General features: G+C 46.6%; 2 protein-coding genes across 5 annotated transcripts; both read right to left on the reverse strand.

Annotated features, from left to right (window-relative positions):
* Positions 1–15,614: 15,614 nt before the first annotated feature.
* Positions 15,615–20,425, reverse strand: LOC123048571 (probable serine protease EDA2). 3 transcript variants are annotated; one of them, XR_006423325.1, is made up of 13 exons: positions 20,145–20,425; positions 19,754–20,035; positions 19,476–19,661; positions 19,214–19,330; positions 18,999–19,052; positions 18,843–18,914; positions 18,383–18,488; positions 18,124–18,220; positions 17,589–17,683; positions 16,956–17,050; positions 16,752–16,835; positions 16,245–16,347; positions 15,615–16,003 (listed from the first exon to the last, which is right to left on the reverse strand). XR_006423325.1 is itself a non-coding variant. In XM_044471659.1 (13 exons), exons 1-13 carry the CDS (start codon positions 20,334–20,336, stop codon positions 15,994–15,996), a joined length of 1,473 nt encoding a protein of 490 aa, XP_044327594.1. In that variant the 5' UTR covers positions 20,337–20,425; the 3' UTR covers positions 15,615–15,993. The 3 variants fall into 3 exon arrangements, 2 of the variants coding, with proteins under 2 accessions (XP_044327594.1, XP_044327589.1); XM_044471659.1 differs by having other exon boundaries at positions 16,976–17,050; XM_044471654.1 differs by lacking the exon at positions 15,615–16,003 and having other exon boundaries at positions 16,109–16,347; positions 16,976–17,050.
* A 2,074-nt stretch (positions 20,426–22,499) lies between these two features.
* On the reverse strand, positions 22,500–27,860 carry LOC123048593 (probable serine protease EDA2). 2 transcript variants are annotated; one of them, XM_044471675.1, is made up of 14 exons: positions 27,562–27,860; positions 26,808–26,933; positions 26,537–26,692; positions 26,182–26,364; positions 25,969–26,085; positions 25,118–25,171; positions 24,967–25,038; positions 24,632–24,737; positions 24,384–24,480; positions 24,142–24,236; positions 23,435–23,509; positions 23,198–23,281; positions 22,984–23,082; positions 22,500–22,789 (listed from the first exon to the last, which is right to left on the reverse strand). In XM_044471675.1, the coding sequence occupies exons 1-14, from the start codon at positions 27,766–27,768 to the stop codon at positions 22,632–22,634; spliced, it is 1,629 nt and encodes a 542-aa protein (XP_044327610.1). In that variant the 5' UTR covers positions 27,769–27,860; the 3' UTR covers positions 22,500–22,631. The 2 variants fall into 2 exon arrangements, with proteins under 2 accessions (XP_044327610.1, XP_044327604.1); XM_044471669.1 differs by having other exon boundaries at positions 22,500–22,809.
* Between the last annotated feature and the right edge of the window lie 43,959 nt (positions 27,861–71,819).

A 71,819-nucleotide genomic window follows, 5' to 3' on the forward strand; every position in this document is an offset into this window, starting at 1 on the left:
ACCTGGATGCTCATATTGGTTCCTACATATTCTACGAAGATCTTTATCGGTCAGACCGCATAACAACATACGTTGTTCCCTTTGTCATCGGTATGTTACTTGCCCGAGATTCGATCGTCGGTATCTCAATACCTAGTTCATTCTCGTTACCGGCAAGTCTCTTTACTCGTTCCGTAATACATCATCTCACAACTAACTCATTAGTTGCAATGCTTGCAAGGCTTATGTGATGTGCATTACCGAGAGGGCCCAGAGATACCTCTCCGACAATCGGAGTGACAAATCCTAATCTCGAAATACGCCAACCCAACATGTACCTTTGGAGACACCTGTAGAGCACCTTTATAATCACCCAGTTACGTTGTGACGTTTGGTAGCACACAAAGTGTTCCTCTGGCAAACGGGAGTTGCATAATCTCATAGTCATAGGAACATGTATAAGTCATGAAGAAAGCAATAGCAACATACTAAACGATTGGGTGCTAAGCTAATGGAATGGGTCATGTCAATCAGATCATTCACCTAATGATGTGATCCCGTTAATCAAATAACAACTCTTTGTCCATGGTTAGGAAACATAACCATCTTTGATTAACGAGCTAGTCAAGTAGAGGCATACTAGTGACACTCTGTTTGTCTATGTATTCACACATGTATTATGTTTCCGGTTAATACAATTCTAGCATGAATAATAAACATTTATCATGATATAAGGAAATAAATAATAACTTTATTATTGCCTCTAGGGCATATTTCCTTCAGTCTCCCACTTGCACTAGAGTCAATAATCTAGATTACACAGTAATGATTCTAACACCCATAGTTCACATCGATATGTGACCAACACCCAAAGGGTTTACTAGAGTCAGTAATCTAGTTCACATTGTTATGTGATTAACATCCAAAGAGTACTAAGGTGTGATCATGTTTTTCCTGTGAGAGAAGTTTAGTCAACGGGTCTGCCATATTCAGATCCGTAAGTATTTTGCAATTTTCTATGTCTGCAATGCTTTGCACGGAGCTACTTTAGCTAATTGCTCTCACTTTCAATATGTATCCAGATGAAGACTAAGAGTCATCCGGATCAGTGCCAAAACTTGTATCGACGTATCCCTTTTACGACGAACCTTTTGTCACCTCCATAATCGAGAAACATATCCTTATTCCACTAAGGATAATTTTGACCGCTGTCCAGTGATCTACTCCTAGATCACTATTGTACTCCCTTGCCAAAATTAGTGTAGGGTATACAATAGGTTTGGTACACAGCATGGCATACTTTATAGAACCTATGGCCAAGGCATAGGGAATGACTTTCATTCTCATTCTATTTTCTGCCATGGTCGGGCTTTGAGTCTTACTCAATTTCACACCTTGTAACACAGGCAAGAATTCTTTCTTTGACTGTTCCATTTTGAACTACTTCAAAATCTTGTCAAGGTATGTACTCATTAAAAAAACTTATCAAGCGTCTTGATCTATCTCTATAGATCTTGATGCTCAATATGTAAGCAGCTTCAACGAGGTTTTCTTTGAAAAAATCCTTTCAAACACTCCTTTATGCTTTGCAGAATAATTCTACATTATTTCCGATCAACAATATGTCATACACATATACTTATCAGAAATGTTGTAGTGCTCCCACTCACTTTCTTGTAAATACAGGCTTCACTGCAAGTCTGTATAAAACTATATGCTTTGATCAACTTATCAAAGCGTATATTCCAACTCCGAGATGCTTGCACCAGTCCATAGATGGATCGCTGGAGCTTGCATATTTTGTTAGCACCTTTAGGATTGACAAAACCTTCTGGTTGCATCATATACAACTCTTCTTTAAATCCATTAAGGAATGTAGTTTTGTTTATCCATTTGCCAGATTTCATAAAAATGCGGCAATTGCTAACATGATTTGGACAGACTTAAGCATCGCTACGAGTGAGAAAATTTCATCGTAGTCAACACCTTGAACTTTGTCAAAAACCTTTTTCGACAAGTCTAGCTTTGTAGATAGTAACACTACTATCAGCGTCCGTCTTCCTCTTGAAGATCCATTTATTTTCTATGGCTTGCCGATCATCGGGCAAATCCATCAAAGTCCATACTTTGTTCTCATACGTGGATCATATCTCAGATTTCATGGCCTCAAACCATTTCGTGGAATCTGGGCTCATCATCGCTTCCTCATAGTTCGCAAGTTCGTCATGGTCTAGTAACATGACTTCCAGAACAGGATTACCGTACCACTCTGGTGCGGATCTCACTCTGGTTTACCTACGAGATTCGGTAGTAACTTGATCTGAAGTTACATGATCATCATCATTAGCTTCCTCACTAATTGGTGTAGTAGTCACAAGAACAGATTTCTGTGATGAACTACTTTCCAATAAGGGAGAAGGTACAATTACCTTATCAAGTTTTCTACTTTCCTCCCACTCACTTCTTTCAAGAGAAACTCCTTCTCTAGAAAGGATCCATTCCCAGCAACGAATAGCTTGCCTTCGGATCTGTGATAGAAGGTGTACCCAACATTTTTCTTTTTGGGTATCCTATGAAGACGCACTTCTCCGATTTGGGTTTGAGCTTATCAAGTTGAAACTTTTTCACATAAGCATTGCAACCTCAAACTTTTAAGAAACGACAACTTAGGTTTCTTGCCAAACCATAATTCATACGGTGTCGTCTCAATGGATTTAGATGGTGCCCTATTTAACGTGAATGTAGTTGTCTCTAATGCATAACCCCAAAAACAATAGCGGTAAATCAGTAAGAGACGTCATAGATCACACCATATCTAATAAAGCAAGGTTACGACGTTCGGACACACCATTACACTGTGGTGTTCCAGGTGGCATGAGTAGTGAAACTATTTCACATTGTTTTAACTGAAGGTCAAACTCGTAACTCAAATATTTTACTTCTGCGATCATATCGTAGAAACTTTTATTTTGTTACAATGATTCTCCACTTCACTCTGAAATTCTTTGAACTTCTCAGACTTATGTTTCATCAAGTAGATATACTCATATCAACTTAAATCATCTGTGAAGGTCAGAAAATAATGATACTTGTCACGGGCTTTAATATTCATCGGACCACATACATCAGTATGTATGATTTCCAACAAATCTGTTGCTCGCTCCATTGTTCCGGAGAACGGAGTCTTAGTCATCTTGCCCGTAAGGCATGGTTCGCAAGCATCGGGTGATTCATAATCAAGTGATTCCAAAATCCCATCAGCATGGAGTTTCTTCATGCGCTTTACACCAATATGACCTAAACGGCAGTGCCACAAATAAGTTGCACTATCATTATTAACTTTGCATCTTTTGTCTCCAATATTATGAATATGTGTATTACTACGATCGAGATCCAATGAACCATTTTCATTGGGTGTGTAACCATATAAGGTTTTATTCATGTAAACAGAACAACAATTATTCTCTAACTTAAATGAATAACCGTATTGCAATAAACATGATCAAATCATATTCATGCTCAACGCAAACACCAAATAACACTTATTTAGGTTCAACACTAATCCCGAAAGTATAGGGAGTGTGCGATGATGATCATATCAATCTTGGAACTACTTCCAACACACATCTTCACTTCACCCTTAACTAGTTTATGTTCATTCTGCAACTCCTGTTTTGAGTTACTACTCTTAGCAACTGAACCAGTAACAAATACCGAGGGGTTGCTATGAACACTAGTAAAATACACATTAATAATCAAATATACCTTTGTTCACTTTGCCATCCTTCTTATCCGCCAAATACTTGGGGTAGTTCCGCTTCCAGTGACCAGTTCCTTTGCAGTAGAAGCACTTAGTCTCAGGCTTAGGTCCAGACTTGGGCTTCTTCACTTGAGCAGCAACTCGCTTGCCGTTCTTCTTGAAGTTCCCTTTCTTCCCTTTGCCCTTTTCTTGAAACTAGTGGTCTTGTCAACCATCAACACTTGATGTTTTTCTTGATTTCTACCTTCGTCGATTTCAGCATTACGAAAAGCTTGGGAATCGTTTCCGTTATCCCTTGCATATCATAGTTCATCACGAAGTTCTACTAACTTGGTGATGGTGACTAGAGAATTCTGTCAATCACTATTTTATCTGGAAGATTAACTCCCACTTGATTCAAGTGATTGTAGTACCCAGACAATCTGAGCACATGCTCACTAGTTGAGAGATTCTCCTCCATCTTTTAGCTATAGAACTTGTTGGAGACTTCATATCTCTCAACTCGGGTATTTGCTTGAAATATTAACTTCAACTCCTGGAACATCTCATATGGTCCATGACGTTCAAAACGTCTTTGAAGTCCCGATTCTAAGCTGTTAAGCATGGTGCACTAAACTATCAAGTAGTCATCATATTGAGCTAGCCAAACGTTCATAACGTCTGCATCTGCTCCTGCAATAGGTCTGTCACCTAGCGGTGCATCAAGGACATAATTCTTCTGTGCAGCAATGAGGATAAACCTCAGAGCACGGATCCAATCCGCATCATTGCTACTAACATCTTTCAACATAATTTTCTCTAGGAGCATATCAAAATAAACACAGGGAAGCAACAACGCGAGCTATTGATCTACAACATAATTTGCAAAATACTACCAGGACTAAGTTCATGATAAATTTAAGTTCAGTTAATCATATTACTTAAGAACTCCCACTTAGATAGACATCCCTCTAATCTCTAAGTGATCACGTGATCCAAATCAACTAAACCATGTCCGATCATCACGTGAAATGGAGTAGTTTTCAATGGTGAACATCGCTATGTTGATCATATCTACTATATGATTCACGCTCGACCTTTCGGTCTCAGTGTTCCGAGGCCATATCTGCATATGCTAGGCTCGTCAAGTTTAACCTAAGTATTCTGCGTGTGCAAAACTGGCTTGCACCCGTTGTAGATGGACGTAGAGCTTATCACACCCGATCATCACGTGGTGTCTGGGCACGACGAACTTTGGCAACGGTGCATACTCAGGGAGAACACTTTTTATCTTGAAATTTAGTGAGAGATCATTTATAATGCTACCGTCAATCAAAGCAAGATAAGATGCATAAAAGATAAACATCACATGCAATCAATATAAGTGATATGATATGGCCATCATCATCTTGTGCTTGTGATCTCCATCTCCGAAGCACCGTCATGATCACCATCGTCACCGGCGCGACACCTTGATCTCCATCGTAGCATCGTTGTCGTCTCGCCAATCTTATGCTTCTACGACTATCGCTACCGCTTAGTGATAAAGTAAAGCATTACAGGGCGATTGCATTGCATACAATAAAGCGACAACCATATGGCTCCTGCCAGTTGCCGATAACTTGGTTACAAAACATGATCATCTCATACAATAAAATTTAGCATCATGCCTTGACCATATCACATCACAACATGCCCTGCAAAAACAAGTTAGACGTCCTCTACTTTGTTTGTTGCAAGTTTTACGTGGCTGCTACGGGCTTAAGCAAGAACCAATCTTACCTACGCATCAAAACCACAACGATAGTTTATCAAGTTGGTGCTGTTTTAACCTTCGCAAGGACCGGGCATAGCCACACTCGGTTTAACTAAAGTTGGAGAAACTGACACCCGCCAGCCACCTGTGTGCAAAGCACGGCGGTAGAACCAGTCTCGCGTAAGCGTACGCGTAATGTCGGTCCGGGCCGCTTCATCCAACAATACCGCCGAACCAAAGTATGACATGCTAGTAAGCAGTATGACTTATATCGCCCACAACTCACTTGTGTTCTACTTGTGCATATAACATCAAACCATAAAACCTAGGCTCGGATGCCACTGTTGGGGAACGTAGTAATTTCAAAAAATTTCCTACGCACACGCAAGATCATGGTGATGCATAGCAACGAGAGGGGAGAGTGTTGTCTACGTACCCTCGTAGACCGAGGCGGAAGCGTTGACGCAACGTAGAGGAAGTAGTCGTACGTCTTCCCGGTCCAACCGATCCAAGCACCGTTACTCCGGCACCTCCAAGTTCTTGGCACACGTTCAGCTCGATGACGCTCCCCGAGCTCCGATCCAGCAAAGCTTCGGGGAGGAGTTCCATTAGCACGACGGCGTGGTGACGATCTTGATGTTCAACCGTCGCAGGGCTTCGCCTAAGCACCGCTACAATATGACTGAGGTGGAATATGGTGGAGGGGGGCACCGCACACGGCTAAGGAACGATCACGAAGATCAACTTGTGTGTTCTAGGGTGCCCCCTGCCCCCGTATATAAAGGAGCCAAGGGGAGGGGGCGGCCGGCCAAGGAGGGCGCGCCAAGGGGGAGTCATACTCCCAGCGGGAGTAGGACTCCCTTCTTTCCTAGTTGGAGAAGGAGAAGTGGGAAAGAGGAGGAAGAGGGAAAGGAAGGGGGGCGCCCCCTTCTCCTTGTCCTATTCGGACTAGGGAGGGGAGGGGCGCGCGGCCACCTCTTGCCTCCTTTCCTCTTCTCCCTTAGGGCCCATGTAGGCCCAATAACCCCCGGGGGGGGTTCCGGTAACCCCCCCCCGGTACTCCGGTAAAATCCCGATTTCACCCGGAACGATTCCGATATCCAAATATAGGCTTCCAATATATCGATCTTTATGTCTCGACCATTTCGAGACTCCTCGTCATGTCCATGATCACATCCGGGACTCCGAACAACCTTCGGTACATCAAAATACATAAACTCATAATGAAACTGTCATCGTAACGTTAAGCGTGCGGACCCTACGGTTCGAGAACAATGTAGACATGACCGAGACACGTCTCCGGTCAATAACCAATAGCGGAACCTGGATGCTCATATTGGTTCCTACATATTCTACGAAGATCTTTATCGGTCAGACCGCATAACAACATACGTTGTTCCCTTTGTCATCGGTATGTTACTTGCCCGAGATTCGATCGTCGGTATCTCAATACCTAGTTCAATCTCGTTACCGGCAAGTCTCTTTACTCGTTCCGTAATACATCATCTCACAACTAACTCATTAGTTGCAATGCTTGCAAGGCTTATGTGATGTGCATTACCGAGAGGGCCCAGAGATACCTCTCCGACAATCGGAGTGACAAATCCTAATCTCGAAATACGCCAACCCAACATGTACCTTTGGAGACACCTGTAGAGCACCTTTATAATCACCCAGTTACGTTGTGACGTTTGGTAGCACACAAAGTGTTCCTCCGGCAAACGGGAGTTGCATAATCTCATAGTCATAGGAACATGTATAAGTCATGAAGAAAGCAATAGCAACATACTAAACGATCGGGTGCTAAGCTAATGGAATGGGTCATGTCAATCAGATCATTCACCTAATGATGTGATCCCGTTAATCAAATAACAACTCTTTGTCCATGGTTAGGAAACATAACCATCTTTGATTAACGAGCTAGTCAAGTAGAGGCATACTAGTGACACTCTGTTTGTCTATGTATTCACACATGTATTATGTTTCCGGTTAATACAATTCTAGCATGAATAATAAACATTTATCATGATATAAGGAAATAAATAATAAATTTATTATTGCCTCTAGGGCATATTTCCTTCAAGACCCGACCTTGGATCCGAGCGTCGTACTGGATACTATAACCCCTAAAGTCTCGGCGGAGATGAATGAGGCCTTGTGTAAAGTTTATACGGAGGAGGAGATATCCAATGCGCTGTTTCAGATTGGCCCCTTGAAGGCACCAGGATGTGATGGGTTTCCAGTAAGGTTTTATCAAAGCAATTGGGTTGTTCTCAAGGATGAGATAGTGGCAGTGGTGCAGGAGTTTTTTACCAATGGTGTCATGCCGAGTGGAGTTAATGATACGACCATTGTGCTAATTCCCAAAGTGCAACATCCACGAGAGCTTAAGGATTTCAGACCCATTAGCCTATGCAATGTGGTCTATAAGATCATTTCAAAGTGCATGGTCAATAGGCTTCGGCCTCTCTTAACTGAGCTTATCTCTGAAAATCAGAGTGCCTTTATCTCCGGGAGGCTATTTCTGATAACTCCATCATTGCATTTGAGTGTATTCATCACATCCAAAACATCAAAGCAAATTCCCCACTGTTTTGTGCTTACAAGCTGGATTTGTCAAAGGCTTATGATCATGTTGATTGGAACTTCTTGGAGAAGGCTCTTTCCAAGTGGGGATTCTCTGATGAATGGATATCGTGTGTTATGGCATGTGTGACTTCTGTGAAGTATTCTGTGAAATTCAATGGGAAGTTGTTGGAGTCCTTCTCCACCTAAAGAGGGCTCCGCCAAGGTGATCCATTATCCCTCTTCCTCTTCCCCTTTGTGGCTGATGCTCTTTCTGTTCTATTGAATAAAGCAATGAGAGAAGATGGCCTGCAAGGGGTCAAGATATGCAGGAGTGCTCCGGTTATTTCACATCTTTTGTTTGCGGACGATTCACTGCTGTTCTTTCACGCTTCGGAACGGCAAACTAGTTTGGTCAAGAGTGTGTTGAACACGTATTCGGCGGTGACTGGACAATTAATCAACCCGTCGAAGTGCTCCATCCTCTTTTCAGGAAACTGCTTGCCAAGTGTGGTGCATGAGGTTAAGTCTGTTCTGGAGATTACACAAGAAGTTTTTGAACCTAAGTATTTGGGTCTCCCGGTTCCGGAAGGAAGAATACATAAAGTAAATTTTGAAACCATCCAGGATCGCTTGCGCAAGAAACTTATTGACTGGAGTGAGCAATATGTGTCCTCTGGAAATAAGGAGATTTTGATCAAGGTTGTAACACAAGCCCTACCCACTTATGTTATGAGTGTCTTCAAGCTCCCTGCTTCGGTCTGTGATGAGCTGACTCGTATGATCCGCCAATATTGGTGGGGAGTCGAGAATGAGAAGAAGAAGATGGCATGGATGAGTTGGGACAAGTTGAGGCTACCTAAACCTATGGGAGGCATGGGGTTTAAGGATATGAGGGCATTTAATCAAGCTTTGTTGGCCAAACAAGCTTGGCGACTTATAGACACGCCGAATAGCCTGTGTGCAAGGCTTATTAAGGCAAGATACTATCCTTCGAGACAGCTGCTTGTTACGTCGTTCTCAGACAATGGTTCTTCAGTTTGGAAGGGTATCTTACATGGTCTTGACCTGCTAAAGAAAGGTGTTATTTGGAGGGTTGGCAATGGAGCTGATATACGCACGTGGAGGGACCCCTGGATTCCCCGGCCGCCGACGTTTCGCCCTATCACTCCCAAGGGAATTGTCGGCTAAACCGGGTGACGGATTTCATTGATGATAACGGTGCTTGGCGTGTTGATCGCCTACGGGAGTTCTTCTGGCCCATGGACGTGGATTACATACTAAAAATCAGGACTTCTCCATGCAACCGCGATGATTTTGTATCCTCGTTCCCGGAGAAGTCTGGAATCTTCATGGTACAGAGCGCGTATAAGCTGGCCACATGCGATCACAACGTCGCTTTTGCTAATGGATCATCTAGTACAAACCCGGACGATGATCGTGCAGTATGGAATCGTATTTGGGCGACTAATGTGCCCCAGAAGATGAAAATTAATGCTTGGAGAGTGGCAACGGGCTCGTTAGCAACCTAACAGTGCAAAAATCAAAGGCACTTGGCGACTCGTTCTTCATGCCCTATCTGTGGGGTAGAGGAGTCTACATTTCATGCGCTGGTTGCATGCACACATGCAAGAATATTGTGGATTAACATGCGTCGAAGATGGTCTCTACCGGATGATGTCGCGCTTATCGATAACGGGAAGGATGGCTCGTGTCCCTTCTCAGTTTATGATCGGAGACAGTTGCTGATATGGTAATCTTGTTGATTTGGAGGATATGGCACATCTGTAATGACCTATATCATGGCAAGGAAGCCCCCCCCCCCCGGTGATGGCCTCGGTCGAGTTCTTGGATAGCTACTACAAGTCTATCAACCTGGCGGGCAAGTTTACAGTGGAGGAGATTGTCAAAGGCAAGATGTCCTCGACAGCCCCTGGGGTACCGCGCCAAAAAGCTGGTGCAACTGTCATGCCATGGCCGGTTCCACCGTTGGGGTCCGTGGCCCTGTCCGTCAATGGCTCCTTCCACCCTGAGGACGGCTCTGCGACAATTGGAATGGCCCTAAGAAACCATGAGGGGGCTATTCTTTTTGCAGCGTACAGATATGTGTTTCACTTCAATGATTCTCTGGAGGCGGAACTACATGCGATGATGCAAGGTATGGTGCTGGCTATTGAGCATTCCGCTGCTCCGGTGATTCTTCAATCGGACTCTTCTGATGTAACACCCCAGATGTGATTTACCCAATATGTACTCCAACTCTTGCCGTTTCTGGCCTTAAGTTATTTTATTTTCTCGGGTTCGGGTTTTTGTCTCCATGTGTTGTTGCCGTTGTCATGCATCTCATATCATGTCATCATGTGCATTGCATTTGCATACGTGTTCATCTCATGCATTCGAGCATTTTCCCCGTTGTCCGTTTTGCATTCCGGCGCTCCGTTCTCCTCCGGTGGTCAATTCTACCTTTCTTTTATGTGTGGGGATTAAACATTTCCGGATTGGACCGAGACTTGCCAAGCGGCCTTGGTTTACTACCGGTAGACCGCCTGTCAAGTTTCGTACCATTTGGACTTCGTTTGATGCTCCAACGGTTAACCGAGGGACCGAGAAGGCCTCGTGTGTGTTGCAGCCCAACACCCCTCCAAGTTGGCCCAAAACCCACCAAAACCCTCTCCATCATCTAGAGCGTTCGATCACGATCGCGTGGCCGCAAACCGCACCTCATTTGGACTCTCCTAGCTCCTCCTATGCCTATATAAAGACCCCCTCCGAAATTCTCCTTCTCCTTCCCCCGAAACCCTAGTCTCCTTCGTCTCCACGCGCCGGCGGACACTTTTCCGTCCGGCCGGACACGTCCACTCCGCCTGTCCGTGCCACATGGCACCTCCCTATTCGCCCGGTCGCCGCGCCCACTTCGCCGCGCCTCCACCCGCGCGCCGGCCCGCTCGGCCCGCGTAGGGCCCCCGCGGGCCCGAAGCTCCACGCCGCCCGGGAGCCCGAGCCGCCGCCGTCCTCTTCCTCCACGACGCCCGGTCGCCGGCCGCCGCCGCCACGGCACCGCCGCGCGCCATCGCCGACCTCCGCCTCTCCCCCGCCGTCCGCCGCCGCCAAGCCGCGTCGGGGCCGCGCCCGACGACCGCCGTCACCTCCTCCGCCGCCCTCGTGCCCGGATCCGGCTCCCTTTCCCTCCTCCTCCTCGGAACGGCAAGTCCGGCGACCCTCCGGCGACCTCGAAGCTCCGGCCGACGAACCTCGTAGAACGCGCCAGATCCAGATCTGAGAATCGGGGTTGACTTTTTTGTCCCAAACCCTAATAATTGGCGTTTTTCATCATGCTATATCTCCGCATCCGTAGCTCCGTTTTGGCATATAGCATATCAAAATGTTCGTCTCGGAGAGCACATCATTTCATTCCATTTCATCATTTTCATTTCAGTTCATCTTGATGCCCGAAATTCTGTTGGAAGAATGCTATTTGAGATATTTGTCAGATCTGCTGCTCCATTTAGATATTTGTCATTTTTGCCATGATTAATGTGTGCATGATATGCCCATGAGCTCTACATATGTTTTGTTAAGGGTTTTGCCATCTTTCCAGAGGTGCAACCCATGTATTTTTGTGATGTGTGTGGTGACTAGCACAAGCTTGCAAAGTGAGGCACTTGGTAATGCTGATTTCAGGGACTTAGCATTTCCACTAAGTCCTTGACCTGTTTATCTCATATGGCCATATGTTCATGTTGTTTCCTAGAGATCCGTGCCTCTTCTGAGGATGATCAGTAAGGATGTTTTGTTAATCTTGTAGTGCTATATCCATTCATGTCTTTGTTTGTAATTATGGAGCACCCTAGCTTGAGTCAATCGAGCTCTGCTTTTGTCATTTCGTGAATCTGGGCAGATCGTTTACTTGTTGGCGATTTTGCCGATGATGTTGTAGTTGATCTGTGCATGCTATGTTATTGTTCTTGCCATGTCTAGCTTGTATTTTGTGTATTCTTGATGGGTGCATGCTTAGATTGTCATGACTTGCTCTGTAGTGAGTGCATCGAGCTCGTAAACATGCCTACTTGATATCTGTTTCAGCATGCTCCAGTTTTCACTAAGTCTGTGATCTGATTATGTTTTTGTCATGTTCACATGCTTGCAAATGTATTTTTTGATCCCTTTTGGCTCAAGGTCACTAAAGGACTTTTGTTAAGCTCTTTGAGTAGCTCCATGCCATGCTTTACTTTGCCATGTTCAGGTCCTGTAGCATGTAGTTTTGTTGCTCCGAAGTGTGCTATCTGATTTGAAATTCCAGACAAGTGTTAATTTCACTAAGTCTGAGATCTGTTTGCCAAATGCATTTTTGCCATGCTTGTTTGAACCTGTTAATGGATGAATTGGCCGTAGCTCAGTGCTAGACTCTTGTTAAGCTTCATGAATGGATCCCTGCCATGTATTTCGATGCCATGTTTGGGTGCTGTAGCATGTTCATCTTGTTGCATTTAGATGGCTACTTGCTGTAAATCGCAGAACGTGACCATATTTGAATTGCTTGCCATTTCCAAACCGTAACTCCGATTTCGGTGATCTTTATAATGTTTTCAAGTGATTCCATCTCATCTTTCCAGTGGCACACTTGGATTTCCAAGTTGAGGCCGGGTTCATTCATTCCTTGTCAAATCTTGCATATGCATCACATATCGCATCCCGCATAGCATACCATCTTTGCATCATGTTGTTTGAGTTTGCACGTGGTTGATTGTGCTCCATTTGCTTGTTTGTCTTGTTTGGGTAGAGCCGGGAGACGAGTTCGCTAACGAGGAGCCCGTTGAGTTTGCTTTCGAAGATCCAGTCAACTCTGACAACTTTGCAGGCAAGATGATCATACCCTCGAAATCACTACTATCTTTGCTATGCTAGATGCTCGCTCTTTTGCTATGCCATGCTACGATGCCTACCACTTGCTTTCAAGCCTCCCAAATTGCCATGTCAAACCTCTAACCCACCATTTCCTAGCAAACCGTTGATTGGCTATGTTACCGCTTTGCTCAGTCCCTCTTATAGCGTTGCTAGTTGCAGGTGAAGATTGGAGACCGTTCCTTGTTGGAACATTATTTACTTGTTGGGATATCATTATATTGCCATGTTATCTTAATGCATCTATATACTTGGTAAAGGATGGAAGGCTCGGCCTCTCGCCTAGTGTTTTGTTCCACTCTTGCCGCCCTAGTTTCCGTCATATCGGTGTTATGTTCCCGGATTTTGCGTTCCTTACGCGGTTGGGTGATAATGGGAACCCCTTGATAGTTCGCCTTGATTAAACCTTTTCCAGCAATGCCCAACCTTAGTTTTACCATTTGCCACCTAGCCCCTTTTTCCCTTGGGTTTCCGGAGCCCGAGGGTCATCTTACTTTAAACCCCACCGGGCCAGTGCTCCTCTGAGTGTTGGTCCACCTCGTCAGCCGCCGGTGGCCACCAGGGGCAACTCTGGGCTGGCCTACCGGAAGTTTGGACAATCTGAGTGTGCCCTGAGAACGAGATATGTGCAGCTCCTATCGAGATTTGTCGGCACATTCGGGCGGTGTTGCTGGATTTGTTTTAACCTGTCGAAGTGTCTTGAAGAACCGGGATATCGAGTCTGATCGGAACGTCTCGGGAGGAGGTCTATTCCTTCGTTGATCGTGAGAGCTTGTCATGGGCTAAGTTGGGACTCCCCTGCAGGGATTTGAACTTTCGAAAGCCGTGCCCGCGGTTATGGGCAGATGGAAATTTGTTAATGTCCGGTTGTAGACAACTTGAACCTTAACTTGTTTAAAATGAATCAACTGTGTGAGTTACCGTGATGGCCTCTTCTCGGTGGAGTCCGGGAAGTGGACACGGTGTTGGAGTAATGTTTGCCGCAGGATTGCCCTCTAGTTACTCGTTCGCGCTTTGCCTCCTCTTCTCGCTCTCTTTTGCGAACAGGATAGCCACCATATATGCTAGTCGCTTGCTGCAGCTCCACATATTTACCTTGCCTTACCTATTGAGCTTAAGTAGTCTTGATCGCGAGGGTGCGAGATTGCTGAGTCCCTGTGGCTCACAGATTACTTCCAAACCAGATGCAGGGCCTGCTGATTCCGCTCCAGGTGACGCGCTTGAGCTCAAGTGGGAGTTCGACGAGGACTCTCAACGATACTACGTGTCTTTCCCTGATAATCAGTAGTGGTGCCCAGTTGGGGGTGATCGGGACCGTGTCGCATGTTGGGTTGTTCTTTTATTTTGGTGCCATAGTCGGGCCATGAGTGTTTGGATGATGTAATGTTAATTTTGTACTTTGACTGATGTGGCGAGTGTAAGCCAACTATGTATCTCCCCTTTTATTATCTATATTACATGAGATGTTGTGAAGATTGTCTAACTTGTGACATTGCTTTCAATGCGGTTATGCTTCTAAGTCGTGCCTCGACACGTGGGAGCTATAGCCGCATCGAGGGCGTTACATCTGAAGCGTTGACTTGCCTGGCTACGGAGGCTCTCCAACGTTCAGCTTATGGCCACTTAGTGATGGAGATCAAGTACTTATCTGGTATTAGGGAGTTTATTCCTCAGAAACTTAGTCGTGTTCAAAATAGAGTGGCCGGTCGTTTGGCAAAATATAGCCGTACGGATTGAGCTACCGTTGTGTGGCTAGGCTCAATTCCTCCTTGTATTGAGGATGTATGGCCTCTCGACTGTAACACTATGAATTTGCAATAAAACTCCTTTTACCCTTGCAAAAAAAATGTTTCACGTACAAATATTAGAAACGTTCGGATATGCGCTCAGTTTTGTTCTTAATATGTTGTGCTGCACTAGAAAACAGGTAGCTCCCTCTGTTCCTAAATATAAGTTTTTAGGCATTTTAAATAGACTACAATATACAGATGTATGTAGACATATTTTAGAGTGTAGATTCACTCATTTTGCTATGTATTTTTTAGGCATTTCAAATAGACTACAATATATGGATGTATGTAGACATATTTTAGAGTGTAGATTCACTCATTTTGCTACGTATGTAGTCACTTGTTCAAATCTCAGCGCTGCATTTTTTTCGTTCAGTTCTGGTCGCTAGCGATATGGGCCGGCCCAGTCAGGAGACACTCTGTGCGTTCCATCGGCATTCTGCCGCAAAGAGCGGCAGATAGGACCTCCCCACAAGCCGTGCCAGTGAGCGCTGAGTACTACTACTAATAGCCGTTTATATACGAGGGCCGTTTTAACTCCGGGGAGCATATGCTTTTGGATGAAGAATAAATTCAAAATAAATAGTAAATAAATTTAAAAATTCTGCTTTTTGTGTGTAGATATTCATGTTAGTCTAACAAACCTGCTTGCCAATTTTCATGCGAAACAGGATAATAGTGCTTTGTCAGTGAAAAATAAATAAAAAAATAGTGTAACATTTAGCGTTCATTTTTTTTCTTTTCAAGCACGTCAAAAAAACTTTTTGCACTAAAAAATTGCAGGTTGCATTTGGGTGTGACAATGAACACATATAATTTTTTTGACATCTGTGAAAAGCATATTTTACGGGCAGGAGCATATGCTCCCAAGAGCCGAATTGGATTTCTGCAGAAATCTATTTTTCTTTTTACTAATAGCCGTTAAGAAATAGGAGTAACATGTACTAACAACAAAGGAAATAGCCTTGGTTTGAAGAACCCCCTACCTTTATTCTTAAAAGCCTCATGAACGATGTATATGATTATTTGAACTCGACAAAGTTGCCATGATGGCTCTAGTCGGCAGCAGTACAAACATAACTTTCTACCGTTTGTGATAATCCAAACAAACCTGCGCGCAATCGCATCCAGGCCGGGGACTGGCTGCTCAATCCGCATATGGTTCACTCGGTCTGCAGCATAACGATGTCGCAAACTTGCAATCGGTCCTTCCTCTACACACTGCTTCTTTTACTCCTAAACAGGTGCGAGTCATCGTCACCTCACCACGCCCTGCATGCAGAGAGTACAAGGATCAAAGCCTGATGGCGTAAGAACTGGACTGCATTGGAAATTCAGAAATGTAGCCGCCCACAGGACGTGGCAGCAGAGCTGCAGTTTTGATACAGAAAGCTAACGGTGGCTGCTGCCACTTGGAAGGCGAGCGACCTCCCTCAACCATAGAGGTGTGAAGGGCAGCTCATGATCACTGCACAGTTTTGCCATCGAATGGCTAGGCGTCCCAGACCCTGACCTTGTTGGTTCATGGCATTGTGATAGCCACAGGTCGATGTGCTTGACGATCTGCTTCCTTACTGTGTTCACAGCTTCTGGGGACGTGCAGTTTGAAGAGTCACCTAACGAAGATAATGTGCAATATATCAGAACTTTCCCTGAATTTGATGATGAGTCAAAGGCTTCAGATAAGCTACTACTCCCTCCGTTCCAAATTACTCGTCACAGAAATGGATGTATCTAGAACTAAAATACATCTAGATACATCCATACATGCGACAAGTAATTCGAAACAGAGGGAGTACATTGTAGGAAAAATAATCATCAATTACTCCCTCCGGTCCATATTAATTGTGGATCGGAGGGAGTACTATTTTTGGTTCTCAAGAAAATGAAGGCACTACAACTAATTTTGAGAAGAGTTATGTTGTACTCCCTCTGTAAAGAAATATAAGATCATTTAGATCACGGGAGTACTCTATATTCTCATAATAAGCTTTGCAGGAAACCAAGTTTTGCAATCCACCTTCAATCCTGAAAGGAAGCTGGGGACATCCTCTCAAATCAGTGCCATGTCCGCAGTTGCTACATTTGATTATGTATGATGGCACTGCACATGTTGTATTCCCACTGTTAGTACACACACCAAAGCGCGAGAAATCATTCCAGAGGTGTATAGTAAATGCCCTAAAGAGCAAGGCTATTGAGACATGAAATAGCCAGAATGTACTTAGAAATTTAAAGGCTCACTGTCTTCCGATGAATTCTGTTTGGAGGCATGACGCCATGGATCTTGAGAGCCATTTGTAAACACAATTTTAGAAGCTGCACATGTGTAATGCAAAATTAGGAAGAAAGCAAATTGGACCATCACCATCAATAATTTATAAATCACAAAAGTTGCAATCCATTACAGCGCTACACTCCTAAGTGCTTGGTACCGCCACTTTCTCGAAAAAAGAAGTTGCAATCCATAAAATTAAAATCAGAGAAGCCATAGTATGCTCATGGTTACTTGGTAGGCACACAAATGCAACAATTAAGATACACAAAAGGGTCAATTGATGTAGTAATGCGGCTGTGTCACCAGCTACATGAATAAGAGCATGGTAAGGGTGCCAACTGGACTGCCGATGTCATTTTACAAGCACATATACCTTAACTATCGCAAGTAACTTGATTTACTAAATACTCCCTCCGTCCGAAAATACTTGTCATCAAAATGAATAAAAGGGGATGTATCTAGATGTATTTCAGTTCTAGATACACCTCTTTTTGTCCATTTTGATGACAAGTTTTTCCGGACGGAGGGAGTAGGGGACATTGTAAAGTAAACATGGGGAAAATAAAGTGAAAGACGAACCAGCAATACTTGTGCCTCCATAATATAAGTTTGTCATGAACACATCAGGATAAACTCCTTCTCCATAAACATTTTTACACAGGTCCAAATTGTACCTAGAGGAACACAAAAGCAAAGCAATCATAAGAAATACTAACTAGTTTATAATATACCTGATTTCAGAAACATAAGCAACAGATAGTTGTAAAACATATCCAGGATATATGCCATGCAGTGCATTAAGAGAGTATTAAAGAAAAGCTACAGTCTGAAAAAATATGCTGACACTACTTCAATCCCTTGTGTAGGTCTGCCTGGCTTTTCCAGACATTTTTTTGGAGGGGGGGGGGGGGGGTCGTTTTTTAGTGAATTTTGGGGGCTAGTTTTTGGGCACTGAGTTTTGGGGATCAATGAGAGATGCCCTTAGGTTAGCCTTTCTCTTTCTCACCATCTCAGCAGGAAGCAATTTTGGCTTTTGGGACCCTTTCAAAGACAATTCAGGTGGAGAATCTTCCCCTCCCCAGTACATACTGAGGAAAAAAGCATGGCGCAGTACCTTGTATTAAGCTGCGCAGAACGAACACTATCATTTTTGGGTGCGACTTGAAAATAGGCAACTTCACTGCAAACTTGGAACCACCAAAGTCTAGAACCTAAAAAAATAATGGAAAAGGTAAATTAACAGTAAATATTTCAGCCATGTCTGTCAGTAACAAACAAGAAATGCCATGGTGTTTCACTTGATGGTCTTCAATGTCAGTACAGTTTCTAATCCACACCAAAAGAAAACAAGTAGAGCCATCATTTAAACATACTAGAATCATCGGGAGTTGTTTCCTTCAAATACTCTTGATCATAAGAAGACACTGTAGTCCCCAATTTTTTAATGAAGTAATCTTTCACAAAGTGAGCATATGTTTCCTGCAAAGTCAGTACATCGAATTTTATAAATCCATGTGCATATCCACAAAAAGTTGCTAGAATAGTGAAAATGGATCAGCAAGGAAACTAGAATAGTCACAAATTCGCTAAATGGAGAATAAGAAATAGTCACATGCCGATTACGTGTGAAATTTAAAATGTTTGAATCACCATCACCCAGATGAGAGTACATCAGCTTTAATAGTCGCCATGTGCCTCTCGTTGGTCAGTGGCTCTTAGATAGTATTTACTCTCATTTCTAGAAAGCTTTTCACGAAGCCTAAGAAACCAAGCAAACCAGAGGTGCTCATGTATGATTAGTTGATTACAAAACGAAGGTATTTAGTTACTCACCACCAAACTTTCCCCCTTTTTCTTCGCATTAGCTAGAGGAGAGCACAAGGCATCAGGATTCCCATACTGGAACTGCAAAATATCATAGGTTCTCAGTAAACCCAAAAAATATGTCAGTGCGATAGTAGAGCAGCACTACAAATTGACTGTTCATACTGTTGTGGCTGCTGCATCTGCCAGAAGAAAGAGGAAGTCGCCGTCATTTTTCAACTGCATGTACAGGAAACAAATCGGCAGCGAGGTGAAGATTGTGAAGTTACTGAACACTAGTTGATTTGGCCACATGAAGTTTGCAGTCAACTGTCATGTTCCAAAGTAAAACTGCACCTACTAAATCACACTGACAATACCACAAGGTGACAAGGGATTACCGAATCTGCTCCGAACAAGGCCTTCACAGAGTGGCTATCCAACCGAAGCTGTTCGTCGACAAGTCTAGTTATTTCCTGAAGGGCGGCTTTGCACTGAGGGCCAGCCGACTCTCCAACCTGCGTAAAGGCAAGCACGCAGAAACTTGAATTGAGCCCAATATAGATTATTAGAACAGACAGCAATACACTAGTACAGCAGCAGGGGTTTAATCCAATCCATCCCACAGAATCATGACGTGTCTCCATGGCAGTGTGTGCAAACCTGCTTGTCGAAATCAGTGAAGTTGTACACAGCAAGAACCACCCCGGAGCTCGCGAGGCTTCCGCATGTCAGGTGAGGGAACTTGAGCCTGAACCAGGCGCTGAGAGCCCCGGAGTAGGAGACCCCGAAGACAAACCACGGATTGTCGAACCCCGCGCTCCGGTTGTACTGAGAATTCAGTTTTTCCTACGAATCCCAGAGTCAAAAAAACAAGATGCTGTTCAGAACAGAGAATGCGTATTCTGTAACTCTGTCAGCGCGTGCGTGACCTGGCCGACCTGGTAATACTGGCGGAAGACGGCGAGGTCGAAGAGCGCCTGCTTGGACGACAGGAACCTGAGGTTGTCGGTGGTGAGGCTGTCGAACGGGGAGCTCTTGCCGTAGTACCGGTGCTCCGGCGTCACCACCGCGGCGCCGAACTTCTTGGCGATGACGGCGAGGTAGTCGTTGGGGAGGCCGTCGCAGGAGGACTCGCCGCAGATGCGCAGGAACACCGGGCCGGTGGGGTCGTCGTGGTAGTCCAGGAACTCGAAGTAGCGCTGATTGAATTGGCGGTGGTCCTGCGGGCAAGATCGTACATGGCGCCCATGGATCACACGGACGGAATTCTTAGGCAGGGAGCTATTTACGTGTAAGCGCATAATTCCAGGGGTGTAAAAGAGAACTTACGGTGGGGGAGAAGTGGTCGAGGCGCTGGCTCATCCAGCGCTCCTCCCGCGTCAGGTATCTGCTCGGGGCGGCCGAGAGCTCGTCGCCGGCGGTCATCGGGCGGTGGCTGAACCCGAGCGGCTCGGCGCCGCGCAGGAGGAGCAGGAGGAAGGAGGCGCCGAGGAGGGAGGCGAACCCAGCGCGGGACACCATTTTTTTCCGGCTGCTAGACTCTCCTTCCCTTCCCACTGTCGAGTGTTTGTTTTGGAGCGCGGCCGCGCCGGTAGCCGATTGACTAGTCTCAGTGGCACGCACAAATACGAAGCAAAAAACAAGAATCAGCTAAAGCATTTAAATTTAAATGCTTTTCTATTGTCCATTTAAACGTGGAGGCTGGGGCGTCGCTTTTTTTGCCCGATGCGACGTGAACTAGAGGCTGTCGCCGTCCATACAGAGATAATTTTCCCAACATATCACCTCGGTGCTCGGTCCCGACTTATGGATAGTAGTTCAATATGAACCGGAGTGCATATGTTTTTTAGAATATCTTATAATTCGAAACCGAGGGAGTACGTCGCAGCCGGTGCACCGTGCACGGGAAGAATGCCAAGTTGTTTATCAGTTAGTACTAGTGAGAAAGCAATCACAAGACATGCCCGAGTACAGATCGCCAACCTTTTTGGATGATTCAACTTGTTGCAAAGCGCGCCATGCTCTGGCGACTGCCGACTGGCATAGGGAGTGAAGTCTATTTTAAATCTTGAATTTACACGGCTAGTCGGGATCAAATTCTAATCTTTCAATCCCTGAAATCTGTACCCTGTACTTATAGATCCCGGTCTATTTTAACCCTGAATCCAGTTATGCCAGTTTGGTGTGCTGGGAAAATATTGATCCCGGCCAGGATTATTCTCTTCTCTCATTGAGTACATGGATCCACTTGTCATATTCATCTTCTGCTCATTCTCTTCATCTCTCTCTGTAGGAATCACAATGCTCAGGCACAGCCAGCCGGTGTCCACGGCAACGGGGAGCAGGGAGTGGTGCATGTCCTCGTGAGTGTGCAACGGCAAGGGAGCGCCTCCTGCCAACCTCCCTCAACATGGCCGCACCGCCTTGCCTCGCCATGCGCCAGGCCATGGACAAGAGAATTCGGGGGTGTTCCACCGTCAGTCCCTCCTTTCTGTTGGAGTTAAAGATGGCATAACCCGGCGTTGATGCGTGTCTTGGGTCCGTTGACTAACTAGGTCAAGTAGCAACCTAGTGCACGTCCCAGTGGATTGACAGAAGGAGATCGTGCTACTAGGAATCAAGGATCAAGGTAGCCGGAGTTAGTGCTAGCTTTGTACTACATTGCCGCCGGCCAGGAGAAGCTTCGTCGTCGTTGTCGTCACACCGTCGCCGTGGCCATGCAGCTCGTGTGGCACCATGTAAGCACACAGGACGTTAGTGTTGCTATCATTCATCCACCTGCGCCGGCCAGTCGTGGTGCTTGCTGCTTGGCGAGGTGAAGCTCTAGCTCTTCATCGCCATCTTCTCCTCCGCGAGGAGGATGAGGAGCCAGCGAGTGCGGCACTCGGCCAAACCCAACACGACTCGCTCGCCATGCCCCGCCGTCTCTCCGCCGTTAGCAGCACGCGGGCTGGCTTGGAGGGGAGGAGCAGCACGCGCCAATGGCAGGGCGGATGCCGTTTAGGAACACGAAAACTGCAATGGTTGTTCTACGGGACGGCAGAAGGCCTGGGCGCGACCATCGACGGGCTGCTGCAGGCGTTCGCGTACAGCGAGTTGTCCGGCTCCAGTGCACAGGGGCGGCGGCAGTTCAACTGCTTCGTCTGCCTCAACAAGTTCGCCGCTAACCAACGCCTCCGTCGTTCTGCGGCCGCCCGTTCCACCATTTTAGGAGAGAGAGGAGAGGAAATGTGGATAAGATGGAGACTGAAGAACGGAAATGACATGTGGGCCAGTGTTGTAAATGAGAGTACAAATTAGACCCGGTCGGGATCTAGTGCGCCAAACAGGTTCAAGGTTGAAATAGACCAGGATCAATGAGTAGAGGGTACCAACTTCAAGGATTGAAAGGTTAGGGTTTAATTTAGACGAGTTGTATGAATTCAAGGTTTAAAATAGACTTCACTCCTGGCATAGGCATGCCTAGGGAGGTGTGCCCGCAATCTCAAAAAGAAGAAGAAAAAAGGGAGGTGTGCCCAAACTCCTTTGGAGGCCTTTGCAAAAAAAAAAAAAAAAAAAAACTCCTTTGGAGGCGAAGAGGAACGATGCACTCATACCAGGTGCTCTCGTGGTCGTATATTCTCAGAAGGTGCTCCCGTGGTCATATACTGTACGTATTCAGGTATTTTCAGAGTCTCAGCAGCATCCAGCAAGTTTTTTTTTTTTTGACATCAGCAGCATCCAGCAAGTTTAGTGCACAATTCGGTTACATGTAGCACATATCATGGTATTCTCTGCACGTATACATCCCTGACCATATAAGGTACACAAGTAGTCTCATATCTGCACCCCCCAGTAGTAAGATTTCATGGCCGCCAATCGCCTAGTTGTTTCGTCTGCCTGTATTATTCGTGTTTCGTGTAAATAACAGCAATATCGTGCGCGTTCGCCTGCAGAGGTGATCAGTAGGTGGCTATGCTCCATCTGCTCCCCCGCTTCGTCACCGCGCCGTGTCCTGAAATGCGAGGGCAGACCAATGATGCCGCAGACAAAAGAAACTGAATGCCAACTGAATTGCAGGTGTGCAAAAGCGCGGGGTGAACATGTAGACACGTTAGCTAGACAATGCTACGAATTGTTCAAAAGAACTGGTCCAATGATATTATTGCTGTACAGCCCAAATTCTGACCTTGGTCTTGGCACTCTGACAACCACAGGTCGATGTGATCGACGATCTGCTTCCTTACTTTGTTCACTGCTTCTGGAGATGAGCATTTGGATGAATCACCTGGCGAACAAAAAATGCAGACAGTTCACACTTGTATTCAGTTGCAAACAAAAAGAACCTACATAGTTGATGTAATTCAATTGCAAATAAAAAAATGTTGAAAGATCGGATCTACCTCCAATATTTGAGGGTGCTTGAGGGCATCCGGAGATATCAGTGCAATGCCCACAGTTGCTGCACTCAATTAAGTATGATGGCACTGCAGATATTGAAAAACTTCTATAGTAAGCATGCTAATGTCATTAACAAAAATCTCTTCAACCTTGTTCATAGTGAAAGTATAGTTTGTGCTCTTAAAAGTTAGAACGATGGAAACGCTCACAAAATGGTACGAAGTACTACAGATCCTTACGTTCTTCCGATGATTTCTGCTTGGAAGCATGGCGCCATGGGTCTTGAGAGCCATTTGCAAAAACAATTTTAGAACCTGCAGGGAGGCAATATATATATTAGGAAATACAGGGATCTCTGACTAGCAGTATAACGTTTAACTCTACCACTGGAATCTTTACTTCAAATCTGAAGTAATAATTAGCTCAAATCATTACGCATAATTGGATATCCACAATATACGTTCATACACCATGCTATTTCTATCACATATAAAGCTTCATATGGCAGCAAAAAAGGGCTGTCAACACTGCAGATACGAGGCCGCTGAACTTTTTGTATTCTACTCCCTCCGTCCGAAAAAGCTTGTCCATCGAATGGGTGTATCGAGCACCAAGTTAGTGCTAGATACATCCATTCGAGCGGCAAACTTGGGACAAGCTTTTTCGGACGGAGGGAGTATGTACCTATGTTAACTAATCCTTACCTGACATACTTACCTGCATAACCCATCTTAAGCACACCAGACAATAGGATTTTGTTAATGATGGTGCATTGATGGTGAAAACAAAAAAGGTAGCAGCAAATTTGTAATGTGTATTCACCAAGATTCAAGGTAAAGGGAAGCAAAATGGCGGAGGCATATTTCACAGTTAAATAGAGAGATAGAAAGGAAGTTAAAATCGTAACAGGCAGCAGGACTGAAGCTAAATTACTCAAAGGGCCCACCTGCAATTCTTGTGCCTCCATAGTATAAGTTTGTCATGGACACATCAGGATAAACTCCTTCCCCAAAAACATTTTTGCACAAGTCTAAATGATACCTACGGACAAAAGAATCACAAGGACACACAAGTGAATCCAGAGTCTAGAAATGTAATCACATTACAGAAAAAGAGAAGATCATGGAAGGCAAAGGAAATGGTGCTTGGTAAGAAACATGAAATGTAAGGAAAGGTATATTTAGTAACCTTGTATCAATCTTTGCAGAACGGACGCTATCATTTTTTGGCGCCACTTGGAAATATGCAACCTCACTGCAAACTTGATACCACCACAATCGATATGCTACATAAAATCAAATTTCAACAGTTAAATGCATGGTCAGTTATATAATATCTGGACAGTATTAACACTGTCTAATATATATGCACAACATCCATTAAGAGCTCTCCAAGAATGATATCTCATAATACTGAATGTCAGAGTAAGGATTTACAAGATTCAGCAGGGGTTGTGTTCTTCAAATAGTTCTGATCATATGATGCAACTGGTGCCCTAAATGTCCCAACATAATAGTCGTTCACGTAATGAGCAAATGCTTCCTGCACGGAAGAAAGTGTTAGCAAATACCAGATTTGCTGGAAAGTTATGGTAGCATGAGTTAAATAAGAGTCAAGGTCTACAGTGAAGTATTCATGTTATGCGCTTTTGGAAAAATAAAGATCTTGGCGAATTGGTCCCTATATTCTTGATAGCAGTTATCCGCAGGGTATATTCCTCAATTACTAACAGGAATATGCATTGTTCTTTTCAAAAGACCATGCAACTTACCACCAAATCCGTACCATTCTTCTTTGCTTCAACTAGTGGGGAGCACAAAACATCAGGGTTGCCATATTGGAACTGCAAATGGTATAGGTTTTCAACACAACAATCATTTCTGATAAAACAATACAGTTGCAAAAATCGGCATTAAGCATACCGCAATAGCTGCAGCGTCTGCTAGTAGGTAAAGGAAGTCACCATCATTTTCTAACTGCAAGTGTCCAAACAAATTGATGGATAAGTATAGAATCGTACATACACTGCTAGGTAATGTCACGAAATTTCATGCCATCCAAAAGGGAACGCTATAGAACCTGTCAGCAACCATTGGTAGCGCACAAATAGTTTAAACTATTATGTTTACAAGCTCCATAGACATGACAATTCAATTCAAAATTTTGTTCAAAGAAAATATAGAAGAAATATGAGTAGCAATAGGTCAGATAGGTCAAGAGATATAAAAAAACAGTCAAAGGCTTGCATGCTCAATAAGAGTCCTACAAAATGTTTACTGGATTGGTAATACTTGTAGCACCTTTGTGGAAAAGACCAGACTCTCTAGATTATGACATTATCACCAAAGAAGTTGCATAGTAAGGGAAACATCAATGATTTTTATAGAGGGCTAGAGAGCTTGTCCTTAATATCACCGTATCGGTTGTTTTTAGGCCCTTTCTTTTTTTTTCCGATCTTTGTGCTATGACTTTGCTCCGTTTGCGAGCTGTAAGACCTTTATGATGATACTTCCTGCATTTTTAATAAAAGGGCCGCATGCATCATCATGATGCAGAGGCCGGGGGTATACCTCCATTTCCAAAAAAAAAAAGAATCATGATTGTTAGAACCATTGTCAATTTTTGTCCTTTCAAGTTTTTGCATAACAAAACAATGGCAAAGGCCACTTGGTGACGGCAAACTCCTAAATGAGCTGAAATCTTTGTATATCACATGGGATTGATAAGTTGTCAAAGAAAAGTAAATACACTTCATGTCGCACAAAAGGACTACCATTTTTGCTCCAAACAGTTCTTTAACCGAGTTGTGGCCAGACTGAAGTTGTCCATCAACAAGTCTTGTTACTTCTTGAAGTGCTCCTTTGCATTCTGGACCAGCTGACTCCCCAATCTCCAGAGGCATAAATTATACAGAAATGTAAAACTTCAGGTACAGGCCAAAGTGCCGTAACTTTAATAACATAACAGGACCTGTGCCAGAACCAACCTGTTTGTCGAAGTCAGTAAAGTTGTAAACAGCAAGAACAACCCCTGAACTTGCAAGACTTCCACATGTTAAGTGAGGAAATTTCAATCTGAACCAAGCACTGAGAGCTCCAGAGTACGACCCTCCAAACACAAACCAAGAATTGTCTGCTCCTGAGCGATTATACTTGGCATTTAATGTTTCCTTCAAATGACAGAAAGAATAACTCAGTTACGAAAAACATTTGTTTGGACATGGGCGATGCAAACTATTACAAGGAATAGGAACATGTGTATTCCACGGGGCGCTAGGTCAATATATAGTACATGCACAGGTGTTGTATAAGGACGCCAAAACAAATATAGCAAATGCACACCTGATAATACTGGCGGAAAACAGCCAGGTCTGATAAAGCCTGCTTTGATGACAAGAACCTTAGATTTTCTGTCGTCAAATCCTCAAAAGGGGAACTCTTCCCATAGTATCGATGCTCGGGAGAAACCAAAGCAGCGCCAAACTTCTTGGCCATCACCTACGTACACAATCCAACCCACAAGTATGTTATCAATAACAGATGGAGTTACTGCATGAAATGTGAACAGTACAAATCATGCCTAGAGCATGCAGCAATGCAATAATAAACTCACAGCTAAGTAGTTGTTAGAAATCCCACTGCATGAAGCTTCTCCACATATATTTAAGAAGACCGGGCCATTTGGAGCTCGGTGGTAATCGAGAAATTCGTAGTACCGCTGCTTGAATTGCCGATGATCCTGCACAGTAAAAAAGATAAATATTTCGGGGCTAGTGCACACAAAAAACTATAACTGAACAATCCTCACCATGCAACATAGTAGTATTTGGGACTACATGAGTCAGATGTGAAACAGGGAATTACAAATAACCATGTGCTTTGTTGTACAGTAATTCATGTGTCACTAAAGCCGCTGTTGACAGTGTAGTGCAGTGAGCCCACAGGATCACAAATTTCACATAGATCTGAGTCGACAGAAAAACCTACACGATCCACCGAGCTTACAGGGGTGACACTGGCAAGCAAACAAGAGGCATCTGTCCTCAACACTGATCTGTTTTTATTATTCGATGCATTTTGAGACATTCATTGTTCATTACTCAGGTTCATGGTCGCATAACTGATGTGAGCCTTCAATCAAGAGTAAACGGCATTACCAGTAATGGACGTGGCTCACGCAGAATTCGTACAAAATTCTAGCGTTTTTTCGGCATTATCGACTGCACAAATTTATCTAGTTCTTCTAGTGTCCACAGCCGACTCTTGGAAATTCACCCAAACAGATAAAAGGACACATGGCTGAACAGAAATCCCCACAGCGCGGGGCAACTGGCTGAAGGGACAGAGAAGCGGAGGGGGTACTTAACGGTGGGGGAGAAGTGGTCGAGGGTTTGGCTCATCCAGTGCTCCTCCTGCGTCAGGAACCTGCCTGGGGCGGAGCCCAGGAGCCCGGCCTCCGGCGGCGGCCGCCAGAGGCTGACAGCCTCGGCGCCGCGCGCGAGGAGTAGGGGTAGCAGCAGGAGCGGAACGACGACGAGGCGGGCGGTGGCGCCGGCGGTAATTCCGGCTCCCATCGCCGGTTAGCTGAAGCGGAGCGCGCGTGGAACTGGATGCAGGCGAGGCAAATCTGGCACCTGAGTCTTCTCGATTCTTAGTAGCAGCCGTACGTTTTCGTTTTCCTTTTATAAAGACGGAAGTGAGTAACGGCTTATTCTGCGCGTTGTTGTTTTTCTTGGAAAGAATAATAATGAACCGCAATATTTGGGAGACGACAGTTTTGGTGTAGATGGATAGCAGCTTATTCTGTGTGTTGTCGTTTTTCTTAGAAGAATAATAATGGACCGCTATATCTAAAGAATGTTAACTCCAGGGAATTTTCCGCCGAATCTTTTGTTCCTCCATGAACGAGCAAATTTTTTCGGAAATGTTAACACCCACACGTGTGGGCGTTTGCACATCGCCAACACGCCTTCATCACCACTCATTTTGTCACGTATGAATAGATAAAATCAGCAGAATTTTTTTTAGTTTTCGGCTTAAAAATGTTGTATCTTTTAAATAAAAAAGCGAACTAAAAATCTGTTTTCACCATTAAATCCGTCTCGACGAGATCTTCAAAACTAGACCTCATGTTGATATGTTTCGATGAATTTTTTTTTTGCCAGAAGTTGCCACGATGTTTACACTGCAGTTGCCATAGGGCTTAAACTAAAGTTGTCATGTGGCAATTTTAATTTGTAGATCATGGCAATTTTAATATTTTGATGATGGCAACTCCAGTACTTTGACCATAAAAATTATTTTTTGTATGAACCATGGCAATTTTACGTGCATGTATCATGGCAATTTTAGTTTATGGTTCATGGCAAGTCTAGTTTCTTAATTCCCCGTTTTATAAATGTCAAAATTTACGTTTAAATGTAGAAGAAAATAACTGAAACATATCATGGCAACTTCAAGGTAAACATCATGGCAATTCATATGCAATAGACATGTCAACTTTTAATCAAAAAGAAATTTCATCAAAACATATCAACATGGGATCTAGTTTCGAAGATCTCATCACGAGGGATTTAATGGTGAAAACGGATTTTTAATCGGATTTTTCGTTTAAGAGATAAAACATTTTAAAAACTGAAAATCCAAAAAGATTCCTACATGCATGCATGCGATGATGTGGCAATCTGTTTACATTAGAGATGTGTGGTGCGTCTCCCTTCCTACCACACGTGTGGCAGTTAGCGCGACCCAATTTTTTTAGGCTAACCACACACTTTATTTGTTGATCAATACTATTTTGAGGAACACATATTAGATCAGAGGGCTGCAGGAGCCAGAGATGACCACCTATCGCAAGATTAAGTGTGTGTCTAGCGAGGCTATGTGCCTTAATTTTCTTTATTTTTTGCCGGGGCTATGTGCTTCGGTATTCGAGGCCCTTTCTTCAAGCACGAAAGAGCAAGAGTGAAACTCCAAAGACATGATCTGAATTTCTCATATAATATGGTCATGTCTCCCACTATTGTCTTTCTTATGTTTGCAACGATTTCTTGCAATCCGAACTGATAACAAGTTGAGTTTGCATCAAATCACTCGCGAGGGCTAAAGCTTCATTGCACGCTAAGGCCTCGAGAGTTGCCGGATCAGTCACATCATCAAAAACTCTGGCGGAGGTCCTCAAGTATAAACCATCGTTGTTTCTGCAGACCACACCAATCACTCCAAGCTTGGTGTTTTCTGAAAGGGCAGCGCTCTGCACCGGCGCGCCGGCCCAATTTTTCGGCCGGTCAGCCCAGATCCGTCTGATTTGCACGCGCGCAGCCGTCAGATCTCTTCTCCTCCTCCCCCGCACCCCATCTTCAACCTCCCGCACGGAAGAAAGGGAGAGGAAGGACCGAAGGAGGGCGCCGTCCCGCACACGCTGCCCCCTCGCCTCGCCTCGCCTCCTCATCTCCTCTCACCGCCGGTTGTCCCTCGTCGCCGACCCCCACCGTCGGTTGTCGACGAGCTCCATCATGGTCGGATACCCGCCAAGCTCTTGGCCATGGCTGACACGGAGCCTCCGTTGGCAGCGGTTGAAGCTCCCCGCCCCACGGTTGTAGCATCTGATGCGCCACCCCCACCCCGTCCATCCTTGCCGTCGAGCTCGTCGCAGGGTGCACGATGCAGGCACCGCAGTCGTCTTCTTCCCTGAGTAACCAAATTCCACATGTCGCCGTTGTAGCAAAACAACCCAACGTTTGTAGCTTTTTAGAACCCTCGATGTAGCAAAAAAACAAGCGACTCCACTTCGCCTTGTACCACTCCCTTGATGTAGCAAATCAAATCGCAGGTTCCAGCTTCTATAGATGCTGATTCCAGCAATTCTGCTTGCTGGTTGAAACCTTTTTGCGCTGCTCGTCGGAGTGCCATGGATGCAGCTCCGCCTCACCGATGATTGGTTTCAGCAAAAAACAGAGATGCCCCGTGGTAGCATTTTCCCGTGTCAGTCGTAGCAAATGAAGACAACGGTATCAACAAAAAAATCCATCGGCGCCGCCATTGTAGCAAAAATGTTAATCAGATGTAGCAAAACACATCGCCAATGGTAGCAAAAAACGAGGATGTTGCAACAAAAATGTCGTCCTCGTCATCGCCGGTCACACCTTAGTCGTAAAAAAGCACCATGGCCACATGAATGGATGTAGCAAAAGGCACAGACGGTAGTAGCAAAAAATTGATAAGATTGTAGCTTTTATCTCAATGGTTGAAGCTTTTCCCCTCTACGGTGGAAGCTTTTCTGTAAACGATTGAAACTTTTTTCGTTTTGAGCAGCGCCTGGGTGAAATATTCCTCTCTCGTTCGGTTGAAGCTTTTTTCATCAAAGGTTGTAGCATTTTATGTCAACGGTTGTAGCATTCGGCCATGGCAATGACTGCTTGCAGCTTTTCATATATCTGGTTGAAGCTTTTTTCACCTCGTTTGAAGCTTTTTGTTAGTGGTTGTAGCATAAGCGCGTGCAGCAGGTTCTGCAATGCCTCCGCCACCGTCCAGTCGAGGGTCACCGGAGTTGCAGGGTTCTTCGGGAGGAAGCGGAGGTGATTTCTTCGGCGGCTTGCTTTGGCCGCTCGCTGAAGGTAGGGGATGAATGAGTGAACGAGAAGAGTCTGTACGGGATGCCGGTTCCAGCAAAAAAACTCATAGGTTGCAGCCAAAAATGATGCCGGTTCCGGCACCCGAGGTCTTACTGGTTCCAGCATGGGTGGGCGTTTGTTCCAGCACGCGGCGTCAACGGCCATGGCGGAGCCTCGCCTCTGTCGCACATCACCAAGGTCGCCGCGGCTCGCCGTCGTCATGAAGCAAAAAGAGGATAAGGCTAGCGAGACGCGGCGTGGGCCAGCCAGCCCACATGGGCCGTGGTCATGGCACCCCGTGCGTAAAAAGGATCCAGCACGATCTGATTTCCACGCGCCCGACTCGCACGCGACCGGTCGAAACGCTCGGCCGGCGCACCGCAGGGAAACGTTTCCCTTTCTGAAACCGCCCCATCAACTCTTAATTTTGCAAACCCCATGGAAGGCAGAACCCAACGGCTGCCGAAGACTTATAGGAGCTGGTTTCCTGGATGTATCAATCAACAAAACCATGAGTACCGGTGGGGCCTAGGAATTCTTGTTCATGAATTTTTTTTCATCGTGCATGCTATGGCCACGAAGAGCAAATGTCTTCGTAAAAGTTGTTCAGCGCGACCGCAAAATCTGGCCCAAAAAACGGTTAGGCCCATTCAGGGTCTTTTATAATAAAAATGCCAACAACAAAAACATAATTTATCAAGCCCAAAAAAATGTCATATCAAGGAACAAGAAAAAAAAGTGGGACAAACATATAAATAGTGAGTTTACCATGATCATGATTTCATATGCACGAATAAAAAAAGCACATAGAAATTGCCATGACACAATAAAAAAAAATATATGTAATATAATATAAAATCGACATGTTGCATACAAATAAGAATTTGTTGTGGTACGAAAATAACAGTTGCCATGGTATATACAATAAATTTTCCATGGTACAAAATACAAAATACATACACATGCTTGAAAATTGTCCAGGGCTGTTATCTTTGCATCCTACCGCAAACTGTTGCACTGCAATGAAGCTCTCGAGGCAGAACCGCAAGCCATGTTGGAAGGGCTGAAGCTGATGATAGAGCACTCTCAAGCCACTATCGTAATTCAGTCTGATTGTGCGGTGGCTCTTAAGATGCTCGGGGATGGTTCATTGGACAGATCGGCGTATGGGCACTTGGTGTCAGAGATCAAAAGGTTTTTGAATGATAGGGTGATTATTCCTGTTAAAATTCTTCGAGAACAGAATAGGGTTGCACATTGTTTAGCTAATTTTGGTAGATGTGGGGATAGCACAACCTGTTGGTTGGGTCATCCACCCCCATGCATTAGCAAGCTAGTTGCTGAAGATTGTAACTCTATTACTCTGAAATAAAATACCCTATGATTCTTCGCAAAAAAAAACATGCAGAATTGAAATTTTGCCATGGTCTATGGCAACTTTCATACAGAATGTTCTGTAGATCATGGAAACTTAGTAAAGAAGTTAGTATATGTAATTAAGATTCTTTTGTTATATTAAATATGGAAAATTGTTGGAAATTTTGTAATCATGAAATGGCAACTTGTTGGAAAAAGATTAACTTATCACATGACAAATGAAAAATTTATAGAGGAAGGAAAATTTGCATTTTTTTAAAAGACGTAGTGGAATTTGCCATGGTACACTAGAAAACATACAAAAGATAATGTACTTTTAGTTGTTGTGACATCCGAATTTAAGTTGACATGGCAACAAGTTTTTAGTTTTCAATGATAATGATGCAAGAATTGAGATGTTATAGAAACAAAGAAAATTGCCATGATGAAAATAATAAATATGACATAACATTAAAAATAAAATTGACGTGCTCTCAACAAGAAATTGGCAAAGGAGGATTGTAAGAACATTGTGATTGAGTAATACAATTTTCTCCCATGCAAAAAAAGGAATTGGCTATGTTCTACATTTTCTTTGTTATAACATAAAAATCGGAGATGGAAAATTTCCAACATCAAAATGATAAACTGCCATAATGTAGCATGCAAATGTCTCAGAAGTTATTTGAAAAACCCTATGTTTTCCATGTGTCCCTTATAACAATTTTGTAAAATGTGCCAAGATATAGGAAACACGATGTCCTAAATTTACCATGTGACTGGACATAAATTTTCTAAAATTGCCATGAGGTACAAAACAAAATTTCCTACATTTGTCTGTGACCATTACAATATTTCTCTAAAATTGACATGATTTATGGACAGAAAAATGTTATAAATTTGCAATGAGAAAGTATTTAAAAAATCTACAGTACCATGGGACCAGTAGAAAACCATTTTAAAACTTTGCGGATGTGAGAAAATCATGCGTTCGCCATGTGACCATCATAATAAAATGCGGCGTGATATAGGGAACACACTTTCCTAAATTTGACATGTCATTTTTTTTAATTGCCATGATGTACAAAACAGAAATTCATGCATTTGACATGTGACCATTACAATATATCCCTAGAATTGCCATGATTTAAGGACACTGCCATATTATAAAGTTGCCATGAGAAAGTAGAAAGCAAACAAAATCTAAAGTGCCATGTGACCAGTAGATTTAAAAAAAATCATGTGTTATGAGAAAAAATCATGTATCACAGCAAGCTCGATCAGATCCGGATGATAGAAGATGACCATGTCAACAACAAACATGAATATGCTGGAAATGGCGTGACACATGGTGAGACGGCTAGAGATGGCGGCTCATTGCAGCACGTAATTTAGCACATCGATCACAATGGTGAGGAGCATGGGGGATATGGAATCCCCGTGATGCAGACCGCTTGTGTGAAGAACTAGCGGGCCTGGGTTGCCATTGATCTGCACACGTGTGGACGCCGAGGAAAGGACGATGGAGATCCATCCACGCCATCTCATTCCAAAAACCAAGTGTTGCAAAGACTCAAGAAGGAATGGCCAAGATAAACAGTCGAACACACACACAATGTTGAGCTTCAGAAGGATACGCGTGGCCTTGTGGTGGTGTAATTGACATGCCGTTTGTTGGACAAGTAGAAAGTTGTCACGGTCTTCCGACGATGAACCCACTTTGATTTGTGGAGAAAATCTCGCTAGTCTAGGATCAAGGTGTACTGATAGAGCTTTGGTCGCAAGTTTCACAAAAGAGGTGAATCAGACTTATCGGTCTTGTAGTTAAAAGGAGACGAGGCGTCATGATTTTCTTGGTAGCAGGGCGATACAGGATTAATTGAGTTTCTAAAATCCCCTTCCATCAAGGGCAAATAATTTTTAAAAGGTTGCACATAAATATGTCTTTATTGTTGGCAACATGTGCGCAAGAATTTGGATGTGAGGTCATCCGGGCCAGGAGCCTTGCCTGATGGGTTCTTGCAAGTGCTTGGCAATTTTTCACTCTATCCATGTTCATACAATGTCCATACGGAAAATTATTGTGTTTTTTCTGTTCTCCGGTATTGGCAAGTTGTATACCTTTTTTCTTAAATGCCCACAATGAACAAATTCTTGAATCTTCAAATTTTAATATGACAATTTTAGATACAAGTTATATGGTGAAATCACACTTTTTCTGGCTTTATTTTTCATTCATTTTTCATGTGGACACTTTGTTTTAGAACTACATCTATATAATAGCCATGGCAACGTAATATGTTATCTGCTGCTTTTCTACAAGGGTATGACATATACCACTGCCTCTCTTTCTGCTAGTGCTATCCTATAGATAAATCTGCTTAACATCATGCCTTGTTAAGAACTAAAATGAGAGTGAGTTTTGCTGCACGAAAGAGTAGATTAATTCTACAGAGAATGTTGGCATTCTTCACTTTTTTTTGGGTTTGTAATCACCATTGATAGCACATGTTAAAACTATTCAGAAATGTATATGCCATTTTTCTCCCACACATGGCAAATTCATGTTTTTGTGCTTGTACAATGTGCTTGTTCAATTCACAATGTCATATAGCTGCATGTATGCCATGGCAAATTTCTGTTTTTGCCATGGGGAATACAACCATCGCAAATACTCAAGTTAGCTCGTGACAAATCTGTTACCTTTTAGGGCGACAACTTTTTGTCCGTGGCAAATTGTTCAAAAAAAATTGCTATGGCAAATTTATGTTTTTGCCATGGGAAAAAGAACCATGGCAAATACTCATCTTTTTGTCCATGCAAAATTGTTCAATATTTTTTTGCCATGGCAAATAGTCAAGTTAGCTCATGGGGCAAATTTGTTAATGTTTTAGCAAGACAACTTTTTTGTCCATGGCAAATTGTTCAAAAAAAATTATGGCAAGTTCCTGTTTTTGCCATGGAAAAAACAAACCATGGGCAAATACTCAAGTTAGCTCACAGCAAATCTGTTATTAATTAGTGAAAACTTTTGGCCATTGCAATTTTTCAAATTTGGCCATGGCAAATTTATGACGTTTTTTTGTTTCTTTACATACGATGGCAAAAATTATCTTTGTTATGGGTCCCATGAAGTTTTCAACAGCGTTTATGTTCTCTTTATACATTCAATAATTAGATCTTATGCCCATTTTCATGGTCATGGCAAATTACTTTGGTCCACCATGGCAAGTTTTGAATTCATGGCCAAACATGTTACTGTTAGCACAGGTCTCCAAGTAGCACGCAATGCGTACCCTCACAGTGACCATGTCCTATGTATGGGCCGGCCCATGCTAGTGTTTTCCACACCGGTTCTTGGAAGGTTCTAGAACCTTCCCTAAACCGGTTTTTTATTCGGTTTTTTCTTTTTCATTTTCCTTTTTTCTCATGTTTTCTTTTTCATTCCTTTTTATTTTTTATTTTTTATCTTTTTATTCTTCATTTCTGCGAACATCTTTCAAATTCAAGAACATTTTTTGAATACACAAACAATCTTGAAATATTAAAAATAATTCTGAAATTATAAACATATTGCGAATATTTTTTGAAATCGTGAAAAATTCGAATCCATGAACTTTTACAAAAAAATCACGATTTTTCTAAAAAGAATTAGTTCGTGAACATTTTTTAATCGACAAACTTTTTTTAAAAATACTTTTTTAATTCACAAACATTTTTTTGACAAACAATTTTTTGAAATCAAGAACATTATCGAATTCATGAATATTTTTTAAATTAGCAAACATTATTTGAATTTATTATTATTTTAATTTTTTGGGAAATATGTTTGAAATCTGTGAACATATTTTATTTTTTTGTTACCATTTTTAAAATTCGTTTTCAGTCTTATGAAATCCAGAATATTTTTAAAATTGATGAACATTTTTTTAATATACATTTTTTTAAATCACAAATAATTTTTGAATCCGCGATCATTTTCTGATTTTTGTGGAAAAGAATTAAATTCATGAACATCTTATGATTCCTTGAACATGATATCAAAATTCAGAAAAAAATCGGAACGTTTTTGAAATCCCAAATCACTTTAAAGAAGAAAGGAAATAGAAAAGAAAATAAAAACAAAATTAAAAATCAAGGGATGTCCGACCCCACACATCGACCGGCCAAAAGGGTGTGCGGGGTGAAGGGATGCGGGCTGGCTCATTCGCCAACGCCTAGCGCGCCAAATAGGAGACCCGGAAGCCAAGCCCTTGCTTTGTTCGCTGGAAGGGTTCATACATTTTGGACCCCAATACTGACAAAACATGGTGATCATGCTTGTCTGATGCATTTGGCAACTGTGTACAAATAATGCTGATGGTAAAGAGGTACCACCGGTGGACGTAATAGTTGAGCTTTTGGCAAGTTACTACAATTCGTTTGGCCTAGCACGTAGCTTCAGTCTTGAGGAGATATTGAAGGGCAAGATGCTCATGAGGCTCTACCATGCGTCACTGAGGTTAGGGTTGGACTGGCTGGGCTACCCTTTCAGTGGACGGATCGTTCTATCCTAGTGATGGATAGGCGGCAGCATGGATGGTGTTGTGGTAGGAGGATTGTGCTATCTTTTTCGCAGCGTATCGAGTGCTATTTCATTGTAATGACACCCTTGAAGCTGAGGTTCATGCTTTGATGCAGGGAATGGGCGAATGGTTTTTGACCATCCAACAGATAGACTGATGCTTAATTCAGTTGATGCATTGTCCATCCTATCAAATGATAATCTGTTACAATCATGCACGTCTGTATGGTTACAATGTGGGCCTTCGTGCATCGAGGACCTCGTGACTCTCAATTGGAACTCTATCTCCATGAAATAAAACTCTCTTTTACCCGCACAAAAAAGATAATTTAACCGACCTGACGCTGTACTGCCAAATCGGTTAAGCAGAAATGGTAAACCAGTTGTGGATATATGTAAACAAGCTACAACTCTTCCTGCTTAGTTCCGCCTTCGAATTGACAGGTCAAGTCGTGTTGAGCCACTAGAGAGTAGAGACATCCATGCAACAGAAACTAGAAATGTCTTTCTGAATGAAACACTCGTGCGCACACATGCCCGTTGAAGATCATGTCCCCAACATGTCGCAAAACTCGGAGAAGTTCCTCCACACATTTTTCACAGTTTTCACCCTGAAAAGATAGTTTCTATCGGACGTTGTTCCCCTTGTTCCCCCACATCCCAACGCGTAAGAGGGGTCCTCCTGCCACAGCCGTTGCTCCTGCCGCGCATATGCCCTGTCTGTCTCCCAACGTCGTCTTACAAGTTTGCGTGCGCACTGCACTGAACTCCTCACCAGGACAGTCGCCGCAGCAGCATCCAGCAGCCACTTGGTCCTTGCTCACATCCTTCCTTTGCGCGAACAGGTCCTTGCCTAATGCTCATGCTGCTGCTGCTGCTCACCTGGTTGCTCTTGCTGCTAAGTAGTACCGGGGAGATGCGGACAGGAGCGGGTGAGATTCTTCCGTCCTCGAAGGTAATAACAAGAACTTGCTCGGATTAAGGAGCGCTGTTGTTGAATCTTCCGATGTAAATGCTGGTCCCGGGGCGCGGGGGCTGTGTTGCCCACTTCCATGCTGGGCCAAGAATAATTCCTGCAGCGATGCTGGTTGGATTGTGGAATGGTTCCAAAGAAATGAAGAGAATCGCAGGAGTTTGGCCACGGCTTTATTACGTACGTGCATCAACCCGAGCCAGGGAGCCTCAGAAAGAGAATGGGGTGTTCCCTGTTGGACCAGCTTATTTTTGCAGAAGAGAGATTTAAATCACTTCTCGCAAAAAAGAGAAGAGAAACTTAAATCACAACCCTAAACTATTTTGTTTTTCTAAGATTCAACCACATAGTCTTAGTGCTTAACCCTGAACTATCAACCCGCCCCTCCCCTGAACTTGGTTTTTCACTAACTAAGTCAGGTTTGACCCGTTGACCATCCAGTCCACAACCACATCAGCATTTTGCTTGTTTAGGACAAATTTTATCCGGAAAACAAAGCTAAGCAGAATTTTTGAAATAATTCTGTAAAATCAAGATTAATATACTTATCATTCTGAAAAAGTTAAATACATTTTTGCACATCCGCCCTCTATGCCGACCAACGTGGGACGAGGCAGCCAATGCCCGTTTCCGCGCCATCGCGAACCAGGTTGGCTGTAACTAGTTTAGCTTTATGCCAGTATTGGCATACTTCAATTTTAGTTGGTCTATGAATTTAAATAGCAAGTGCCTATGAGGAATGCAATAGTGGCCAACTCGGTGTTCAATTGAATTGCGGAAGAATTGCTACAGCATATGAAAATTTGGCCCCATCGCAGAAATTTTTCGTAGGTTCTGTTATGGCGAATCTGAATTTGCGCGTAATCTACGGAGTCTTCTTAAATTATAATGATCACCTTCACAAAGCATTTGAGGATCTAAAATAGGGCGCGTGTGCAAGAGTTGCTCTTGTTTTTCTAGTGATCGTTGCAGGGTTTGCTTCGTGCTGATCTACCTAACTCGAGCCAGTCGAAATCCAGAAACAATCCAAACCCTCTCATGCATGCATGCATGCTGCATGATGCACGCCCCGACACCCCCGAACTGTCACTTCAAGCAGAATATCCCGTGCTGTCTCTGACCCTGATGAAGACCTCTCCATCGATGGCGAATTTTTGAGGCAGCAACGCCTGAAACGCCCCCAGCAAGTTGGCAGTGTTGCTGCCCATGCATGGCCCATTGGCCCCCGCATGGACGGGTGCAGGTGTTTCTTTCTCGTCGATTTGGTGCTTTGTTCCTTTTTTTACGGGGATTTGGTGCTTTGTTCCGTGTTTTTATTTTGCTCTGTGTTTTGGTTGGACAGACAAGACACAGATCGAATAGGTTGTTTAATCAGATAAGCAGAGTCCGTTTGCTCGTGGGGCTTATTTTGATCTTGGCATGAGGATCTTTGTGATTCTGAAGGGTCCATTTGATATACGCCCTTTTTCTTCTACATTCTACACCCTATGATCCAAAATAAGCGACACAGTTTTACGAAAAAGGATTTTCCCCCGCTTTATATATATAAAGCAACCGACATCGCAACATCCGAGAACACCGATACAAACACACGCTACCACCTCACAAACACACACACACCCAAGACAAGATACAGAGTGAATTGCAAGAAACCACCACATTTGGGGCTTATCTTGCAGAAAATCACCTGGTCGCTAATTATTTGCAAAAATCACCGTGCATTCAATAAACATTTTGCAAAAAACACTGAACAGGTGATTTAGCCCGTTTAACCATTTTCTGACTAGTGGGGCCGGACTGTAAGGAGCTGATTTGGCAACAAATTGACATATACCTCCCTGGATCTTATAAAAGAAAAGCAATCAAGCCCCCTCTCCCCCACGGAGGGCATCTCCTTCCTCTCGCCGGGAAGAAGCAGGATGGCGGCAGCTGGGCGGAGCTGCAGGCGAGGAACGGCAGCGCGGCGGCGGGATCCGGCCAGGAAGGGCCTGCAGGCAGCGGATCCGGCGGAATTGGAGGCGGCGCGATGAACCGAGAGGGGGCGACGGCCTCTGCTCCTGCAGCAAAACGACGGCGAGGCGGAGAAGTTAGCAGCGGCGCGACACGAGGATAAGAAAGAGACCGGAGGTGGCGCAAGGAGCTCACCAGTGGGCGGTGAGGACGACGCAGAGGTCCAAGAGCGGGCGAGGCAGGGACGACGCGGTCCTCTGCTCGCTCGACATGAAGCAGCGGCGGCGCGGGACTGCAGGGACGTGGAGTTTGGCGGCGGGGACGACCGAATCGGGGCGCGGGTGCAGGTGACGAAGCTCCAGGCGGAGAAGGGGGCCGGCAGACAGCGAATCCGGCGAACTAGGTGGCGGCGCGACGAACTGAAGGAGGCGGCGGCGCACATCCTCTGTTCAAAAGACAGAGAGCTTAAGAGACAGGGACGAGAGACAGACAGAAAAAGGGGAGACCGCGAGGGGTCTTCACGGAGCAGGAGGCCATGGCGCTTTGCCGGGGACGCGTCGGCCTGCTCACCGTCGCCGTCGGCCACCGCGACACGCGCGCCGCGCTCGCCGGCTCACTCCTATCCATCTCCTCCTCGCTCCACCTCCTTCCGGCGGCGGGGGCATGGTCCAGGGGGCTGATTGATTTTTTTTAAATCTATTAGGGGTCTGTGTGTGATTATTTTGGGCCCCACCTGTCGGAAACGCCCTCAACTGCGTCAAATGACATGTTCAGTGCAATCTGCAACACTTTTACTGAATACACGGTGGCTTTTGCAAATGATTAGCGACCAGGTTGTTTTCTGCTAGATAAGCCTCAAATGTGGTGGTTTCTTGCAATTCACTCCAAGATACAAGGGTGCCGGACACTGACACACTACCCCAACGACTAGGAAGCACACTACAAATAAGCGAAGAAGAATCGCTTTGAGCCGACGGAGACCACCACAAGTGCGATCCACTGAGGAGAGGTGATACGGCCAATGTCGGAGCGGGCACTCCAAAATGGTGCCTCCAAGAAGGGCACGACCACGGATAGCCGCCACCGTCCGATCCTCGCAGATCAAGCTTTCGCCCGGAGCAACACCAAGGGAGTAGAGGCACCGCGACGGAGCCTGCAAGGAGGAAACGACGACCGCAGTCGCCACCGCCGTCGGCCAGTCCAAGGACCGGGCAGGTGATGAACCCCGTTGCTCTGACCCCTCCGATGCAACCCCTCTTCGACAACCACCTGCAACCATGCCGCCCGAGCGGTCATGTTTGCTTGCCTACACCCGAGTCGCGTAGTCTGCCCAAGACCAACACGTCTCCCACCTCCAGGGCCGTCGCCCTACACCCAGGCCGCCCTAAGACTATCAAAGGGGAAGGCTTTGGACAGCTCCACCAAACCCAACCACCGTCGGAATCTGCAGCAACTGTCCCGCCTCAAGCATCGCAGGAAAGCGAACAGAAAACACCATGTCAGGGAAGGAGGAAGGGGGAGGAGCGGCACACGGCCACGGCCGGCACCCCCTGTGCCGGCGACGGGCAGCTCGACCACGTCGGAACCACCCATCCCTCCTACCAGCCTTCCCCCCCGAAGCACCCTGCCTCGCCCCAACACAGGTACTGGCACTAACCGACGAGAGACCACCAACAGCCGCCCGCCCGCCAAAGAAGGATGGTAGATCCACCGCCACCGCCACCAAGGACGGACCCAAGCAAGCCCTCCCGCGCCGCACGCCGCCGTCCAGGAAGAGGAGCCCAGCCAGACGCCAAGACGCACACGCACCTCCACCACCGCAACCACGCCACCAACACCGCCAAACGATCCATGGCAGCACCGGTCGCCCGTGGCCCCTGCTGGCCTCAGCCCTTGCCGCTGGACGGGCCACCGGCAGCAGATCCGGCACAGTTTTGGATCAAAGGGAGTACCAGATTATAAGATATATTCCCGTAAAGATTCTAGATGTGTCTTAAAATAATAATCCTTCATCTCCAATGCCCAGTAGGTTGATGAAATAAGTAGGGCTTGGTAAACAGCAAATGTCAGTCTTCTAAAAACATGCTTTCGGCCCGCTTCGTATGTAAAACAATCGTCAAACCAAGTACATGGCCAAACGATACAAGGTGGTGGTGTAGACCTCATATAATATCGGTGCTAATATAACCGGACCATACAAAACACAACTACTACGCTACTGAAAGAAAGCATTTGAAAAACTGAGTACAATGCCACACAATGCCCTAAACACCTAAACTCCACGACAACACCCCCAACAGAAAAAATCGCGCAAAGCGTCGCCGCTGCCGAGTCCAGAAGGGACAAAGGTCTTCACCCGGAACCTTGGCACGAAGAGGAGCAACACGACGACGTCTTTAGGAAGATAGCGACACCCGCAAGCGTCGCCGTCGTCGGCGACAAAACGCAGAGCTTTCGCTCGACAGCGCCGTCGTGCCACACGAGATCTTCAGGATAGGCGTAACGAGTTCAGGTCTCCGGGCCCGGATCAGGACGATGTCGCTGCCAAAGACGGGAGGAGCGCCCGAGCCACCCACCGCTACCCTCAAGCCGCCCACACGACCATGAGAGAGGGCCACCACCACCGACATGGTGCCCACCAGAGAGCCAACCACGTGGACCGCCATCCGAAGTAGCCGCCCCGGCATCCACGTCAAGCCACCACCATCCATCCACATCACGGAGCACCAACCTCGGAAGAAGGAAAGAAAGGAGTCTCCTTTCATTCCTAATTCGACATCAGTCATGGGATCTGGGTCGATGCCCCCACAGCAGGGGGCGTCCACACCTGCATCCCCAGCCAGTCCCGGTGGACGGGGGGGGGGGGGGGGGGGGGGGGGGGGGGAGGACACAACACCGTGACTACCGACGGCCATCACCGAGCCCGCTTGCGTGACGCCTCAACCGTGGTGACCGGCGCCGATTTGCTCGTGTCGGTCTTCCTTTCTTCAATTTCTATTTACGATTGTCAGGAGTTATTACACATATTATTCAAAAGAGAAAGAATGCACACTATTTTTTTTACACATGTGGCACTTTAATCAACATACAAATAATAAGATTTTGTAAAAGTAGCCAAAAAGTTTAAATTGAGGGGGAAATAGGGAAATTAGAAGGGAAACGGAATTCCGGAAATGCAAAGAAAATCATATAATTCTATAAAAGGGGGAAAATTGTCAAAGAAAATTTGAAAATTTGAAGGAACACAAGATAACATGAAGGCACGTTTTAGATTAGAAAAGCTCAGACACTCGTATTCTCTTCATCCATCTTATTTTTCTTCCAAAATTTGTTTTTCTTTTTTTCTTTTCACGTGTATAAAACCAAGAATGCGTCTTCAGCAAAACTTCTCTCAACAAAGGGACATGTACTAAATTTCTCAGGATCTAAAATTTAAGCAAATCAATATATTATGTATTGGAGTTGAGGGATCAAATCTAGACACATGTACATAGGGAAGGTACCAAGAACAAGACTTTCGACTAGACCGAGGTCAACAATGTCCTGTAGTCGACACTCTCCACCATAGGAGGTAGCAGGTAAGAACTAAAAAAAGTTCATAGTTTTTCCTCTCTTGTGCTTTTTAAAAAATTGTTAGTATTGAGCTTTGTACCGATTCATGTTCTTCAAAGTTATAAGTTTTAAATGGAAGGTTCTTCGATTAGTGGCAGAATTTTTTTCTCTTTGATTTAACTTGAAAGCTCCTATAATTTAGTTCAAAGTCATTTGGATTCAGTTGACACATTATAAATTCTAGGGCAAAGTACTATATTATTTGTTGAAAGCTAGATGACAAAAAATTGGTGTGGGTTATTTTGCTAAATTGAGAGTCTAGTTGATCGATTGTGTACGTACACCGATGGCGTGTTTGGTAGCCTATATCATTATCTCGTCTCCGACGAGCCTGGCTGAGTTGGGCCTGGCTAGGTCAATACACAGAAAAAACCACGTTGTGCAGATTGTTTGGTATTCTGCGTCCGCCTCAGCCAGGCTGAGAAGAAACCCACGCGATTGTTTGGTTACACACATTTTCTCCTCACATGCAACATGTTGATGTTTCGTTAGTAAGTACAAATGATTAATCTCACCTCTTATCCACATGGTGAACTTACTTCACGCGGAAACGAGATGTTGAAGGAAGAAGAGAAAGCCGGTTGGAGGTAGAAGAAGGTGTGGCGGCCCTCGGATGCTCATCCAACGGTCACGAAACCGACCGGATGCAAATCGTTTTTCATCTGACCGACATCTAGGTGTGACACGTTTGTATAGCCCGCGGGTGATGAGGTCGAGTGTACCAGCTTCATGGGAGTGGACCTGCGCACGGGCTCAGTTTCTCCGAAGCCTGGCCCAAAAGATCAAAAAATCCCGTCAAAATAATTAATTTAATTTAAAATTGGTATAACGATGTATTTAAATACCCTAAAAAGTTACTTTAAATGAAAAGTGCACTCTTGACATGTTTCAGGCCAGGACGAGCTCAGGCTTGGGATGTTTACATCGGGCTTTGTCAAGCCCGGCCCAAAACCCGGGTCGGCTCGGGGTATGATCAGGGACAAGGGAGAGCTGCCTCATACATGCACTACATATGATCAACGCGCATGGTCGCACACTCAAGGAACAGCATCACATGTCCAGATTTGGAGATTCTTTTATTGTCGGAACCAGATTTGGAGATTTGGGCTACACACAAAATACCCCCCCCCCCCCCCCCCCCACACACACACACACACCACACACACACACAAAATGCGTGGAGAATCATATAATTTGTCTCCGTTGTGTAGCTTACAAATTAACATATTTACCAATAGAATATCTAAGGACACATTTACATGTATGTGTGCGGGTTTCATATATTTAGAAAAAATACCGGTCGGCGAGCCAAAGACCAAACTGGTGGAAACCGTGAGAGCTCCATGATGCAAGCAAGGAAAGGTTGCACAAAAGACTTGCAAGTGACGCTACGACGAGGACCACCCACCTGCCAAACGGACAGGACAGTCCAGGCAAGCAAGCAAGAACCGATGCAGAAATCCAAGTCCAAGTTAAAAAAATATATAAATGGACACGAGATATTAAAACCACATACTCTCTCCGTTTTTTTTACTCCGCATATAAGATTTGGCAAAGTCAAACTACACAAAGTTTGACCAAATTTATATGAAAAAATATGAACATCTACAATATTAAAACTATATAGTATGAAAATATATTTTATAGTGCATCTGATAATATTAACTTGATATTATCAATGTTTATATTTTTTAATATAAAATTAGTCAAATTTTATAAAGTTTGACTTTGACCAAATCTTATATCTCTACTATCTAAAAGAAACGTAGTGTTCCGTTTCCCCTCTTACGTTTCCTCCTTCGTCCAGCCTCTCGTACGACCCCCTCACCCCCCGATTTTCTTTTCCCCGTCCCGGTTTTCTCCCTCGCGGTTTTCTCCCTTTGGCCGGACAAACAACAGGCAATCAATCACATAAGGTAACCAGAGGCAATCATTCCAAACGCAATAATTTCACATAAGGTAACCAGCCACAATTAATTCAAACGCAATCAATTCATGCATGGCAATCAATTCATTCAATCACCTTCCTTCTTCCAAACAAACGGTGATCAATCTCTCCTTCCTTCTTTCATTGAAACCGTGATCAATATTCTTCCTTCTTTGACTATCACCATGGCTTACCTCGTCTCCCATCTTATGTCGTCGCAGCTCTTCGTCAAGCCCCTACTCCCACGTTCGGTTCAACAAAGGGTTTTCCTTCCGTGACTTCCGCACCCAACACCCTTCCCGATCCTGCCTTCCTCTCTCTCTCTCTCTCTCTCTCTCTCTCTCTCTCTCTCTGGCTGCTCGTTGATCTCTTATCCTAGACCCTGCTCTACGGTTCCTATTTTGGTGTCTACGCATCTGTCTCGAACCACCTGATGCCAGATCCCTGTCCCCTACTTGATCTGGATCCAGAGGAAGGGCGCCGGCTGAGAGCACGTTGCTTGCCGTGATCGCATCAGAGTTATGCTGGGAAGGCCTGGACGGGAGCCACGGTCATGGTGGCGTTGGTGTCCGAGGTCCGATCTAAAGAACGGCAGGGCCACGATGCAGACAAGCGATGGCGCCGCGTCACCGTTCTGGGATGGCCGGCCGGACGATGCGGCATGGATCCCGTTCGACGAATTCATGGAAAATAAGTTGTTCCGTCCCGAGTGAGGCGCCGCACTGGGCAGGGTGAAAGTAGCGGCTGTAGGCCGCACCGTCGCGTCGCAAGAGAGTTGCTGGTCAGACTTGGTCTTTGGTTGGGCAGGTAAATTTGGTTTGTTGTTCAGATAAAGAAATGCCACAGCAGCACCAAAAGTCTTTCACTTTTTGTGGCAGACTATAAAGTGTTAATTTGGCAATTACGATCAGGGCCGGTCCTGAGATTTGGGGGGCCCGGGGCAAAACTAAAATCTGGGGGCCCTTAATATAAAGATCAAGATAACATATTTTTCATTTACTTTGATATTGGTCTAAGTTGAAATTGTTTACAGCGAAAGAAACATTCGAATGCCTTTAAAATAGTGCTTTTGCAACATCACTATAATACCATGAAATAGATCATTGAGTTAAGCTGACAAGTTCATAAAGAATTTGGCGCAACTTAGAGGTTAATACTTTTCTGTAGACATCGTCTCATAATCAAGGAACACAAACTATGTAAATTATTTGTCTTTCTTTATATTCGGTAGGTGTTATATCCTACCACATTTTCTTGATTTACCCTTTTTTTTAGTTTCTGAATTACAAAGTGTACATATGGCCAATTACTCAGAACCATATGGTCTATTTTGTACTACTAATATTTGCTACACTACAACATAAGTGTCAATCATAGCGAATGTGAGTAATAAATTGTGCCTTGCGTAAACACATCGTATATTGACTAGGGTATGTACTTGAGTTGCTACTAGAGTGAAAAGTGCCCAGAATTTATATTTCAGAGTCGAACTATAATACGTGCTGATTTTGTAATGCTAAGTGAAGAATCCTCCTGATTATGGTGACTACAATATCTCCAGCCCGGGCAAGTTTAGAAATCTCAAAATAGATGCAATCCCAAAGGATTCGATCAAAAAAGGCCGCGTTGTTACTTACCAGAGTCCGACCATGAATCTAAAGGCGTGCTCCTCCATCGCCGCCGCTGCGGCATCGGAGGCCGTGGTCTTGCCGTGTTGGGGACTGGAATTGGGCGCTGGCGGTGGTGTGTACAATGGGAAAAACGAGGCGTCGGCGTCTTGCGCTACTATCCGTCAATGATGGTCATGCATGCCGCTGGGCAAGGCCTGGTATCTTGGCGTGATTGATGTTCAGTACTTGCCATCTCAAGGAAAAAGAGGAATGGTCGTGGGCTGTTGCGTGCGGGGCTGCCAGCTGACTCTGCACGAGATTTACGTGCTGCGTCCCTGGGCCATGGCCTACCCGCGAACCTGGGCGGGGCCCCTAGATTTTGGGGGCCCGGGGCGGCCGCCCCCCTGCCCCTCCCCAGGGCCGGCCCTGATTACGATGCAGACTGTGTTATGTTATAAACTGCTAATGTTTTATTTGCATGGTGATACTCGGCGGGAAGTGATTTTGCACTTTGATCGTTTCAGTGGTATGATTGTAGCTGGCATTATTGTTCGAATTAATCCATGCAGGACCGGAGCAGTGCCCAGATGGACCTTGGTGATGGCGACAAAGCCAACTGGGAGGAGCGGAGCAGCAGCATCGGCGGCTAGGCAGATCAGAAGATTCTTGGGCGACGGCAATGAGCGAACGCTCGTTCTGGTGAGAGGCAACCTGACCGTTCCTTTTATAAGATGGGAGAACCAAATCCATTCAATGCTAACTCTCCAACAAAACATGGGGATATGTTAATGACTTTGTGCGGCCACGCGGTAGAGCAGCTCGGCTCTACGACAAACATGCCAATAAAGGAGATGGCCGGAGGCGTCCTCTGTTGCACAGTCGGGCATCCACTATTAACAAATAGCATTGTTTTTCGGGAGCATAGTTTTTATATATAATATGCAAATGTTGTTTACATTCAAGTGAATTTGTTGGATTTGCAACTTTGTGCCATTATATTAGGTATAAGTGTATCTGCATTTATAAGAGACGGTCGATTGGGAGTACAAATTAATATTTACAAGAATGTCATATAGGATAGAGAATATGATCTTCCAGACTACTATGGGTTTTGATTGGTATTTAGAACGGAGGATATGTTCTTTTGAAGATTTTTTTTGGTTGTTATTGTTTTTATGCGGCACAGTTTTGGTGATGTTTTGTTTTGTTAATTGCTCATTGCAAGGAATTGCAATGTTATTGACGATTTGATGGCTGGGAATGCTGATTGCCAAACAGGGTTGGAAAGTTGCACAGTTTTAATGTCTATTAGGATCTTGAGCAACAGTTTATTTGTTTGGGACTGCTATTTTCCTTTATCTGTATTTTTGGACCGAAGGTTTGTTCATTCCCTTTTTGATGTCTTTCCACATTTGTATGTTTCATTATATGTGAAAAATATAGGACGCAACATCATATAGAGAATTTCTGCACTGGGAATCCGTACAGAATAATCAAAGAGGCGGATGGGGAAATACAAATATGTCGACACTTACAGAATAATCAAAGATAGAACTGGTGTTGAAACATGTTTGCCCCGTTGCAACGCACGGGCAGATACCTAGTACAGACTAAAAAAATGAAGAGAATATAATTGTAGTCGATCGATATCCCGCTGTGCCCAAAAATTCACTCGGGGGAATTAGTTGTCTCCAGGCTCACCCGATTACTCTGCTCATTTATTGCTACATATCTTCGAAGATACATAAGTATGGAAGATTGACAGGAGCGTGCGCCGTGTAATAGCCTTTGCAATAATTTCGAAATGCCTGCATATACGACGTATATTCGCTCCGGCCTCACATATTACTCTACTCATTTAATGCTACGCATTGTTGATCTTATTTTCTTTCCGGAAGATATCGTTGGAGACGTGATTTGCAATTTTTTGTGAAAGATATCGTTAGAGTTATGAAAGATTTGCAGGAGCGTACACCGTATAATAGCCCTTAAAAATAATTTTTAAATACACATATATGCATAATCGTATTTCCATGCAATGGACTATTCTTGTAAGGAGAAAAACTGTATTTTTTAAATGGTCACATGGCTCTTCCACGTGGGATGTGTCTATTTGGGTGGCCACAACACAACATCAGGCCACAATTTTTTTAAGTCAACCTCAATGGACCTGATTCAATAAATAAAAATGTCCGGCTAATTAGCAAAAAAGGGTGAAAACCTTTACAACACACCCGCAAAAATAAGGAACCAAGCAACCTGACAACCCACACAAAAATGCACACACATTTGGGGGAAAATACGCCATCGAGGTTACCATTTGGTGCGATCGTCGTGACTCCTCTGCGAGCCAGCGAATCCAACTCCATCATTGACGGTCACTCACCGCAAACAAGTGCCAAGACCTATGTCGGTTTATGCAAATAGTCAACCACACTCACTATTAGACCGTATAGCTTTTGTATACGTATACGTATGTTGTAACATTGTACCCCACTCATTATATATATGTGACAGGCCACTCCTAGAGAGTTGTGCCGGTTCCCCAAACCTATTGTCTTACATGGTATCAAACTAGGTCACAATCGCTTCCGCCTAAAACCCTAACCAGCCAACACCGTCGCCCCTACAGATCGCGCCGCCGCCTCCGGTTCCTCCAACGCCAGCTATCTACCGGCCTCCCTCGCGGCTCTCCTCTCCCGCCCGCTCGACCCCGTCGCGGTGCAGTCGTTCCATATTGGGACGAGGAGCGTCGGCTCCTTCTTCTCCAACCAGCCCTCGGCATCTTCACTTCGGCAACCTCATCACCATCAAGTTGTCATCGGACAACTACATCTTCTGGCGTGCGCAGGTCCTTCCGCTTCTTGGGAGCCATTATCTGCTTGGCTACATCGACGACTCTCTCCCTTGCCCTCCCCCTCCCCCCCGTGCTGGTGGACAGCGTGCACGACCCGGTCTATAATCTGGCGCACCGTGTCTGGACAGGGTAGGATCAGGTGAACCTCTCCACTATTCAGGGGTCGCTTGTTGCCGGGCTTGTCGTCTTTGCCAAGACATCTCATGAGGCATGGACTATCCTCGAGCGCTTGTTTGCGGCGCAGTCACATGCTCGTGTCAGCGCCCTTCGTCATCAGCTTGGCGAGTGCGAGAAGCTCGACTCCTCAGCCACGGAGTTCTACAACAAGGTCAAGGCCCTTGGTGACACGTTGGCGTCCATTGGACAGCCACTCACCAACTCCGATTTCAACTCCTTCATCATCAACGGTCTTGACGAGGAGTATGATGCTTTGGTCAAGATCATCAACGAGCGGGGCAACTCGACTCCCATGATGGCGCACGAGGTCTATTCTCATCTTCTCCTCACTGAGCAGCGTGTCGAGGCGCGTCATTCCAAGAGCAGTCACGGAGCTCTCTCCGCGAACGCTGCCACTAAGGGTGGCCGCACCTCCTCTGGTGCCTCGTCCAAGGCGCCTCCTGCGCCGCCCTCACCCTCCTTAGCTCCCCCTTCGTCAGCAACCTTACCAGGGGGGGGGGGGGTGGTCGGCGTGTGTGCCAGCTCTGTGGCATTGAGGGACATTGGGCCTCTAAGTGTCATCGCCGCTTCCAGCGGAGCTTCCTCGGCCTCGACAATGATGGCAAGGATACGCATAATAACGCGCGTCAGGTCGCCAGGGCTGATCGCCCGGAGCCACAGAAGCAACAGGGACACACTCAGTCCTACTCCATCGACCCACACTGGTACATGGATTCTGGGGCAATGGAGCACCTAACGAGTGGGATGGGGAAGATTCACACTCGTGAACCCTATCATGGCTCCGACAAGATCCACACCGCCAATGGAGCAGGTATGCACATCTCTCATATTGGTCAAGCATCTCTCGTCACTAGTCATGCAAATAGGAGTCTTCAGCTTCGCAATATACTTAGAGTTCCATCTGTGACGCGTAATCTCCTTTCAGTTCCTAAACTCACTCGTGACAATAATGTGTTTTGTGAATTTCACCCGTTTGATCTTTTTATTAAGGATCGGGGCACGAGGGACACACTTCTTAGAGGACGTCTGTGCCAAGGCCTCTATCGTTTGGAGCATCCTGGCGTCTCTCGCGTTTTCAGTGGAGTTCGAGTATCATCGTCACAGTGGCATGCTCACCTTGGTCATCCATCCACAACTATCGTTCGTCATGTTTTGCGTTGTCATGAGCTTCCTAGCATGTCTAGTAATAAAGATGTAGCAGTGTGTGATGCTTGTCAGCAGGGGAAGAGTCATCAACTTCCCTTTTCGGAGTCTAGTCATGTGGTGAAACATCCTCTAGAACTTGTGTTTTCAGATGTATGGGGGCCTGCTCAGACTTCTGTTAGTGGTCAAAATTGTCAGAGTAATGAGCCACTGGTAGCCTAACCCGAGCCCCAGAACCTTCCAAGACATCGGGGCCGGCTGTGCCCCTCAAGACGTCAAGATAGAGCTCCGCCTTTTGGTGGCCGGCTGGCCGAACGGCCGACTGCCAGAAGGCAGCCATGCTCAGGAAGGCGACTCCAAGACGGGCCGACTCCTAGCAGGCGGCCTCCAGAGAGGCCGGCCCCTGGCAGTCGGCCCCTGGCGCCCTCAAAGTCCGTGCCCCCATTAAGAAGACAAGACAGGGTGTTGCAGCAGTATAGCCCATCCACCCGTATCCAGGGTCGGGCGTGACCACAATGCTCCGTACAGGCGGAGACCTCCTCCCGGCGCGACACTATTGCCACTCCGCCCCTGACGTCACTCCTGTCAGACGAAGCCCTGTTCCCATGATCGCTTGTCGGTACGGCCCGAAGACGGCGGGCCTTACCGGTCGGCGAGAGCCCGAAAGACGGCGGGTGCCTCACCAGTCGGACCCGAGGGAGGCCGGCTCAGCGCAGTCGGCCCGTTCCTTCCTCGGGGCCCCATGCACCGTTAACCAGATAAGACGCTGGGTGGCTACAGTGATCTCCCGCCAGGCGGCGGGACTGTAGCCATGCTCCCCTGACCAAGAAAGCGTCATCAGCATCACGGAAACAGTAATTCGCAGCCGGCAAGACCCGTGAGCGGCGGAGGCGGCCTGTCGGCTCCGTACCAGACCAGCCGGCGACCAGAGAGACTAACAGCTGGGACCTACACCCAGCCAGATTACCATTGTACCCCTGGGGGTAGGCCTATATAAACCCCCCAGTGCACCCATGCAAAGGATTCGAACTTGTTAGTGAAAGTGCAACTATCCCTGGGTGGTTTTGGTAGTTTCTAACAACATATAGCTCATTGAGCTAACATTATTCCAAGATTAATATTTTAGGAAAAACTCAATGAATGGCATGACATGGATGAGGAAAGTGGATCCCTCAAAATTCTAAGGACAAAAAGTTTGGCTCAAGCTTGAAGCTCAAGACTCTACATTTTATATTTTAGTGATCCAAGATCACATTGAGTCTATAGGAAAAGCCAATACTATCAAGGAGGGATGAGGTGTTGCTTAATGGCTTGCTTGCTCAAAATGCTTAGTGATATGCTCCAAAATCCTCAACTACCTTCCCACATCCACATATGACCTAAACCAAAAGTCAAACTCGGCCCCACCGATTCTTTCTATCCGGCGCCACCGAGTTTCAAATGTCATAGCCACTGCCACAAACCCTAGGCAAATCGGTCTCACCGATAGGGATCTCGGTCTCACCGAGATGGGATTGTAATCTCTCTGTTTCCCTTTGTAATGTTTCGGTCTTACCGAGATGAGCGATTGGTCCCACCAAGATTGCAATGTAAACTCTTTATTTCCCTTTTGTAACATTTCGGTCTCACCGAGATGAGCGAATCGGTCCCACCGAGTTTACCTGACCAACTCTCTGGTTAGCTTATTACCAAAATCGGTCCCACCGAGTTTGTGTAATCGGTCACACCGAGATTACGTTATGCCCTAACCCTAACCATATCAGTCCTACCAAGTTGCATATCAGTCCCACCGAAAATCCTAACGGTCACTAGGTTTGCTGAATCAGTCCGACCGAGTTTAACCATTCGGTCCCACCGAGTTTGGCAAATTGTGTGTAACGGTTAGATTTTGTGTGGAGGCTATATATACCCCTCCACCCACTCTTCATTCATGGAGAGAGCCATCAGAACATACCTACACTTCCAATACATATTTTCTGAGAGAGAACCACCTACACTTGTGTTGAGGTTAAGATATTCCATTCCAACCATATGAATCTTGATCTCTAGCCTTCCCAAAGTTGCTTTCCACTCAGATCTTCTTTCCACCAAATCCAAATCCCGTGAGAGAGAGTTGAGTGTTGGGGAGACTATCATTTGAAGCACAAGAGCAAGGAGTTCATCATCAACACACCAATTGTTACTTCTTGGAGAGTGGTGTCTCTTAGATTGGCTAGGTGTCACTTGGGAGCCTCCGACAAGATTGTGGAGTTGAACCAAGGAGTTTGTAAGGGCAAGGAGATCGCCTACTTTATGAAGATCTACCACTAGTGAGGCAAGTCCTTCGTGGGCGACGGCCATGATGGAATAGACAAGGTTGCTTCTTCGTGGACCCTTCGTGGGTGGAGCCCTCCATGGACTCGCGCAACCGTTACCCTCCGTGGGTTGAAGTCTCCATCAACGTGGATGTACGATAGCACCACCTATCGGAACCACGACAAAAAAAATCCGTGTCTCCAATTCCGTTTGAATCCTCCAAACCCTTCCCTTTACATTCTTGCAAGTTGCATGCTTTACTTTCCGCTGCTCACATACTCTTTTGCATGCTTGCTTGAATTGTGTGGAGATTGCTTGACTTGTGCTAAGATAGCTAAAATCTGCCAAGAACTAAAATTGGGAAAAGGCTAGATTTTTATTTGGTCAAGTAGTCTAATCACCCCCCTCTAGACATACTTTCGATCCTACAAGTGGTATCAGAGCTTTGGTCTCCATTTACTTTGATTTCCATAGCTTTTGGCGGTTATAGCTTTGGTTTTCACAACCTAGGAGAGTATGGCGTCTAGCGAGGGAAATTATCACCGTAGAGGTCCTTACTTTGATGGCACTAATTTTGCTAGTTGGAAGCATAAGATGAAAATGCATATTCTTGGACATAACCCCGCCGTTTGGGCTATTGTGTGTATTGGCTTGCAAGGTGAATTCTTTAACGAGAAAGAACCGAACCGTGAAGCCACCGCGGAAGAGTTGAAAATGCTGCAATACAACGCTCAAGCTTGTGATATCCTCTTCAACGGACTGTGCCCCGAAGAATTCAACAAAATCAACCGTCTTGAGAATGCAAAGGAAATTTGGGATACTTTGATTGATATGCATGAAGGTACCGACTCTATCAAGGAATCCAAATTGGATGTGCTTCAAAGTCAACTTGACAAGTTCAAAATGAAGGATGGTGAAGGTATTGCTGAAATGTACTCTAGGCTTGCTCTTATCACAAATGAGATTGCCGGCTTAGGGAGTGAAGAGATGACCGATAGATTCATCATCAAGAAGATCCTAAGAGCCTTGGATGGAAAATATGATACCGTGTGCACATTGATCCAAATGATGCCAAATTACAAAGATCTCAAGCCAACGGAAGTCATCGGAAGAATTGTTGTTCATGAGATGTCACTCAAGGATAAAGAGGAACTTCACAACAAATCAAGTGGTGCTTACAAAGCCTCATGTGAAGCCCCCACATCATCAAGTGAGAAACAAACCTTCAATGAAGAATTGAACTTAATGGTGAATAATTTCAACAAGTTCTACAAGAGTAGAAGCAAAGAGAGAAGCTTCAAGTCAAGGTCCTACAATGACAAAAGATCTTCTAGTCGAGAGCGAAACTGCTACAATTGTGGAAGGCCCGAACACTATTCCAATGAGTGTACGCCCCCCTACAAAAGAAGAGAAGATTCTCCCAAGAGAATAAGTAGAAGAGAAGAATCACCATCTAGAGAAAGAAGGAGTAGAGATGATCGTTATGAATGAAGACCCTCACAGAGAAGCAAGGATTCGGAAAGAAAGGACAAGTCATCAAGGAGCTACACAAAACGAAGACATCAAGCTCATGTTGGTGAATGGGTATCCGTCTCCGACTCCGACAACCACTCCGAGAGAAGCTATCACTCCGACTCCGAATATACTCAAGATGAAGGTGTTGCCGGTCTAGCACTTGTGACAACCAACTCCTACGACATATTTGACTCACCAAATGAAGGAGTTGGAACATGCTTCATGGCTAAAGGCCCAAAGGTATCACACCCTGAGTATGTTGATTTCAATAGTGATGAAGATGACTTGTTAGGTGATGATGATTTACTTGTTGACAACTCTAGTGATGAATACTGTGATGAAACGTCAATTAATCATGCTAATCAAGATAAAATGAATGACAATGATAAGGAGAAGATTGAGTCTCTAACTAAAGAACTAAACACTCTTAAGTTAGCTCATGAAACTATCTTAGGAGATCATCGAGAACTTTTAAGGACTCATGAGAAATTACGCTTTAAAAAGCTCAACCTTGAGCAAGAGCATGAGTTATTAAAAGCAATCAATGATGATCTTCGTAAGAGAAGTTATTCTTACATTGCCAAGCGTTTACTCTTATCCCTTTACATGCCTCAAGTCAAGTCTAGTAACAAGAACAAGAAAGATTCTTCCTCTAGTAGTAACAATAATCATGCTAAATCCAATATTGTTGCTTCTAGTAGTTCTCTTGATTTCACTAATGATTCTCTTAGCCAAGTTACACTTGAGCAAGAAAATAGCTTATTGAAGGGGATTATAGAGAAAGGTGTTTACAAGAGTCTTGCTGGAAGTAAGAAATTCGAGGAAATTGTACGCAAGCAAGGAAGGCACCGGAAGAATCAAGGTGTTGGTTTTGAACAAAAGTTCAATGCCAATGGAGTTGAGTGGGAAGAAGATCAATACCCCAAGACGAAGTTTTTCCTCAACAAGAGAAGTATGATCCTACTTCTTCAAAGGGACACAAGCTCAAGATGATCTTCCACCACAAGACCACAAGCAAAAAGGCAAGGACAAGCTTCAAGAGGAAATTGATGCATTTGAAGAAGCTCCTAAGGCCTTGGTCAAGTGGGTTCCCAAGACTACTTCAAGTTCCACTTCATCAAGTACAACTACAACACCGAGGATTCCCATCAAGATGGTGTGGATCCCGAAGAAGAAGAACTAGAGAGTTCTTGAGGGTGACTCCGCCAACATACTTCACTCTTATCATCTTGGCAAGAACAAGTGCAATCAACTTCCACATCTTGCACTAGTTCAAGGAGTCACAAACCCTCTTGTTGGTAAGACAAGGGACAAGGTAACCTAAAAGCTTTCATAGACATCATCTTGTGTGTGCATCACTTTATGTCTATGGATATCCTTGTTTGTTCCTTGTGGGACTAACCCGTGTAGGTATTGAAAGTGCAACTCACTCCAATGGATAGCTTCAAATGATCTACATCAACATTGAGCATCCACATCTTCAACATCTACATGAAGTCATCATCGACAAAAGCCAAGGTTAGTTCATCCCTCTTAGGGGGGATCTCACATCTAGGGGAGCTTTACTCTAAGAATTGAGCTAAAGCAACTCTAATGGTGTGAACACAACAATGCCTTATGTAAAAGTGGTAACCCCACTTGTGCTTAAACGATGAGTATGACCTATGATCAAATGTTCTCATTTGACTCCTAAGTCAATATACTCATATATAGATGACCTAGTCATCGCAAATCATTTGATAGATGCTAGAATTGGTTGTGCATGCTTTGCCACATATTTCAATTGCCATTTTATTGTGTGAGCATGTTGATTGCATATTTTACTCATTCGAGGACATCCACTTGTTGTTTTGATTGATTGGTTTTCTTTTCTTTTGCCAAGTGGATGGACAAGAATGCCTAAGAACCCTCTCTAGCTATCTATGCTTTTCTCGTCTCAAACTCTATTCATGCTACATCACAAAATTTGATCAAGTCAGATTCGAACCACTCTGTGTGAGGAGCACTCGGAGTCCCCGATTCGTCATAGACTTAAACTTCCAAAACTTCTTTGTGCATTTTGGTCTGACCGATTCATCCATTTCGGTCATACCGAGATCACTAAGTCGATCTAGGTTTTCAATCTCGGTGCAATCGATTTGAACCTTTCGGTCACACCGAGTTTCAGTAACTGACTGCAGTTATGAATCTCGGTGCCACCGAGTTGTTCCACTCGGTCACACCGACAGGGTCGGGCTATATATACCCACGGGTCAAATTTTGGAAAACTTTCCGAACCTCCTCGACCGCGCTTAGCCCGCTCTGCCTCCAGGGTCTCCGGATCGTCTTCCTCGTCGCCAGCCGCCTCCTGCCGCTGGTCTCCGCTGCCGTCAACGGGAATCATCCCCGTCGTTGCCGCCGTAGCGAGTTCATCGCCGAACTAGGGTATGAACTCGATCACTGTGCTATCCCTATCTGATTCCTAGCACATTGTGTTCGCCATGTATCTTGCCATGATTGAGATCATTCTTATCCAGTCAAAACACTCCGTAGTTTAGTCGTGAATTGGAAATTTAGGGTTAGGTTTCCGCCGAAACCATCTCGGGCCCACCGAGTTGTGGAACTCGGTACCACCGTTTCAGCTCAGGCCATTGCACATGTAATTTTCGGTCTGGCCGAGAATTGCAAATCGGTGTGACCGAGTTCAAGACTTTGTGAAACCCTAGCAGTCTCGGTGCCACCGAACTATGACTCGGTCTGACCGAGTTCACTAGTTTAGGTTCCAACAGCTGCTTCGGTATCACCGAGTTTACAAATCGGTTGATCCGAAATGCTTTCCGTGGAAAACTAAAACTAAGTTTTTGACTCATTCTTTTGCAAAAACCTCTGCATTTTGTGATGCTCATCCACTCTATCTCATCTATATCTATTCATAGGGTCTGATGTCAGTGTTTGCAATATGTCTGATCAGAGTGACAGCCAGAACAGGTCAGAGGAGCAGGTTCACCTGAGTGAGGGCACTAGTCCCTCTAGCAGTTCAGATGATGGTAGCAGGAGCACCCCAAGCAACTTACCCAAAGCTGCCACCAGGGCCAGAAAGAAGAAGACCTCTGAATCTGAGGATGAAGACTATGTGGCAGTTGAGGATGAGGCCACTTCCAAGAAGAAAGTGGTTAAGAAGGAATATAGAACTGCTGCTGCCACTAAGCCAGGGATGAAGATCAAAAGGCCAGCAGGAAGACAACCCATGTCAAAAGCCAGAGCCACCACTCAAGCATCTTTGGAATCCAAACCCAAAGAGCCTGCTGCAGAAGGAAAGAAGAGGAAGGAGAGGATAAAAAATACCACTGCTAGAGTGCTTGGGAGATCCTCAATCATGAGAGATTCTGAAGAGGAAGAGGAAGAAGAGGTTGCTGCACCAGCACCCAAGGCACAAAAGCTGATGGGTGATGCTATAAAGTCAGGGGCTGCAACATCAAAGCCCAAAGAAGCACCCAAAGTAGCCTCCAAGCCCAAGAGTGCACCTAAGAGGAATACCAGGAGTATACCAGCTGCTGAGAAGAACAAGGCCCCAGTGCCTGAAGTTGCTGCTGATGAAGATGATGAAGGACAAGTCCTGAGGAAGCTCAAACCCAAGATTCCAGACCACAATGATGCTCATCCCGTGGCTGAGAACATGAAGATCAGGAGAGACTCAGGGTTGAGGCTATGGAGAGAGTCAGATCCATATGCCACTAGGAGAAGGACTGTTGTTGATTATAGGTTCCACACAAAGGAACAGCAGGACTTTTATGAGACAGTGTTGCTTGACAAGAAGCCCATAGTGTGTGACATGAGATGGGTCGACTGGGACTATATCAAGGAGAATGAGGATCACTATCCAGGTGTACATGATAGTTTCAAGGCTTGTGGAGTCGATGAGTTTGTGGCTCAGAAGCTCACAAAATGGAATGATGAGCTCATCATGCAGTTCTACTCCACAGCTCATTTCTACCCAGATGGAAGGATTGTCTGGATGTCTGAAGGTATGAGGTACCAGTCCACGATTGCTGAATGGGCGAAGTTGATCAATGCCCCAAAAGAGAGTGAAGATGACTTGGATGTCTATGCCAATAGGAAGAAGGATCACAACGCAATGGCACACATGTACAAGGAGATCCCAGATGCTGCTCTTGAGACACATAAGTTTGGATCTGTACATTACCTTCTGTCAGGCTTGCCAACCATCAACTGGATCCTCAGGCACACTCTCTTGCCAAAGTCAGGTGATCACAAGATGATCAGAGGCCATGTAATTAACTTGCTTCACATATTTGATGTCCCACAGAAGTCAAAGTCATGAGCCTAATAGCTGAAACTATCAAGAGGACAACTATAGATCAAAAGAGAAGTTGTGGATATGCCCCACAAATTCAGGAGTTGATTAACTCAAAGATGGGCACAGGAAAATATCTGTTGGATAAGGAACACTTTGTTCTCTATCCTGACTTTGAGGACAACCAAGTGGTTATGGATGAAGATGAACCATCCTCAGTACAAGCACAAGCCAAGAAGGAGAAGGCAAAAGCTGAAAAGGCTGCAAGGATGCCAACTACTGAAGAAGCATCTCAGTATCTTCTGAAGAGCAAGCAAGATCAGCTTGGCTACCTGATTGCATCCACTCTGAGGATTGAGAAGGGACTGGCCACCCTGACTCAAAACCAGGAGAGCTTGGAAAGAATCGTGGAGCAAAAATTCTATGACTTGGATGTGAAGGTAACTGAGATTCAGTCTGTTGTGGAGCAACTTCAAGATGATATGCAGGAGAGGAAGGGCAAGACAACCACTGATGCATTTGCCAGAGTGCCTAGAGCTCAGAGGTCTGCTGCAGTGCCTATTCCAGACATTAGAGCCACTTCATCTGCACCAGCTACAGCTTCAGCGCAACCAGCTCCAGCACCTACAACATCATCTCCATCTACTTCGACTGAAGCCTTCGTTCTTGGAGTTATCCGGACACCACCACCTGAAGATCAAGCTTGAGAGATGCTTTAGTGCTATGCATTTTCTATGAACTTTTTGGTAACTTGTTGCCAAAGGGGGAGAAACATGTATAGATCATAGGCTTCGAGAGAGAGCGTTGCTTTTTATTCTCTCTTGCTTTGGTGGTTGAACTTTGTTTGTCTTTTGATTGCTTGAGATACTATGCTATTATCTGTGAGACACTGATGATCATGTGGTTGATCATAAGCTACACTTATGCTTGTTAGATGATATTATCTTACTTATCCATATATGATCATTCACTTTGCTTGGTGATGAGTGCATGTATTCAATCTTTATTATTTTGAGCGCTCCACCAAGATGTATGTGACATGGAAGAGTAACTCATGATCCTAACTCATTGTGCATTTGCAGTCCAAAGCAAATCTTAAGATATGCACAAATTTAGGGGGAGCTCTTGCTTTTCACATACTTCTCAAAGCGACAATATCTTTCACTCTTATTATCATTTGTCGAAGCTTTGATCTATATGTTGTCATCAATTACCAAAAAGGGGGAGATTGAAAGTGCAACTATCCCTGGGTGGTTTTGGTAATTCCTAACAACATATAGCTCATTGAGCTAACATTATTCCAAGATTAATATTTCAGGAAAAGCTCAATGAATGGCATGGCATGGATGAGGAAAGTGGATCCCTCAAAATTCTAAGGATAAAAAGTTTGGCTCAAGCTTGAAGCTCAAGACTCTACATTTTATATTTTAGTGATCCAAGATCACATTGAGTCTATAGGAAAAGCCAATACTATCAAGGAGGGATGAGGTGTTGCTTAATGGCTTGCTTGCTCAAAATGCTTAGTGATATGCTCCAAAATCCTCAACTACCTTCCCACATCCACATATGACCTAAACCAAAAGTCAAACTCGGCCCCACCGATTCTTTCTATCCGACGCCACCGAGTTTCAAATGTCATAGCCACTGCCACAAACCCTAGGCAAATCGGTCTCACCGATAGGGATCTCGGTCTCACCGAGATGGGATTGTAATCTCTCTGTTTCCCTTTGTAACGTTTCGGTCTTACCGAGATGAGCGATTGGTCCCACCAAGATTGCAATGTAAACTCTTTATTTCCCTTTTGTAACATTTCGGTCTCACCGAGATGAGCGAATCGGTCCCACCGAGTTTACCTGACCAACTCTCTGGTTAGCTTATTACCAAAATCGGTCCCACCGAGTTTGTGTAATCGGTCACACCGAGATTACGTTATGCCCTAACCCTAACCATATCGGTCCTACTAAGTTGCATCTCAGTCCCACCGAAAATCCTAACGGTCACTAGGTTTGCTGAATCGGTCCGACCGAGTTTAACCATTCGGTCCCACCGAGTTTGGCAAATTGTGTGTAATGGTTAGATTTTGTGTGGAGGCTATATATACCCCTTCACCCACTCTTCATTCGTGGAGAGAGCCATCAGAACATACCTACACTTCCAATACACATTTTCTGAGAGAGAACCACCTACACTTGTGTTGAGGTCAAGATATTCCATTCCAACCATATGAATCTTGATCTCTAGCCTTTCCCAAGTTGCTTTCCACTCAAATCTTCTTTCCACCAAATCCAAATCCCGTGAGAGAGAGTTGAGTGTTGGGGAGACTATCATTTGAAGCACAAGAGCAAGGAGTTCATCATCAACACACCATTTGTTACTTCTTGGAGATTGATGTCTCCTAGATTGGCTAGGTGTCACTTGGGAGCCTCCGACAAGATTGTGGAGTTGAACCAAGGAGTTTGTAAGGGCAAGGAGATCGCCTACTTCGTGAAGATCTACCGCTAGTGAGGCAAGTCCTTCGTGGGCGACGGCTGTGATGGAATAGACAAGGTTGCTTCTTCGTGGACCCTTCGTGGGTGGAGCCCTCCGTGGACTCGCGCAACCGTTACCCTTCGTGGGTTGAAGTATCCATCAATGTGGATGTACGATAGCACCACCTATCGGAACCACGACAAAAACATCCGTGTCTCCAATTGCGTTTGAATCCTCCAAACCCTTCCCTTTACATTCTTGCAAGTTGCATGCTTTACTTTCCGTTGGTCACATACTCTTTTGCATGCTTGCTTGAATTGTGTGGAGATTTCTTGACTTGTGCTAAGATAGCTAAAATCTGCCAAGAACTAAAATTGGGAAAAGGCTAGATTTTTATTTGGTCAAGTAGTCTAATCACTCCCCCTCTAGACATACTTTCGATCCTACAGTTAGAATTAGACTCGCACCTAGGGGGAGAGGAGAGCAGGCCTTGCCTTCTTCTACCCCTAGCATACAGCTCGAGGAGCACCATTGTACTCCCTAGTGCCTTAGTGATCATGCGGAGACCCCGCAGAGCAGGACTAGGGGTGTTATCTCCTAGCAGAGCCCCGAACCTAGGTAAAGTGCGCCGGCGTTCGTGTCTACGCCTTATCCCACTTCCAGGCATCGGCGACGTTCTACTCGCTCGCACCATGATAAAGCCATCCATTGGCATATATCGCACCCAACCCCCGATATTTGGCGCCCACCATGGGGCAAGGTGCACCGTCTCCCAGAGACCTGTTCTGGACGGAAACCCTGTTCCTTCCTGGCGGGCGCAGCCAGCCCGGCACGCCAGACGGCGTCTGCGCTGACGTGCTGCACATCGTGGAGGTTGCCTGCACGGCGAGCTGCCTTGCCGATCTTGTTGGTGAGATTTGCCTCTCCGATGAGCCCGCGTATGATGTGGGCACCGATGGCCCCGAGGGCCGCCTCGTGAGCCTCCTCGATCAGCTCCACGTCGCCAGCGAGCTTTCTGCTGACTTGGAGTCGGTTGGCTCCACCGACCCGATGTTGGTCGACTCCGACACGGTGTCGCTTGACGCGTTCCCCTCCAATGTGGTGGTCTACGATGAGCCACTTCCTCGCATGGACAGCAGCGGCAGCATCGTCACGGAGGTGCTCGTCATCGGCCACGGCGAGCACTCTGGCGGAGGAGGCCAGGATCTGTTGCAGGCGGCGATGCAAGACCTGGCTGCGCCTATCCCGGAAGACGCCGACGCTGAGACGCTGGAGGCACACCGCGTCCAGCTCGTCGAGAGCGCCAACCGGCTAGCCAGCATGAGACGCCTTTCGGAGGCCTACCAGCGGGAGATGGACCATGCTGTCGGCGGCACGCCGGCTCCTGGTGTGCCTAGCTGCATTGGCTTGGTCCGGCAGCGTGGCGCGACCATCGCCAGCATGTTTGGGACAGATCGCCCCGTATACGCCATGCCTGCAGAGAACATACGAGCTGCCCAAGAGGCAGCGGACGAGCTAGACAAGCTCGAGGGCGACGAGCGTCGCCACATGACGGAGCGAGTCCAGCAGCTCCTCGACGCGGCTGCTGAGCAGCAAGATGTCGGGTGCCACACTGAAGCGCCCAACCGGCGAAACGACGACCCGCCTCCTCGCCGAGATCAAGGCGCGACATACCGGATGCCGACTGGTGGTGTCCGCGATAGAAGAGACAAGGAGCCGGCTGCCAGCCGCAGTCGGACTCACATCACCATCGAGCGCGACCAAGACGGCCGCCCGAGAGCAGTGCGGCGGCGAGACGACTGTCCGCCTCCCCCTCCCCGTAGGGAGAGGCATATTTCCCCGCCGCCTGTTGATCACCCATCACTCGGCGACCGCCTTGGCCGCCGAGAAGGAATCGGAGAAAACGATGCCCGCCATCAGATTGATCGCCTCAATAGGTCCCTGGCGCTAGAAGAAGAAGATGAGCTAGGTCCGCCTTGTTTTGGCCCCCGCATTCGAGATGAGCCATTCCCCAAAGGGTTCACTCTCCTGAGAGATACACCCAAGTACACCGGCTCCATGAAGCCGGAGGACTGGCTGGTCGACTACTCCACAGCCGTCAGCATCGCCAACGGCAAAAGCGCGTTGCTGTGAAGTATGTACCGCTCATGCTCCAAGGCACGACCCGGACCTGGCTGAACAGCCTGAAGCCCCGCAGCATCAATAGCTGGGTTGATTTCACTGAAGCATTCATTCGCAACTTCACCAGCACGTACAAGCGGCCGCCCAATCCTCGCCAACTCTTCTTGTGCGTCCAAGGCCCCGACGAGTCGACTCGCGACTACCTCACACGCTGGGCCGAGCTGCGCAACTCTTGCGAGGTCGTGCACAAGGTGCAGGCCATCGAGTACTTCACTGTCGGGTGCCGAGAGGGCACCCTCCTCAAGCATAAGCTTCTTTGCGACGAGTCGGTGACCCTCGACGAACTGCTGATCATAGCAGAGAAGTACGCCACGACCGACTCCTCCATGAAGGCAGAGATCCAAGTTAATGCATCAGGCAAGGTGGCCCCTCAAGCTCCTCGGACCCCGGCTGGTGACACCAGTCGGCGACAACAACCAAATGACAACAAGCGCAAGGCCATGCAGCCGGCTCCCATGAGCCGGTAGGTGGCAACAGTCGAAGATCAGCAGCCAGAAAGGGCAGCCTCCTCCCAAACGCGAGAAGGGCGGCAAGCCCAACTAGCTGCCCGCCTTCTCGTACGAGTAGACTCTCGATGCACCCTGCAAGTTCCACAGCGGTGCGTAGCCGTCCAATCACACCACTCGGAAGTGCCACTGACTCATCAGGATCACCAAGGGTGACGAACTCCAGCCTCCTCCGCCCGCGGGCCCTCCTCCTCCTCCTCCTCCTCCTCCTCCTCAGCAACCGGCGGCTCGACTAGTTGGCACCATACAAGATGATTATCCTGAGGAGCATCGATTTTATGTCGTGTTCACCAGCATGGCCGACAATAGGCGCAGCAGACGGTGGCAGCAACAAGAAGTAAATGCAGTAGCAACAGAGACCCCCGAATTCATGCATTGGTCTGAGAAGCCCATCAGCTGGAGCAGAGCCGACCACCCGGAGGTGATGCCCAATCCCGGCTCTTATGCTCTGGTGTTGGATGCTACGTTTGCCACAGAGAGGCGAGCTACTCGCTTCTCCCGAGTTTTGATAGATGGCGGCAGCAGTATCAACATTCTGTACAAAGATACCATGGAAAAGTTGGGAATCAAACAGAGACATCTTCAGCCCAGCTGGACTGTTTTCCATGGCATAGTTCCTGGATTGTTTTCCAAGCCAGTTAGGAAGCCCTTGCTCCGCCTGTCGGAGGAGAAGAGAAGAGTTGTTGGAGAAGAGATAGCCCGACTTCTAGCAGCCGGCTTCATCATGGAAGTATTCTTTCCAGAGTGGTTAGCCAACCCCGTCCTAGTGCTGAAGAAAAACAAGCAGTGGTGCATGTGTATTGATTATACCAACCTCAACAAAGCATGCCCCAAAGACCCATTTGCTCTGCCACGAATCGACCAAGTGATTGACTCCACAGCCGGATGCGAGCTGTTGAGATTTTTGGATGCATACTCAGGGTATCACCAGATCAAGTTGAACCCAGTCGACAGGCTGAAGACCACCTTGATCACGCCATTCGGAGCCTTCTGTTACCTGACCATGACGTTCGGCTTGAGAAACGCCGGCGCCACATTTCAGCGTTGCATGCAGAAGTGTCTCCTCAAGCAACTCGGCAGAAACGCCCACGTCTATCTGGACGATGTGGTGGCGAAGACCGAGAAGCGAGGAACGCTACTAGAAGACCTCAAGGAGACCTTTGAGAACTTGCTCCGATTTCAGATCAAGCTCAACTCGGAGAAATGCGTCTTTGGAGTGCCAGCCGACCAGCTTCTTGGTTTTCTGGTCTCAGAGCGCGGCATAGAGTGCAACCCTATGAAGATCAAGGCCATCGAGAGGATGGAGGTGCCCACCCGACTGCTGGACGTGCAAAAATTTACCGGTTGCTTGGCATCCATCAGCCGTTTCATCAGTCGGCTGGGTGAGAAGGCTCTTCCCCTGTACCAGCTCATGAAGAAGACCACTTTTTTCGAGTGGAACGACAAGGCGGATGAAGTTTTTCTCCAGCTCAAGAAGATGTTGACCACTCCGCCTGTCCTGGCGGCCCCGACTCCTAAGGAGCCCATGCTCCTCTACATCACCGCCACCAGCCCGGTGGTCAGCACAGTCATAATGGTGGAGCGCAAGGAAGAAGGCAAAGCTCTACCAGTCCAGAGGCCGGTGTATTACCTGAGTGAAGTACTATCCGCCTCGAAGCAAAACTACCCAACTACCAGAAGATGTGCTATGGCATGCACTTTGCGGCCAAGAAGCTGAAGCCATACTTCCAAGAGCACCCAATCACTGTGGTCTGCACAACTCCACTTGCCGAGATCATTGGAAGCCGAGATACCTCAGGCCGAGTGGCCAAATGGGCCATAGATTTGCCCCCCTACACCATCTACTACTAGCCTCGCACCGCCATCAAGTCACAAGCACTGGCCGACTTCCTCGTCGACTGGGCCGAGACCAAGTACCTGCCGCCAACGCCAGATTCCACTCATTGGCGAATGCACTTTGATGGTTCCAAGATGCTCACCGGTTTGGGAGCCGGCATCGTCCTCACCTCTCCCAAAGGCGACAAGCTCAGATATGTGCTGCAAATTCACTTTGCCGCCTCCAACAACGTTGCTGAATATGAAGCACTCATTCACGGGATCCGGCTTGCCAAGGAACTCGGCAATCGCCGGATCCTGGAGATTCTGACCTGGTGGTCCAGCAGTCGTCTAGCGACTGGGACGCCAAGGATGCAAACATGGCAAGCTACCAATTCCTCGTCCAGCAACTCAGCGGATACTTTGAAGGGTGCGAATTCCTCCATGTGCCAAGAAGTGACAATGAGCAAGCTGACGCCTTGGCACGAATCGGCTCCATCCGGCAAGCAATACCAGCCGGCGTCGCCCTGCAACGCCTCCTCAAGCCGTCTGTCAGGCCATCGCTAGAGTCGGATTCCATCTTTGTGCCGGCTCCTCTTGAAGCAGTCGAATCCGACTTGAAGACCCCAGCAGCCGGCACGGGGAATTCGGCAGGCGACCCGGGGACTGCAGCAGTCGGCCCGGGGACTTCATCGATTCAGCAAGCGGCAACCGACTCCAACCCGCCGCCTCCCGGCCCAACCGCCCTCGTGCAGGTAGTAGTCCTAGCAGCCGAAGAAATTGCGGCACCTTCATAGGCCCAGCCCATCCTCAACTTTCTGGTGAACAGAGAGCTGCCGACCGATGAGATCTCGGCCCGACAAGTGCAACGCCGGGCAACAATGTACACCATAGTCAACAGAGAGCTTGTAAGGCGCAATGTCACTGCTGTCTATCAACACTGTGTAGAGCCAGAGCAAGGCCAAGCAATCCTCAAAGATATCCATCAAGGTGAGTGTGGTCACCACACAACTTCAAGAGCACTCGTGGCCAGAGCTTTCCGTCACGGTTTTTTCTGGCCGACTGCTCTAGAAGACGCCAAAGACTTGGTCCAGAAATGCAAAGGGTGCCAGAAGTTTCGTTCAAAGCCACATCATCCGACTTCTGCACTCAAGACTATTCCCATTGCCTGGCCCTTTGCCGTCTGGGGCCTGGACATGGTGGGACCATTCAAGACGGCACGCGACGGCGTGACTCATCTACTTGTCGCAGTGGACAAGTTTAGCAAGTGGATAGAAGTAAAGCCAATTAAGAAGTTGAATGGTCTGACTGCTATGGCTTTCATCTCCGACATCACCATCCAGTATGGCATACCACACAACATCATCACCGACAATGGCACAAACTTTGCCAAAGGCACCTTGGCCCATTTCTGCGCAACACAGGGCATCCGACTGGACCTAGCGTCCGTTGCCCATCCGCAGTCAAACGCCTAGGTGGAGCGGGCAAACGGCCTCATTTTATCTGGCATCAAGCCACGACTGGTCGAGCCTCTGGAGCGGTCGGCCGGCTGTTGGCTCGACGAGCTGCCGACCATCCTCTGGAGCCTGCGCTCGACTCTAAACAAGTCAACCGGCTTTACGCCTTTCTTCCTTGTCTACGGTGTTGAAGCCGTCATCCCGGCGGACATAGAATTCGACTCCCCTCGAGTCACCATGTACACCAAAGAGGAGGCAAAAGAAGCACGACAAGACGACATCGATCTGCTGGAAGAGGGCTGGCTGTTGGCACTCAGCCGGTCCACCATCTACCAGCAGAGCCTGCACCGATACTACAACCGAAAGGTCAAGCCAAAATCCTTCCAAGAAGGAGACCTTGTGCTCTGGCTGATCCAACGAACAGCCGACCAGCACAAGCTCTCGACACCTTGGGAAGGGCCCTTCATCATCAACAAGGTGTTGGGCAACGACTCCTACTACCTCATCGACACTCAGAAGCCTCGAGCATGCAAAAGAGATGACTCCGACATGGAGACGGAGCGACCATGGAATGCGAACCTCCTTCGAAGGTTTTACAGTTGATGCAGTATGTACCACGCCAACTTTTGTATTAAGTACGAAGACTCCGGGTCCCCCGAGAAGAGCTCGGGGACTGCCCTCTTTTATCTATATGATAAGTATTACGCCTGTCATTGGTATTATTTCATTAGTCCGTCTGGCACCGAGTTTGACTAGTCGACTCGGGGACTTGCCGCCTTGTACTATGAAATGCTTCCTGCAGCCGAACAAGTAATGTGTTGGCACCTAAGCTTCCTCTTGCTAGAAGCCGCAACTTGTAGAGCGACTGTTCGGTCAGCGGGAGTTAAGGCGGAAAGGGTGTCTGCATGAAAAATGGCTAGGGATCCAAAGCATACACATAGTCCAAGCCGGCTTCCCGCCTCACCGATCGGCTATCAAGCAGCCGGCCAGCCGGCTTCTACTTAACTTGCTAGAAAACTCTAATCGACGAAGTACTTGCCTCCCCGAAAGTGGCTAAGTACTTGACCCAGCCACAGTCCATAGAGCGGCTGTTCGGCTGGCAAGACGGCAACCGAGGGAAGGCGGCAAAGGAAAAAAGCCAAGGAGCAGAAAGCAAGGAAAGATAGATCTCGGCAAAAATATTTACACATCAAAAGGCCCTTGGCCGACATCCAACAAGAGTTTTGAAATACACCCTGCAGGTGGAATTGTGCGAAGTTAACAAAGTTTGTCGAGACTGATAAGCAGGAAGACACGAAGGTAAAATGGCAGCCTAGGAAGCAGCAGGCGGGTTCGGCGGAATGGTGGAGTCGGTGGTGCCGTCTGGTTTAGCGGCCGGCTTGTCGGTCTCCGCTTGATTGCCTTCAGCAGCAGCCGGCTCGCTCGGGCGTGGTTCGTTGCTGGAGGCTCGGTCGAGTTGAGGTTGGCCGTCTGCTCCGACCTCTGGCACCTCCTCTTCACCTTCCTCCTCCTCTTCGTCTTCTCCCTCATCGCTGGAGTCAATCACCTCGGCCAAGTCCTTGCCATCCTCCAGGTTCATCCCGAACCACTCTGGTGGCACCTCGGCACCATTCTCGGCCAGCTCCGGGATGAAGATGCTGGTGTTGGTGTACTCGGCGATTGCCGCCGCCCGCTTGACAAGATCACCCTCCACTGCCACTAGCTCCTCTTGGGCTTTCTATCAAAATGTGGTCAACTAAGCTAGATTTAGCCCAGGGTACCACGCCTTGATGAATTCCAAGGCCTGGCGTGCTCCGGCCCGGGCCGAGGAGCCCTTCCACGCCTCAAGGCGGCCGGCCACCACCTCTAGCCAGTCGGCAGTCCGGCTGGGTGTGCGCAGAGCTGGCATGTCTGGCCACAGGGCAGCGATCGCCTGGGCGCCGACACGCTGAAGGCGATGCAACATCCGATGAGTCGGCCGAAGATGAGCCTGGATGCTGAGAAGCTGCTCGCGAAGAGTGAGGGGGGCGTCGGCAGCGATCTCCTCACCTTCCGCCCTCAGTCCTTCGTGATCGGCCTCAATAGCCTAGTTGGCAGCACCAGAGTGACCTGGGAAGAAATCTGCTCGGACAAAAAAGCAAAGAGTCAGATCAGAAACAAGAAGTCGACCTGATCAGAAGCCGGTGGCTTGAAGAAAGAGTAAAGAAGGGAGCTCACCGTCGACCATGTCTTCAATCTCGCCAAAGACGGCTGTCAGCATTGCCTCCTTGTCGGTCCAGGCAGAGCGCTCGATCTCGAACTCAGCAAGGAGACCTGCCTCCTTGTCCTCTGCCTCCTTTTGGGCCTTCTTGAGAAGCTCTGCCTGCTCCGCCAGTTGCGTGACCAGCCGGTCACGCTCCTCAGCCAGCTTGTTGCAGTCCGCCTCTTTGGCACGCAACACGGTGTTGGCTTCACCCAACTGCTACTGAAGGGTGGCATTTGCCTTTGCAAAAGTAGAAGAAGGAAAGGACATCAACAATCAACAAAGAGAGATGTAGTTGCCAGGAAGATCCGGCCCGACTGCTCAGCAGTCGGCCCGAATCTCGGGGACTACAGCCCGCGGGTGCGCCAGCGCGCCCCCGTAGAGAAAGAAAAAGACTTACTCCGGCTCTCCGACAAGTCGACGACCCATTGATCCAACTCCTGGACTTTGGAGTTGAAGGCGGCTGCACGGAGGTTATGATAATCCTGTAGCAAAGATATCAGACAGTATTAGTACTCGGAGCTTGCCAATTAAAGTTCCAAGCTGCCTGCTCTCCAGCTGACCCAAAACTCGGGGACTACACCCAGTGGGTGCGCTGGCGCGCCCCCACGAAGCAATGCAAGAATTAAAAACAAAGAAGCAAGAAGCATACCCTGATGGTTGCTCGCGACTCCAGGAACGCATTCTTATAGTGCTTGAGTGCGTCGGCTTCGGCACGGAGCTTGGCCTGGACGTTCAGGATTGCCTTGTTCAAAGGGCCCGTCCCACCTCCCCGCACCCACTCAGCGGGCGCGGCCCTGGTCGCCTCAGCATCCGGGATAGAGGAGTTCGCGGCACCGGTCTCCAGTGGGCGTGGCGCCGAGGCTGCTTTTGGAAATCGGCAGCGCGAGGGTGTGCCGACCTCAGGAGTTGGGCCTGTCACCAGCTCGTCTCCAGCTGGCGGCGCCGGCGGGTCGGCCGGCTATTTGTCTCGCGCCTCCTCAGAAGGTGGTGGTGGGGGCACGATTACGTCCGTCATGACGACATCGCCGCCGTCCCTCTCCATGATCGGGTGCTCGTCGCGAGCTCCCCCAGTCGGCGCCACGAACTCTGGTGGCGGCGGCGCGGAGTTCAGGGGGTGACGAATATCACCGACTAATGGCATGTGGCTTCCTCGCCAGCTTTTTCGCCGCGGTGGCAGCTTCGGCCTCCACCAGCTTCTTCAAAGCGGCGGCCTCGGCCTTGGCTGCCTCCTCCTTCTCCACGCGGGCGGCTTCCCGCTCCTCGCATGCCTCCCGCGCGTTTCACTCCGTCGCCTCCCGGAGGTCGGTGGTCGGATCGATTCACCGGGTGGTGGTGGAAGTCTCCGCCGACCCCACGATGGAGGCGGCGGCCGACTTCGAGAGAGACAGCGGAGCCCTAAAATCAAGAAATTAAAACAAAGGAAGTTCAAAAAGAATCAACGAGAAAGAAGAAAAAAGGGAAAGATACTTACACCGACACCATAGGAGGCACCTTTGGGAGCTTCTGGTACTTGGCCGCCTTCGTTGCGGCCTCTTTCCGCCTAGTCGCGGCGGTCGAATTCTTGGCCTTCTTCGGCGCGCTGCCGAACAAGACGGTGCCTTGCTTACACTTACGCGTGCCGCCTCGAGCAGTCGGCTCGATGGAGGGGCCCGTGTCCGCCCTGCCGGCACCCCGTGCAGGGCGCGGCTCTTCTTCTTCTTCATCATCATCAGCCCAGGTCTCGATGTCGCATTCTTCGGAGCCGCCTGCTTCGTAGACGCCGCCTGTCGCGATGTCCTCCAAGGCGGCCACCCCCAAGTCGGGGTCGTCCACGTCGCTCACTGCCCGGTCCGGTTGGAAGTCGCCACCCGCCCCTACAATGGCGGCTGTCGCATCCGACATATAGATCTGTTCCGAATGATGAGAGGCCGGCTGATCAAGACCAAGAACAAGACTGATACGTCTCCAACGTATCTATAATTTTTGATTGCTCCATGCTATATTATCTACTATTTTGGGCAATATTGGGCTTTATTATCCACTTTTATATTACTTTTGGGACTAATCTATTAACCAGAGGCCCAGCCCAGATTTGCTGTTTTATGCCT

The sequence above is a fragment of the Triticum aestivum genome, chromosome 1A, assembly GCF_018294505.1.
Source record: "Triticum aestivum cultivar Chinese Spring chromosome 1A, IWGSC CS RefSeq v2.1, whole genome shotgun sequence".
Classification (NCBI taxonomy): Eukaryota; Viridiplantae; Streptophyta; class Magnoliopsida; order Poales; family Poaceae; genus Triticum; species Triticum aestivum.

Bases quoted from the DNA above. Each gene is read 5' to 3' on its own strand.
- LOC123048593 (XM_044471675.1), bottom strand. From the start codon at position 27,768: ATGGGAGCCGGAATTACCGCCGGCGCCACCGCCCGCCTCGTCGTCGTT. The intron at 25,172-25,968 runs GTAGTCCTTTTG...GGACACTTGCAG, and splicing joins AACTGTTTGGAGCAAAAATG to TTAGAAAATGATGGTGACTT. The intron at 23,083-23,197 runs GTAGATCCGATC...TTTGTTCGCCAG, and splicing joins AGCACCCTCAAATATTGGAG to GTGATTCATCCAAATGCTCA.
- LOC123048571 (XM_044471654.1), bottom strand. From the start codon at position 20,336: ATGGTGTCCCGCGCTGGGTTCGCCTCCCTCCTCGGCGCCTCCTTCCTC. The intron at 20,036-20,144 runs GTAAGTTCTCTT...TCTTGCCCGCAG, and splicing joins TCGACCACTTCTCCCCCACC to GACCACCGCCAATTCAATCA. The intron at 17,684-18,123 runs GTACTGCGCCAT...GTGTTCCTCTAG, and splicing joins TCTGCGCAGCTTAATACAAG to GTACAATTTGGACCTGTGTA.